This window comes from Danio rerio, chromosome 7, assembly GCF_052040795.2.
Source record: "Danio rerio strain M-AB ecotype USA chromosome 7, GRCz13ab, whole genome shotgun sequence".
Taxonomy (NCBI): domain Eukaryota; kingdom Metazoa; phylum Chordata; class Actinopteri; order Cypriniformes; family Danionidae; genus Danio; species Danio rerio.
Window position 1 is genome coordinate 45,800,549 of NC_141027.1, and position 72,089 is coordinate 45,872,637.

Sequence of the window (72,089 nt, forward strand, 5' to 3'; positions counted from 1 at the left end):
ACCGACAAAGCCCTGGAGGGCAGGCACTTTTTTCCAGGGGTTTCAGTACAGCGTAACCGCTACTACGTCATCGAGTGGGCGTGGCCTATCTGTGAATTTGCATAGGTCACGGATCATGCGCAGATTGTGAAAACAGCCGTTTGATTCAGATACCTGTACGTATTCGCAGGGGTTTCGTGTCCAATGCCTTTTATATGCAGTACAAAATAGCTGTCCTGATCGCAGGTGTTTCATGTGAAGTCAGTGTATGTTATATTAAACAAATTGACTTAAGATACCTCTCAGGTTACACTAATACTGTTATAACTAAAGATACCTGTCCCAATCCCACGGCTTTTGTGTCAAATACTTTATATATCATATACAGTAGCATCAGATACCTGTCCTGATCTCAGGTGTTTCATGTATGATCACTTTTATATTATATACAGTAACATCAGATACCTGTCCTGATCCCAGGGGTTTCATGTATCATCACTTTTATATACAGTAACATCAGATACCTGTCCTGATCCCAGGGGTTTCATGTATGATCACTTTTATATACAGTAACATCAGATACCTGTCCTGATCCCAGGGGTTTCATGTATGATCACTTTTATATTATATACAGTAACATCAGATACCTGTCCTGATCTCAGGTGTTTCATGTTTGATCACTTTTATATACATTAACATCAAATACCTGTCCTGATCCCAGGGGTTTCATGTATGATCACTTTTATATTATATACAGTAACATCAGATACCTGTCCTGATCTCAGGGGTTTCATGTATGATCACTTTTATATACATTAACATCAAATACCTGTCCTGATCTCAGGTGTTTCATGTATGATCACTTTTATATACATTAACATCAAATACCTGTCCTGATCCCAGGGGTTTCATGTATAATCACTTTTATATTATATACAGTAACATCAGATACCTGTCCTGATCTCAGGGGTTTCATGTATGATCACTTTTATATACATTAACATCAAATACCTGTCCTGATCTCAGGTGTTTCATGTATGATCACTTTTATATACATTAACATCAAATACCTGTCCTGATCCCAGGGGTTTCATGTATGATCACTTTTATATTATATACAGTAACATCAGATACCTGTCCTGATCCCAGGGGTTTCATGTATGATCACTTTTATATTATATACAGTAACATCAGATACCTGTCCTGATCCCAGGGGTTTCATGTATAATCACTTTTATATTATATACAGTAACATCAGATACCTGTCCTGATCTCAGGTGTTTCATGTATGATCACTTTTATATACATTAACATCAAATACCTGTCCTGATCCCAGGGGTTTCATGTATAATCACTTTTATATTATATACAGTAACATCAGATACCTGTCCTGATCTCAGGGGTTTCATGTATGATCACTTTTATATACATTAACATCAAATACCTGTCCTGATCTCAGGTGTTTCATGTATGATCACTTTTATATACATTAACATCAAATACCTGTCCTGATCCCAGGGGTTTCATGTATGATCACTTTTATATTATATACAGTAACATCAGATACCTGTCCTGATCCCAGGGGTTTCATGTATGATCACTTTTATATTATATACAGTAACATCAGATACCTGTCCTGATCCCAGGGGTTTCATGTATGATCACTTTTATATTATATACAGTAACATCAGATACCTGTCCTGATCTCAGGTGTTTCATGTATGATCACTTTTATATTAGTTAACATCAGATACCTGTCCTGATCTCAGGTGTTTCATGTATGATCACTTTTATATTATATACAGTAACATCAGATACCTGTCCTGATCTCAGGTGTTTCATGTATGATCACTTTTATATTATATACAGTAACATCAGATACCTGTCCTGATCTCAGGTGTTTCATGTATGATCACTTTTATATTATATAAGGTAACATCAGATACCTGTCCTGATCTCAGGTGTTTCATGTATGATCACTTTTATATTAGTTAACATCAGATACCTGTCCTGATCCCAGGTGTTTCATGTATGATCCCTTTTATATTATATACAGTAACATCAGATACCTGTCCTGATCTCAGGTGTTTCATGTATGATCACTTTTATATTATATACAGTAACATCAGATACCTGTCCTGATCTCAGGTGTTTCATGTATGATCACTTTTATATTATATAAGGTAACATCAGATACCTGTCCTGATCTCAGGTGTTTCATGTATGATCACTTTTATATTAGTTAACATCAGATACCTGTCCTGATCCCAGGTGTTTCATGTATGATCACTTTTATATTATATACAGTAACATCAAATATCTGTCCTGATCCCAGGGGTTTCATGTATAATCACTTTTATATACATTAACATCAGATACCTGTCCTAATCTCAGGGGTTTCATGTATGATCACTTTTATATTATATACAGTAACATCAGATACCTGTCCTGACCCCAGGGGTTTCATGTATAATCACTTTTATATACATTAACATCAGATACCTGTCCTGATCCCAGGGGTTTCATGTATGATCACTTTTATATTATATACAGTAACATCAGATACCTGTCCTGATCTCAGGTGTTTCATGTATGATAACTTTTATATTATATAAGGTAACATCAGATACCTGTCCTGATCTCAGGTGTTTCATGTATGATCACTTTTATATTAGTTAACATCAGATACCTGTCCTGATCCCAGGTGTTTCATGTATGATCACTTTCATATTAGTTAACATCACATACCTGTCCTGATCCCAGGTGTTTCAAGTATGATCACTTTTATATTATATACAGTAACATCAAATACCTGTCCTGATCCCAGGGGTTTCATGTATGATCACTTTTATATACAGTAACATCAGATACCTGTCCTGATCTCAGGTGTTTCATGTATGATCACTTTCATATTAGTTAACATCACATACCTGTCCTGATCCCAGGTGTTTCATGTATGATCACTTTTATATATATTAACATCAAATACCTGTCCTGATCCCAGGGGTTTCATGTATGATCAATTTTATATACAGTAACATCAGATACCTGTCCTAAACCCCAGGGGTTTCATGTATGATCACTTTTATATATATTAACATCAAATACCTGTCCTGATCCCAGGGGTTTCATGTATGATCACTTTTATATTAGTTAACATCAGATACCTGTCCTGATCTCAGTTGTTTTGTGAATGATCACTTTAAATAAAAATAGAAAATAAATATGAGTTATGTAAATTAACTAAGATCGAGAAAGAAAAATTAACCACGATTTATTACAGAAAATGTGGTATTTATTTGTTAAAACATGACTGAATACCATATTTTAAACTACAAAAACACGGTTAATCTTACCAAAACCATTATTATTTCGTTTAAAATGGAAGTACAAAAGCCCAGAGACAGTAAAACGGAGTAAAACGAGGTCAGCTGTTTTTGCTAATGAAATCTTTAAAATATAACATTATAAAAACAAAAAAATAACCTGTATGATTGTTTTTTTCCCTCGTTATCCATCGCGGTAGGTTCTTTATCCATAATCATCCTGTTTGAAATGACCGCGCTAAAAAAGAACCTGTACTGCGCATGATCGGTGACCTCTCAGTATTGTTTTTTTTTTTTTTAAGGGGGCGTTTCCCAAACACCGACCGAGCCACGCCCATTTTACGTCGTGGTAATGAAACCCCTGGAATTTAGTGCATGCCGCCCTGGAGTGGGCTACCGCCATCTGGCAACCAAGCACCCCTACGTTCGCCACTTTTGCAAGCTTTTTGCAAAAATTTCGCACTGTGTTCGAACATCCTGAGGGAGGTCGCAGCGCTGGTGAGGAGTTGTTAACTATTCAACAAGGCAACCAAACTGCCGCCGACTTCGCTCTTCACTTCCGCACACTGGCAGCCCAGACTGGATGGCTGGATGATACATTAAAGACACTATATCGTAAAGGTCTCGACCCAGAGTTGCAAACTGAACTAGCTTGTCGTGATGAGGGAAAAACATTGGACCAATTCATTGAACTTTCTATACGCCTGGACAACCTCATACGAGCTCGTAAACCACTTCACTCTTTGTCACCCCTCAGCCTAAGACCCAGATTACCCTCAAGCAACCCTCCGGAACCCATGCAAATTGGTCACACTCCACTAACCTCCGAAGAACGGGAACGCCGATTCCAGTTCAATCTCTGCATGTACTGTGGCCTGCCAGGACATATTAAGGCCCGGTGTCCAGTGAGACCCTCCTCCAGATCGCTCCCGGTGAGTTCAGCTCTCTGTTCCTCTATAAATAACCAATGCATAGAAGTTCCCATTTCCCTGACTGTCAATGGTTCTGTAATTAATTTGACCGCTATGATCGATTCAGGAGCCGCCGGTAATTTTATGGATAAGACGTTTGCTGATGACCACAACATCCCCTTATTCTCTTGTTCTTCTCCCATTTCAGTCACGGCGGTAGACGGGCGCCCCCTAGGGACAGGAAGAATAATTCACTCTACATCCAATCTCTCACTCAGAACAGGTTCCCTCCACTGTGAATCCATCAAATTACTAATTATTAATTCTCCTCGTTATTCCGTGATCTTGGGTCTGCCATGGTTAAAGAAACATAACCCTCTTATTTCCTGGCGGAAGGGTGAGATCATAAGTTGGGACAAGGAATGCCTACAAGATTGCTTACAAACTGTATCACCCTTACAAGTCAGCTCCATTACAACCACAGAGAAAATTATTCCCCGTTCGGAAATTCCTGAAGAATATCACGACCTGACCGAAGCATTCAACGAGCAAAAGGCCACCGAGTTACCACCGCACCGTGAGTATGACTGTGCAATCGAGCTTTTGCCCGGAACGACCCCCCCACGGGGAAGAATATTCCCTTTATCCCAAACTGAAACCGAAACCATGAACGCATACATTGAGGAGGAACTCAAGAAGGGATTTATTCGTCATTCCACGTCACCTGCATCAGCCGGTTTCTTCTTCGTGGAGAAGAAGGACGGTGGATTACGCCCATGTATCGACTACCGGGGGCTCAATGCAATTACAGTCAAGTACAGGTACCCTCTGCCTCTAGTCCCGGCAGCTCTAGAATTATTACGCACTGCCAAATACTTTACTAAGCTCGATCTCCGTAGTGCTTACAATTTGATTAGAATAAAGAAGAACCATGAGTGGAAAACTGCGTTCTCTACTAGTAGCGGCCATTATGAATACTTGGTCATGCCCTTCGGACTAGCAAACAGTCCCTCTGTGTTCCAAGCATTTATTAATGACGTCTTCCGAGACATGCTTAATCGCTGGGTCATTGTCTATATCGATGACATCCTGATCTATTCTGAATCCCTAGAAGAACACATCAGTCACGTAAGGGCAGTGCTTCAACGACTAATCGAACACCGATTATATGCAAAACTAGAGAAGTGTGAATTCCACCAAACATCCATCTCCTTCCTAGGATACATTATTGGCACTGAGGGTGTGGCCATGGATGAGCAGAAGGTGCAAGCAGTATTAAAATGGCCCAAACCCAGAACCATTAAAGAGCTCCAAAGATTTCTTGGCTTCGCAAATTTCTATAGACGTTTCATTCGAAACTTCAGTTTGGTTGCTTCCCCACTCACCAGTTTGACCAGAGGGAAAGGATCAATTATCAAATGGAACGACACGGCTGAGAGGGCATTTGCCAAATTGAAACACCGCTTCGCCACCGCTCCCATCCTTCACCATCCCAATCCTGAGTTACCCTTCATCGTGGAAATTGACGCATCCAACACGGGCATCGGCGCAATATTATCCCAGAAACAGGGTTCTCCATCCAAATCTCATCCATGTGCATTCTTTTCCCGTAAGCTTAACTCCGCGGAACAGAACTATGATGTGGGCAATCGGGAACTCCTCGCCATGAAAGCCGCTATGGAGGAGTGGAGACACTGGCTGGAGGGCGCTAAACACAAATTCACGGTAATAACGGATCACAAGAATCTTGAATACATACACTCTGCTAAAAGACTCAATCCCAGACAGGCTCGATGGGCACTATTCTTTACCCGATTCGACTTTACGGTAACATATATTCCGGGCTCAAAGAACGTCAAGGCAGACGCATTATCCAGAATATTTGAAGAGGAGGTGGTGGAGCAGAAGGAAGAAACTATCTTAGAGAAATCCTTGGTACTGTCACCTATCTTGTGGGATATCACTACTGAGATCGCTCAGGCTCAAACGCAGGAACCACGCCCACCGAATTGCCCCGCAGAGAAAACTTTCGTTCCTACAACCTTGCGGACACGATTGATCGGTGAAATACACAACAACCCCAGCTCCGGGCATCCAGGTATAAGCGGAACAATGGAACTGGTACAGAATAAATTTTGGTGGCCCAACATGCTGACGGACATCACAAGATTTCTCAACAATTGCCGTCTATGTAATATGCACAAGCACTCCCGAAAGCTACCGGCCGGATTATTACAACCCTTACCCACCCCCCGCAGACCATGGTCCCATATAGCTATCGATTTTATAACGGATCTCCCCACATCTCAAGGCAATACCACTATTCTAACCATAATTGATAGATTTTCCAAGGCGTGCAGACTCATTCCCATTCCCAAACTTCCCACCTCTCTAGAAACGGCTGAACTCCTATGTAATAATGTCTTTCGATTTTATGGATTACCGGAGGATATTGTGTCAGACAGAGGACCCCAGTTCACATCCAGAGTATGGATGGCTTTCTTTAAAAGTCTCAACATCAACATCAGTTTAACTTCAGGATACCACCCACAATCCAACGGACAAACCGAGAGGCTCAATCAGGAAATTACACGCTTTCTACGCACCTACTGCCACCAAAATCAAGCCGACTGGAGCAAGTATTTAATATGGGCTGAGTACGCTCAGAACTCGTTACGTAAGGCTGCTACGGGACTGACTCCTTTCCAGTGTGTACTCGGGTTCCAACCCCCACTATTCCCATGGTCTGGCGAACCCACTGAACTACCCGCTGTCAATGACTGGCTTCAGCGCAGTGAAGATACCTGGAACGCCGCTCACACACACTTATCACGAGCCATAAGGAGATTTAGAGAGCAGGCAGATCGCCGTCGACGCCCAGCACCAACATATACACCAGGACAATGGGTATGGTTATCAACCCGGGACCTCCGCATGAAATTACCATGCAAGAAACTCAGCCCCAGGTACGTGGGTCCTTTCAAAATCAATAAACAGATTACACCAGTATCTTTTCGCCTAGAATTGCCCAATAATTACCGTATTTCTCCCACATTTCATGTATCACTTCTCAAACCGGCTGCTGGTCCTGTGGAGGAGGAGAGGGAGTTGGCAGACGGTGCGCAGGGCTCCCCACCCATTGTCATTGACGGTGAAGAAACTTATCAGGTACACGACATCCTGAACTCCAGACGTCGGGGCGGGACACTACAATATCTGGTAGACTGGGAGGGGTACGGTCCGGAGGAAAGATCCTGGGTCAACAGAGCGGACATTCTGGACCCCAACCTTCTACAGAAATTTCATCAGGATCATCCGGAAATGCCGGCCCCTCGCCCCCGTGGAAGACCCCGACGTCGTTATCATCCTCACGTCAGGAGCCGTTCGCACGAGGGGGGCTCTGTCACCGGCTCGGTCCCAGCTATTCCCTTCACTAACCAGCAGAGGTCATCATCACCGGACTATTGACATTACGTCATCCATCTACACTGATTTCAGACACACCTGACACACATCTTCAATCACATTCCACACACATATAAGCAGCACTCTCACGCTGCTTCAGTGCGAAGTCTTGTTTTGCCCTGCAGACATTTCTGAGCGTTTTCCCTGACTCTGATTACTTCTTGTTGCCAACCCGGACTGTTTATTGACCCTGTATTTATATTGCCGCCTGCCCTGAACTATCGCCTGCCTTTGGACTCTGATTCTCTGCTGCCAGCCCCGATCCCAGCCTGTTAACCGATGCCGATTTCTAGTCACCTGTCTGCGACACCGTACTCTACTGCTATACACTTGAGTATATACTTCTTCTTGTTGTATCTCATTTATACAATAAACGTACTGCACATGGATCCATCTTTGTCTGAGCATTCGTTACAGTAGATGCAATGCAACTTAAATTTAACAAACAGACCATCAAAATAAAGTGTGACCAAAAAGTTGTTTAGATGATAAAGATGAACACCAAGATAAAATATTGGAAAAAAAAGATATATATATATATATATATATATATATATATATATATATATATATATATATATATATATATATATATATATATATATATATATAAATCTGTAAAACAAACCATCAGGCAAGGCACCTAAAGAACTGTGGAAAAAAGTGAATACACTTTTATTAACATGGCTAAGCTTGCAAATGTGTGCCATGTTTTATATATTTTAACTGCTTTTCATTATTCTTTTTGAGTGTCTTGGTGTAATGATTTGTTTGCTGAATTAAAAAAAAAATTACACAGGCAAAGAGTCCTGATACTACGGGGGTATACCACAGCTTCTCCTGAGTGTTTTTTCAAAATTATTTCCTTATTTAGAGCTTTTGTCTTGTTTCTAGCAATATATTCTATAAATAATCATCATATAATAATTACCAATTAAAAAAACTAAGTATCTTGCTAACCTCGCTTGTAGATTAGTTTACTTGTTTTATATCTTAATTTAGATGTGCTTTTATTTCTGAAACAAGATAATAAATTTACTTGTCTAGAAATTGCTTCTTGATTTAAGATTTATTTATTATAATTTTTTTTAGATATTTACACTAGAAACAAGACAAAACCTCAAAGCAAGAAAATATGTTAGGGGGAAATGATGCTTTTATAGGGGCTTTCACAGCAGGTAGTTGCAGGAGATCAGTTTTAGGAGTCACTAACATTAGCTTTTTAAATTGAATGTGTTTAAACATCTTCAACTACTGTGCTTCTGTTTTGTCTTGCATATGCTCAGCATAGCATACACTTATGTCACTGTAGAAGGCCAATATAAAAACAGAAAAAAAAGAGCAATCTCTGGAGTGGTTCAGTCAAGGTAAGAAAGTTATCTGACCCAATGGACCAACAAATCAAATGATGTCCTAAATCAAGATTTGAATGATGTGTTATGCACAAAAAGCAGTAGTTAATGACTGATTCCGTGACTGAACACACAAGGAGCACCTCTTTACCTTAGAATACTGTGTAATTACTTGTCACTATGCATTGCAAAAATGCTGACCGGATGAAGCCTTGATTCTTACTCGGCTAAATAAATAAATATCTCTTAGAAGGAAAAAAAGCACCTTATATTGTGTGTGTCTGTGTGGGTGTGTGTGTGTGGTTTACGAGGACATGCATTTGTTTAAAGATACAATCCTATACCGCATGTCTTTGGATTTGTGGGGGAAACCGTGGAACCCAGAAGAAACCCATGCGAACACAGGGAGAACATGTAAACTCAACACAAAAATGCCAAATAACCCAGCCAAGGCTTGAACCAGGAACCTTCTTGCTGTGAGGCAACAGTGTTACACACTGAGCCATAATGCTGAGAACCTCGTAAATGGAAACATTTATATATTTACATATACATATTTAAAGAAGTCTTTTTGCATTCAAATTTGGCTCAGGTTTTCTGTGAGGGATGAATTCAGGGAGTAGGGTTAGGGTAAGTTGATATTATTATTATTATTTTTTTTCACAGTTTAAAAACCTATTCAGAGTCCTAATAAACCACCAAAACTAGCATACAATACATCTGTGGAGTGAACTGAAATGTAAGTGAACATTACATTGAATGTAATGGAAAACATGACAGGTCTTTAATTCTGGTTTCACCTACAGCATGTTCGTAAGATTCATTTCAAGATCTGTGGGTGTTTTTTCTCTAAGAATATGGATGGAGACAGGGTTCACCTAAAGGTAAAATACTGTAGAGAGAAAGCTCTAGACAAATTGCAAAATTATATTGTAATGTCATAAAATGCAGGCATACCATTAAACTTGTCTGGTCAAACTTTTATTTCCAGACAGCGCAGGCAAATAAATACAAAGGCCTATGTGCAATAACAAAAATAAACCATTTTTCACAGAAAGGTACTAAAAGCTGGAAGAGGGCTTTATTCCCTGTGATCTGGAGGAGAAGTCCTGAGGTAAATACAATAGTTCAGATGTAAAGGTTATTTTCACAGTTGTGTTGCATCTTTTGCAGATCATCCAGTAATAATAATGCTCAGCTTGTATTATTGTAGTCATACATAGCTTGTATTTTTTCAACCGTGTCTAAAAAAATGTTTGCTTTGTTTGTTCACTTTATCTTTCTCTTTTTGATATATCACTTACTGTAGACATTCTCCGTAAGTTGCTTTGCATACTATAACGCATGCTAAATAATGGACTTTAAAATAGATTAAGTAATAGGTTTAGAAAGATATTACTGGACACATTCACTACTGTACATTTCACCATACTAAACAACGTCAGTCAACTAAATATCTTAAATACAATTAAAGGGATAGTTTATGCAAAAATGTAACTTTCCTCAACATTTATAAACTTGTATGAAATTATTTAGGTGAACACTAAACAATACATTCTGAAGCCATTGATATCAATAACAGGAAGAAAAATACCATGAAAAGCAATGAAAAGCTTCTTTCTAACATTCTTATGAATATCCTTTTTTAGTGTTTGAGGATGATTAAATAATGACAGAATTATTGTTAATAGTTATCTTGTTGTATCAATTCTGTTAATTTTCTATAATTAAAATATTATTTTATCCTTTCTTATTGTTTTATTGCATGCCTCACATTTGTGTGTTCATTACTGATACTATTTTGTTCTGAATAAATCAGTCAAATAAGGTGGGCTTAGAATAGTTCATAATTAATTAATATTATTAGAATAGTTAAACTTACTGTAAAGTATTTTTAAACATTATATTTTGTTTACAGTATCTCTCTCTCTCTCTCTCTCTCTCTCTCTCTCTCTCTCTCTCTCTCTCTATATATATATATATATATATATATATATATATATATATATATATATATATATATATATATATATATATATATATATATAAATTTAAATGAAGGCATTGTAAAACTATTCCTGGCAGCTTCAACTTAACATCCATATAAAACAACAAAAGTTAATAATACACTCATATACAATATGTTATCTCTTATAGTTTATTTAGAAAATAATTTCAAGAGGATCACGTTTTGAAGAATCCCCCTCCGCTCCAACCCCTTTCCCTCTTTCTAGATTAATCCAATACTGGATGGCACAGCAGCTTAGTGATTAGCCTCACATCAAGAAGGTTATCTGCTTCGAGACCTGGCTGGGCCAGTTGGTGTCTCTGTGTGTTGTATACATGTTCTCCCAGTGCTTGCCTGAGTTTCCCCCGAGTACTCCAATATAAATTGGTGTGTATCTCCAAAATCAGTCCTGGAGGGCCGGTTTGCATATTTTAGTTTTAACCCAAATTAAACACACCTGAACTAGCTAATCAAGCTCTTTTTATGTGTACTAGAAACTTCCAGGCTGGTGTGTTAACGGTAGTTGGAGCTAAACTCTGAAGGACACTGGCCCGCCAGGACAGAGTTTGGATAACATGTTCTAACATGTCTGACAAGGACAAACTACAGACTGAGGAATATGAAAGGAAGAACTAATACATACCGTACAGTGCACTACACCATCATTTATGAATAAAGGTGCATGCTAATAAAGGGAGTTTTACTTAATCAGGTGCAGAAGCACTTAAGCCAACTACAGTATGTATCATAATTGACAATCAAAATTAGCTCTTTCAGTGTTGATGTGGTATGATTCTGTTCTGGACAAGAAACTCCCCATACATTTATGCAGGAATTAACAAATTGGGAAGAAGAGCAATTAAATTACATCTGTGTAACAGACCACTACTTGCAAAAAAGTACATTGAATTAATTTACACAAGACATCATAACACATGGAATCTCTAGGTGAACATTTTAACAAGACCATTGTTAGCAAGGCTTAGAGGTCAACATCTCATCTAAAAAAGGTAAGGCTTCTTGTTAGATTTCACTCAACAACACTTTAGATCATTACTGACTATCTGAAACACTCTACAGTTATCTTCTAGGCAAAGCACTCATTCGTACTGCATGCAGTAATCAAGGCAGGCTCATTGAAAATACGTGCCTTGGGCTTCGGCATACATTTGCCTGCAGTTTGTAGGTAATAAGAATTCTACAGGGCAGTATACCGAAAATATATTTTGTTCACTTTTTATACTTATATAAATTGGTAAACTTAAATTGGTATACTTTTTTATAATCAAAGGTTACTGAATCTTAAGGAGAACATAATATAGAGTAATAAAATATTATTTTTGTGAATAAAAAAAAAAATTAATTGGTTCTTTGTGGGGTATTGAAAAAATACCACAAACACCTTAAAAGCCTCAATGAGTTGTAATCAAACTCGTTTGCCTCACCCGCTTATGGACAACTTTTCCACTGTGGTCATGTTGCTCGGAGACTCACCTTGTAGGGTGTTGTATGTGAGATAAGGGGCAGCCGGGTTTGAGTTCTGTGAACAGGGTTGGACTGGGGCACCATTTTCATCCAGGAAAAGTTAGTGTAGCTCAGGCCACATAAGGTGCGATCAGTAAGTGAAAAACAGGTGGGTGGGGGATGTGAGCGAATCAGTGAGTGAAGAGATTTTTAGGCGGCCGGCCAGAGTCATAGTGGCAGGACAATTTGACGTCAGGCCACAGGAAAAATGTCCCTGTGCTCACTATGGCCAATCCCCCTTCCCTGCCTGTGAAGGATGTCGGGCTTTATTTTGATGGTCCATGCGCACAGCGCAAAACGCAGGGCGCAAATGCTTTCAGGGCGTGTCAGGATGCGTTTTTGCTAATTTAAGGACAGAAAATCTGCCTTGCGCTTCGGCGCATGGTCTAAAAGGGTTGAGTTTATTTTCTTAATGAGTTATAGATGTGTTTTAAGAATAAACCAATTAGAGTCTCATCTCCCATTCCCTTTAAGAGTCAGCTGTGTCGCGCCAAGAGTGCATTCGCTATTTACAGGACGCAAAGTAAGTCTAAGTGGAAAAAATGAGCATTACACAAGCAAACAGTTAACAGTTAACAGTTTTTAACAGAAAACAGTTAAACAGAGCATCTACTTCGTGAGAATGAGAGATAATGGATCACTTTCACATTTGCTCTTAGATAGGGAAACCTTTACGCACAGGCATCAATTAGCCTATTAATAAATACTTTTGTTTGTTAAGCGCAAATATTCGTTTCAAAACTATTTCTAAATTCGGTTCTAATTTCCAGCAAACAAATAAATGAATAATAAAAGCAAAATGTGCTCAAAAACCTGAGTTATATCCTAAAACACATGCTGTGCCCCATATGGTCTAAAACCTGACAGGTGGGCAAATCTAAGCTTGTTTTTAATAAAACAAATATAAATATGGATATAATAAATAATACTGCTAATAATAATAACATTATACAAAAGCAAATTGTTATGAATGAACTGAAAAAGCCTCCCGAGATGAAGAAGACATAAAAGCAGTGATTTTTCATATTTATGTAAGCTAGAAAATAATATGTTTTGTAATATTTTAATCTTTTATATTTATATTCTATATCTATTCTTATTATATCATATATTTATATATATATATATATATATATATATATATATATATATATATATATATATATATATATATATATATCCTTAATATTTACATTTTTTCATATGTAAAGATATTTGCCTATTGCTCTCTTGTGTGTATTAAGCAGTGTGTAAGCGAGGCGCAACTCTGCACCGGAGTTTAGACCGGGTTAGTTTTGGTCTAATGAAAAATCTATTTTAGTTTCTCAAAATAGCAACGCGCCAGCGGTCCGCCTCAGAACGCCTTCCTTTTTAGACCAGAACGCCTATGGGCGCACAAATGAGCGCTAATGCATTTGCTATTTAAACAGCGTAGCGCAACGCCTCAAAACGACTCTTGCGCCAAGCTTAAACTACCAAAAGACTACTGTGCCACGCCTTGCGCCACACTGCGCCGGGTATATGATAGGGCCCGTCTTCAGTAATTTCCAGCTACCCATACGTTTCAGGACACATAATTCAGGTTAATAAAGACTTTTGTGACACTGTACAAAAATAAATATATATATATATATATATATATATATATATATATATATATATATATATATATATTTTTTTTTTTTTTTTTTTGCTACAGTAAGGGGTAGGTTTATTGTTGGGGTTGTGGTAAGTGGAGATGTTAACAAAATACAACAGGCTACTGTAAAGTATAGGTTTTGGAGTAAGATAGACTTAAATATCCTTTAATAGCCTACAGCCAAACATATTATGGTTCATTATATTGACTAAAATAAATATCAATAAATTACGATAAAATGATTTATTTGTAGTATTTTGTGTATTGTTAATAAATATTTAAAAAATAAATTATTCTTAGCATAGTTACAAAAATTAAACAATAGGTGGTGATAATGCACTTAAGGAGTTAGTGTCGAATAAACAAGAAGAAGAAGAAGAAGAAGAAAGCTTATCCTTCATTAACCATAAATGGTTCCCCTTTGCCTGGACTGAAATGTGTGGTTTCTGCAACTGAATTTCTACTTAACAGGTAAAATTGTGGTAAATCTATGTGGCTGCGATGTACAATGTGACATTTTTATGGTTGAAAAAACAGGAACACGTCTGTCCTGTGTATATTTTGATTATATAAAAGATAATTTATATAACAAATTAATTAACAATGGAAGGGCTTGATGGGGCTATCAGAAAAGGTGATGGGACTCGTGAACTTGTGATAAATATTGTGTGTTAACAGACATGTACACACAAATATGTAAATAAACTGAGAGCATAAAGAGAGATGTGAATACACCATCTGCACTGCTTATTGCATAGGCAGAACTAAATATCTCTGTTGGTGTACTTTTTAACTGCATCTCCGGCAAATCTGTAAAGCATATTTTTCCTGCACAAACTGCATTAAACGTGATTGCTTTACAAATAAGTTGTAAAAGGGTGAGTTAAAAAGAGAATGCAATTGATTGGCCATATCGAAGTTAACAACAGGGTTGTCTTTAAAGCTTGATCAGTTATTGTTAAAACTCAAATGCACCATAGAGAAAATTAATACTTTTTATTTTTTATTTTTTAAACTTGCCTTTTCTGCTGTTTTGGGCTCCAAGTTTCCTGTCTGAGAACACAAAATAAAAAGACTTTTATATAAAACTGTTTTGAACATTGTTGACATAATTCAGCTGATTGCTGACTGCCTCTAACTGGAATTTAAGTTCACAATAATAATGTGTTATTTGAGTAAATATCACTTGCAAATATTGTCAATTTCCTCCAAGCTGAGAGAGAGTAAAAAAACAGAAAAACAAACAACAACCAAAAAACTAATATGATTTTAAACTCTAAGCTCGATATTCATAGCGCTGTTAATTCCACAGGGACTACATCGCCTGTTAGTGACTGTTGTATACAACACACAGATGGAGTAAACACTTAGGCTTAATTAAGAAAATGCAGCAGGCCAGTAGTAGTGGAAATGCATTTAGTGTGAAACATAGACTATGTCGTTATTGGAGAATTGCCACGGTGGCCTATCTTGAAGCCATTTACCAAGAACTGAGTGCTGTGTGGCTGATAATAAAGCCTAAAGAAAATCTTTAGCTTTTGGGAAAGACAGATGTCTCCAACATTTAATTAGTCTTCATTTGATGTGCTCTCTACTTGCACCACCTTATCCTTTGGTCCTCAAATTTTCGCCATTTTGAAATGAGTGTCCAAGTGGTTGATTAGCACAAACAATTAGCCAACATGGCACACTGAAAGCAGGAAGAGGCCTGGGGGAGTCTTTCTAATTAGAATCGTAGCCGCAGCGTAAGACAGTTGGTGTGTATCATGTTAGATAAGATTCAAGCAATGATTTCAGCAGGGGACTCGTCCTGAGCCAGAATTAATCATGTATTGCAAGGCCTCTTTGTGGCTGCTTTGCAAGCCCATAGAGCTAATGTCTGGGTGAACTTCCCTTTTGTCAGATACCAACAATGACTTTGCATCTTCCTTTTTCTCCCTCTCAAGTGTCTCCCTTGTGAACCTCTCCTTGTGGAGTTTACTGTGGAGGGCTGTTCTCATGACACATACCACAGCATCTGGTCAGGGGATTCTGATTACTCTCAAAGACTCATTGGAAAACATGTAAGGGAAAGCAGGTGATTTTTAGGTTTTTTTTTTTTTTTTAGATCACATGCCTTTTTGCCAGTTTCTTATTGCAGGCTGCTCTTTCAGTAAGACAAAGCACTTCTTTCCTCTTCCATTGACATATTTGACATTGATCATCTGTATAGCCAGTTAACAGGACATTTAAGGGGCACTGGAAGGTCTATTGCAGCTAATGAGGTCAGGCAGTAAAGTTAGAGCAGAATTAATTGCTTACATAATTCTGTCTTTTTCTCTCCATCCTCTTTTTCAATAAAACACACTCCATGGGAAGATCAACCAAGAGGTGAGACTTACTATTTGACCAGCAATACATAATCAATAAATATATCAATCAATCAAACAATCAATCATAAATATAAATTAATAATATATCAGACATACTGTATAAGCTGATAAAATGTTTTCCTTTGGCTTTTTGGGGTGAATTATAGTTACATACTGATTGTTACAGAAAAAAAACAAATACTGGGAAATGTATCTAGACTGATGGCATTTCATTCATTCTTAAAATGACAGAAAAATCACCTGTTTTGTTATTAGATATTATGCTGAAAAATAATTTAAATAGTAGCTTAAAAGGAACATTTGTGAAGTAGTAATGGTTTTTGTTGTTCTGACGTCAGCTACAGATGTGACTGTCTTGTGGAAGAAAGTAGGCAAGGCAAGGCAAGGCAAGGCAAGTTTATTTATATAGCACATTTCATACACAGTGGCAATTTAAAGTGCTTTACATAAACAAGAATAAAAGAAACAAGTAAAAAAAATAAATAAAATAAAAACAAATAATAAAACTGATTAAAAAACATAAAAACAGGTCAAATGTGATATAAAAGAATGAAGAAGAAGAGAAAATCATAATAGCGCAATCTGTCAGACAAAGCACAGTGCTCATTCAGTAAAGGCACAGCTAAACAGATGTGTTTTCAGTCTTGATTTGAACATGCCTAATGTTGGTGCACATCTGATCATTTCTGGAAGCTGATTCCAGCAGCGGGGGGCATAGTGGGTGAAAGCTGATTTACCTGCTTTGACTGAACTCCTGGAACTTCTAGTTTATATGATCCTAATGATCTGAGTGATCTGTTGGGTTTGTATTCAGTGACCATATCTATAATGTATTGAGGTCCTAGGCCATTTAGTGGTTTATAGACCAGTAAAAAAACTTTAAAATCTATTCTGAATGTAACTTGGAGCCAGTGTAGAGACCTGAGGACAGGTGTGATGTGCTCTGATTTTCTGGTTCTGGTCAGAATTCTGGCTGCAGCGTTCTGGATGAGCTGCAACTGTCTGACTGTCTTTTTAGGAAGGCCAGTGAGGAGGCCGTTACAGTAATCCACCCTGCTGCTGATAAAAGCATGAACAAGTTTCTCTAAATCTTCACTGGAAACAAAGCATCTGATTCTTGCTATGTTTTTGAGATGATAGTATGCTGATTTACTGACTGCTTTGAGATGACTATTGAAAAAAGAAAAAAAAGAAAGTAGTTCCTCATACAAAATTATTTTTAGACTCTGATTTTCTTTTATTTATGCATGATTATACCATCAAACTGTTGTATAAACGCAATCTCATACTTGTGGCAGTGCAATATGGCTATATATCGTCACTGCTGGGAAGATATTGTGGTACGCATTCCACCAGTGCCAATATACAGCCATATCACACTGCTACAAGCATGATATATGCCCTGCAACTTTTCTACTATGATACACCTAAAAGGCTTTATTAGAAATTATTCAGAGAGAGGTGATGGTACTATTATTATTATTATTATTAGGGGCCAAGCACCGTAGGTGCGTAGGCACCTATTGCTTTCGTTAGTGTTCTTATTAGGGGCCAAGCACCGTAGGTGCGTAGGCACCTATTGCTTTCGTTAGTGTTCTTATTAGGGGCCAAGCACCGTAGGTGCGTAGGCACCTATTGCTTTCGTTAGTGTTCTTATTATTATTATTATTATTATTATTATTATTCTTCTTCTTCTTCCGTTTCTTCCGCCGGATTTGAATGGCAGCCCATATAGGCGTATGAGGGAAAGTTGTATAATTTGGCACAATGATAGAGGCCAGTATTAACATTAATCAGACCAAACATGAAGTCTCAAAATCAAACTCTCTAGCGCCACCACTTGTCCAAACTTTCACGTATGTTTATCATCATAACTTTTGAACCGAATGGGCTACAATCAAAATTCTTTTTTCCTCTGATTCCTTGGCTCAGTCCGATTCAAACCCACCCTATGACGTCATTTTCCGTCATGAATTTTTTCGCGCTATTTTAAATTTTTCGAAAAACCTATTTGATCGAACTCGTCCTAGGCCGTGTGTCCGATTTTCACCAAAATTGAATCACATGATCTACAGACCATGCCAACCAAAAGTTATGGAATTCAAGTTGATTAGACCAACCGTTTTTGTTTAACTTGCGAACTAATTTAACGAAGAACTTGCGAAAATGGACTTGAGGCGATATCTCTGTAATGCATTCACCGATTCACACCAAACTTGGTGTGTGTTATGACAACTAGGGTCTAAGGTTAATTGCGGAGTTTCGGCACACTGCCCCCTAGTGGTCCGGAGATACAAAAAACTTGCTTTTTGGCTTATAACATCTCAACCTTTCGTCCGAAACTCATAAAACTGGTCTCATTACATCCGGCAGAGCATGTCAAGTCGAATGATGTCTGATTTTCACAGGTCAGCCATTTTGGGCGTCGCCCATTTCGATTTTTGGCCAAAAATGCTATATTTTACCAACATATTCACATATCATTACAAAACATGGTAAGCATCTGGCACAATGATAGAGGACAGTATTAACAATAATCAAACCAAATATGAAGTCTCAAAATCAAACTCTCTAGCGCCACCACTTGTCCAAATGTTCATGTATGTTTATCATGATAACTTTTGAACCAAATGGGCTACAATCAAAATTCTTTTTCCCACTGATTCCTTGGATCAGTCCGATTCAAACGCACCCTATGACGTCATTTTCCGTCATGAATTTTTTCGCGTTATTTTAAATTATTCGAAAAACCTATTTGATCGAACTCGTCCTAGGCCGTTTCTCCGATTATCACCCAAATTGAATCACATGATCTACAGACCATGCCAACCAAAAGTTAGATTTTCACCAAAATTGAATCACATGATCTACAGACCATGCCAACCAAAAGTTATGGAATTCAAGTTGATTAGACCAACCGTTTTCGTTTAACTTACGAACTAATTTAATGTAGAACTTGCGAAAATGGACTTGAGGCGATATCTCTGTAATGCATTCATCGATTCACACCAAACTTGGTGTGTGTTATGACAACTAGGGTCTGAGGTTAATTGCGGAGTTTCGGCGCACTGCCCCCTAGTGGTCCGGAGATGCTAAAAACTTGTTTTTTGGCTTACAACGTCTCAACCTTTCGTCTGAAACTCATGAAACTGGTCTCATTACATCCGGCAGAGCATGCCGAGTCGAATGATGTCTGATTTTCACAGGTCAGCCATTTTGGGCGTCACCCATTTCGATTTTTGGCCAAAAATGCTATATCTTACCAACACATTCACATATCATTACAAAACATGGTATGCATCTTCAACCCCATGCCCTGAAAGTACTCAAAAACGTCTGGAGCAGCGCCACCTTATGGCCAATAGTGCTTGGCCCCTTAATTGCTGCTTGCAGCTATATTTATTAGGGGCCAAGCACCGTAGGTGCGTAGGCACCTATTGCTTTCGTTAGTGTTCTTATTATTATTATTATTATTATTATTATTATTCTTCTTCTTCTTCCGTTTCTTCCGCCGGATTTGAATGGCAGCCCATATAGGCGTATGCGGGAAAGTTGTATAATTTGGCACAATGATAGAGGCCAGTATTAACATTAATCAGACCAAACATGAAGTCTCAAAATCAAACTCTCTAGCGCCACCACTTGTCCAAACTTTCACATACGTTTATCATCATAACTTTTGAACCGAATGGGCTACAATCAAAATTCTTTTTTCCTCTGATTCCTTGGCTCAGTCCGATTCAAATGCAACCTATGACGTCATTTTCCGTCATGAATTTTTTCGCGCTATTTTAAATTCTTCGAAAAACCTATTTGATCGAACTCGTCCTAGGCCGTTTCTCCGATTTTCACCAAAATTGAATCACATGATCTACAGACCATGCCAACCAAAAGTTATGGAATTCAAGTTGATTTGACCAACCGTTTTCGTTCAACTTGTGTTCAAATTTAACGAAGGACTTGCGAAAATGGACTTGAGGCGATATCTCCGTAACGCATTCACCGATTCACACCAAACTTGGTGTGTGTTATGACAACTAGGGTCTGAGGTTACAGGCAGAGTTTCGGCGCACTGCCCCCTAGTGGTCCGGAGATATAAAAAACTTGCTTTTTGGCTTATAACATCTCAACCTTTCGTCCGTAACTCATAAAACTGGTCTCATTACATCCGGCAGAGCATGTCGAGTCGAATGATGTCTGATTTTCACAGGTCAGCCATTTTGGGCGTCGCCCATTTTGATTTTTGGCCAAAAATGCTATATTTTACCAACATATTCACATATTATTACAAAACATGGTATGCATGTGGCAGATTAATAGAGGACAGTATTAACAATAATCATACCAAATATGAAGTCTACAAATCAAACTCTCTAGCGCCACCACTTGTCCAAACTTTCACGTATGTTTATCATGATAACTTTTGAACCAAATGGGCTACAATCAAAATTCTTTTTTCCCCTGATTCCTTGGCTCAGTCCGATTCAAACGCACCATATGACGTCATTTTCCGTCATGAATTTTGTCACGCTATTTAAAATTATTCGAAAAACCTAGTTGATCGAACTCGTCCTAGGCCGTTTCTCCGATTTTCACCAAAATTGAATCACATGATCTACAGACCATGCCAACCAAAAGTTATGGAATTCAAGTTGATTAGACCAACCGTTTTCGTTTAACTTGTGAACTAATTTAACAAAGAACTTGCGAAAATGGACTTGAGGCGATATCTCCGTAACGCATTCACCGATTCACACCAAACTTAGTGTGTGTTATGACAACTAGGGTCTAAGGTTAATTGCGGAGTTTCGGCGCACTGCCCCCTAGTGGTCCGGAGATACTAAAAACTTGCTTTTTGGCTTATAACGTCTCAACCTTTCGTCCGAAACTCATGAAACTGGTCTCATTACATCCGGCAGAGCATGCCGAGTCGAATGATGTCTGATTTTCACAGGTCAGCCATTTTGGGCGTCGCCCATTTCGATTTTTGGCCAAAAATGCTATATTTTACCAACACATTCACATATCATTACAAAACATGGTATGCATCTTCAACCCCATGCCCTGAAATTACTCCAAAACGCCTGGAGCAGCGCCACCTTATGGCCAATAGTGCTTGGCCCCTTAATTGCTGCTTGCAGCTATATTTATTATTATTCTTCTTCTTCCGTTTCTTCCGCCGGATTTGAATGGCAGCCCATATAGGCGTATGCGGGAAAGTTGTATAATTTGGCACAATGATAGAGGCCAGTATTAACATTAATCAGGCCAATTATGAAGTCTCAAAATCAAACTCTCTAGCGCCACCACTTGTCCAAACTTTCACGTATGTTTATCATGATAACTTTTGAACCGAATGGGCTACAATCAAAATTCTTTTTTCCTCTGATTCCTTGGCTCAGTCCGATTCAAACCCACCATATGACGTCATTTTCCGTCATGACTTTTTTCGCGCTATTTTTAATTTTTCGAAAAACCTATTTGATCGAACTCGTCCTAGGCCGTGTCTCAGATTTTCACCAAAATTGAATCAAATGATCTACAGACCACGCCAACCAAAAGTTATGGAATTCAAGTTGATTTGACCAACCGTTTTCGTTTAACTCACGAACTAATTTAACGTAGAACTTGCGATAATGGACTTGAGGCGATATCTCTGTAATGCATTCACCGATTCACACCAAACTTGGTGTGTGTTATGACAACTAGGGTCTAAGGTGAATTGCGGAGTTTCGGCGCACTGCCCCCTAGTGGTCCGGAGATACTAAAAACTTGCTTTTTGGCGTATAACGTCTTAACCTTTCGTCCGAAACTCATGAAACTGGTCTCATTACATCCGGCAGAGCATGCCGAGTCGAATGATGTCTGATTTTCACAGGTCAGCCATTTTGGGCGTCGCCCATTTAGATTTTTGGCCAAAAATGCTATATTTTACCAACACATTCACATATCATTACAAAACATGGTATGCATCTTCAACCCCATGCCCTGAAAGTACTCAAAAACGTCTGGAGCAGCGCCACCTTATGGCCAATAGTGCTTGGCCCCTTAATTGCTGCTTGCAGCTATATTTATTATTATTAGGGGCCAAGCACCGTAGGTGCGTAGGCACCTATTGCTTTCGTTAGTGTTCTTATTATTTATTATTAGGGGCCAAGCACCGTAGGTGCGTAGGCACCTATTGCTTTCGTTAGTGTTCTTATTATTATTATTATTATTATTATTATTCTTCTTCTTCTTCTTCTTCTTCCGTTTCTTCCGCCGGATTTGAATGGCAGCCCATATAGGCGTATGCGGGAAAGTTGTATAATTTGGCACAATGATAGAGGCCAGTATTAACATTAATCAGGCCAAATATGAAGTCTCAAAATCAAACTCTCTAGCGCCACCACTTGTCCAAACTTTCACGTATGTTTATCATGATAACTTTTGAACCGAATGGGATACAATCAAAATTCTTTTTTCCTCTGATTCCTTGGCTCAGTCCGATTCAAACCCACCCTATGACGTCATTTTCCGTCATGAATTTTTTTGCGCTATTTTAAATTTTTCGAAAAACCTATTTGATCGAACTCGTCCTAGGCCGTGTCTCCGATTTTCACCAAAATTGAATCACATGATCTACAGACCATGCCAACCAAAAGTTATGGAATTCAAGTTGATTAGACCAACTGTTTTCATTTAACTTGCGAACTAATTTAACGTAGAACTTGCGAAAATGGACTTGAGGAGATATCTCTGTAACGCATTCACCGATTCACACCAAACTTGGTGTGTGTTATGACAACTAGGCTCTGAGGTTAATTGCGGAGTTTCGGCGCACTGCCCCCTAGTGGTCCGGAGATACAAAAAACTTGCTTTTTGGCTTATAACGTCTCAACCTTTCGTCCGAAACTCATGAAACTGGTCTCATTACATCCGGCAGAGCATGCCGAGTCGAATGATGTCTGATTTTCACAGGTCAGCCATTTTGGGCGTCGCCCATTTCGATTTTTGGCCAAAAATGCTATATTTTACCAACACATTCACATATCATTACAAAACATGGTATGCATCTTCAACCCCATGCCCTGAAAGTACTCAAAAACGTCTGGAGCAGCGCCACCTTATGGCCAATAGTGCTTGGCCCCTTAATTGCTGCTTGCAGCTATATTTATTATTAGGGGCCAAGCACCGTAGGTGCGTAGGCACCTATTGCTTTCGTTAGTGTTCTTATTATTATTATTATTATTATTATTCTTCTTCTTCTTCTTCTTCTTCTTCCGTTTCTTCCGCCGGATTTGAATGGCAGCCCATATAGGCGTATGCGGGAAAGTTGTATAATTTGGCACAATGATAGAGGCCAGTATTAACATTAATCAGGCCAAATATGAAGTCTCAAAATCAAACTCTCTAGCGCCACCACTTGTCCAAACTTTCACGTATGTTTATCATCATAACTTTTGAACGGAATGGGCTACAATCAAAATTCTTTTTTCCTCTGATTCCTTGGCTCAGTCCGATTCAAACCCACCCTATGACGTCATTTTCCGTCATGACTTTTTTCGCGCTATTTTAAATTTTTCGAAAAACCTATTTGATCGAACTCGTCCTAGGCCGTGTCTCCGATTTTCACCAAAATTGAATCACATGATCTACAGACCATGCCAACCAAAAGTTATGGAATTCAAGTTGATTTGACCAACCGTTTTTGTTTAACTTGCGATCAAATTTAACGTAGAACTTGCGAAAGTGGACTTGAGACGATATCTCCGTAACGCATTCACCGATTCACACAAAACTTGGTGTGTGTTATGACAACTAGGGTCTGAGGTTATATGCGGAGTTTCGGCGCACTGCCCCCTAGTGGTCCGGAGATACATAAAACTTGCTTTTTGGCTTATAACGTCTCAACCTTTCGTCCGAAACTCATAAAACTGGTCTCATTACATCCGGCAGAGCATGCCGAGTCGAAAGATGTCTGATTTTCACAGGTCAGCCATTTTGGGCGTCACCCATTTCGATTTTTGGCCAAAAATGCTATATTTTACCAACACATTCACATATCATTACAAAACATGGTATGCATCTTCAAACCCATGCCCTGAAAGTACTCAAAAACGTCTGGAGCAGCGCCACCTTATGGCCAATAGTGCTTGGCCCCTTAATTGCTGCTTGCAGCTATATTTATTATTATTATTATTCTTCTTCTTCTTCCGTTTCTTCCGCCGGATTTGAATGGCAGCCCATATAGGCGTATGCGGGAAAGTTGTATAATTTGGCACAATGATAGAGGCCAGTATTAACATTAATCAGGCCAATTATGAAGTCTCAAAATCAAACTCTCTAGCGCCACCACTTGTCCAAACTTTCACGTATGTTTATCATCATAACTTTTGAACCGAATGGGCTACAATCAAAATTCTTTTTTCCTCTGATTCCTTGGGTCAGTCCGATTCAAACCCACCCTATGACGTCATTTTCCGTCATGAATTTTTTCGCGCTATTTTACATTTTTCGAAAAACCAATTTGATCGACCTCGTCCTAGGCCGTGTCTCCGATTTTCACCAAAATTGAATCACATGATCTACAGACCATGCCAACCAAAAGTTATGGAATTCAAGTTGATTAGACCAACCGTTTTTGTTTAACTTGCGAACTAATTTAACGAAGAACTTGCGAAAATGGACTTGAGGCGATATCTCTGTAATGCATTCACCGATTCACACCAAACTTGGTGTGTGTTATGACAACTAGGGTCTAAGGTTAATTGCGGAGTTTCGGCACACTGCCCCCTAGTGGTCCGGAGATACAAAAAACTTGCTTTTTGGCTTATAACATCTCAACCTTTCGTCCGAAACTCATAAAACTGGTCTCATTACATCCGGCAGAGCATGTCAAGTCGAATGATGTCTGATTTTCACAGGTCAGCCATTTTGGGCGTCGCCCATTTCGATTTTTGGCCAAAAATGCTATATTTTACCAACATATTCACATATCATTACAAAACATGGTAAGCATCTGGCACAATGATAGAGGACAGTATTAACATTAATCATACCAAATATGAAGTCTCAAAATCAAACTCTCTAGCGCCACCACTTGTCCAAATGTTCATGTATGTTTATCATGATAACTTTTGAACCAAATGGGCTACAATCAAAATTCTTTTTCCCACTGATTCCTTGGATCAGTCTGATTCAAACGCACCCTATGACGTCATTTTCCGTCATGAATTTTTTCGCGTTATTTTAAATTATTCGAAAAACCTATTTGATCGAACTCGTCCTAGGCCGTTTCTCCGATTATCACCCAAATTGAATCACATGATCTACAGACCATGCCAACCAAAAGTTATGGAATTCAAGTTGATTTGACCAACCGTTTTCGTTTAACTTGCAATCAAATTTAACGTAGAACTTGCAAAAATGGACTTGAGACGATATCTCCGTAACGCATTCACCAATTCACACCAAACTTGGTGTGTGTTATGACAACTAGGGTCTAAGGTTAATTGCGGAGTTTCGGCGCACTGCCCTCTAGTGGTCCGGAGATACAAAAAACTTGCTTTTTGGCTTATAACGTCCCAACCTTTCGTCCGAAACTCATGAAACTGGTCTCATTACATCCGGCAGAGCATGCCGAGTCGAATGATGTCTGATTTTCACAGGTCAGCCATTTTGGGCGTCGCCCATTTCGATTTTTGGCCAAAAATGCTATATTTTACCAACACATTCACATATCATTACAAAACATGGTATGCATCTTCAACCCCATGCCCTGAAAGTACTCAAAAACGTCTGGAGCAGCGCCACCTTATGGCCAATAGTGCTTGGCCCCTTAATTGCTGCTTGCAGCTATATTTAGGGGCCAAGCACCGTAGGTGCGTAGGCACCTATTGCTTTCGTTAGTGTTCTTATTATTATTATTATTATTATTATTATTATTATTCTTCTTCTTCTTCTTCCGTTTCTTCCGCCGGATTTGAATGGCAGCCCATATAGGCGTATGCGGGAAAGTTGTATAATTTGGCACAATGATAGAGGCCAGTATTAACATTAATCAGGCCAATTATGAAGTCTCAAAATTAAACTCTCTAGCGCCACCACTTGTCCAAACTTTCACGTATGTTTATCATCATAACTTTTGAACCGAATGGGCTACAATCAAAATTCTTTTTTCCTCTGATTCCTTGGCTCAGTCCAATTCAAACGCACCCTATGACGTCATTTTCCGTCATGACTTTTTTCGCGCTATTTTAAATTTTTCAAAAAACCTATTTGATCGAACTCGTCCTAGGCCGTGTCTCCGATTTTCACCAAAATTTAATCACATGATCTACAGACCATGCCAACCAAAAGTTATGGAATTCAAGTTGATTAGACCAACCGTTTTCGTTTAACTTGCGAACTAATTTAACGTAGAACTTGCGAAAATGGACTTGAGGCGATATCTCTGTAACGCATTCACCGATTCACACCAAACTTGGTGTGTGTTATGACAACTAGGGTCTAAGGTTAATTGCGGAGTTTCGGCGCACTGCCCCCTAGTGGTCCGGAGATACTAAAAACTTGCTTTTTGGCTTATAACGTCTCAACCTTTCGTCCGAAACTCATGAAACTGGTCTCATTACATCCGGCAGAGCATGCCAAGTCGAATGATGTCTGATTTTCACAGGTCAGCCATTTTGGGCGTCGCCCATTTCGATTTTTGGCCAAAAATGCTATATTTTACCAACACATTCACATATCATTACAAAACATGGTATGCATCTTCAACCCCATGCCCTGAAAGTACTCAAAAACGTCTGGAGCAGCGCCACCTTATGGCCAAAAGTGCTTGGCCCCTTAATTGCTGCTTGCAGCTATATTTAGGGGCCAAGCACCGTAGGTGCGTAGGCACCTATTGCTTTCGTTAGTGTTCTTATTATTATTATTATTATTATTATTATTATTCTTCTTCTTCTTCTTCTTCCGTTTCTTCCGCCGGATTTGAATGGCAGCCCATATAGGCGTATGCGGGAAAGTTGTATAATTTGGCACAATGATAGAGGCCAGTATTAACATTAATCAGACCAAACATGAAGTCTCAAAATCAAACTCTCTAGCGCCACCACTTGTCCAAATTTTCACGTATGTTTATCATGATAACTTTTGAACCAAATGGGCTACAATCAAAATTCTTTTTTCCTCTGATTCCTTGGCTCAGTCCGATTCAAACCCACCCTATGACGTCATTTTCCGTCATGAATTTTTTCGCGCTATTTTACATTTTTCGAAAAACCTATTTGATCGAACTCGTCCTAGGCCGTGTCTCCGATTTTCACCAAAATTGAATCACATGATCTACAGACCATGCCAACCAAAAGTTATGGAATTCAAGTTGATTAGACCAACCGTTTTTGTTTAACTTACGAACTAATTTAATGAAGAACTTGCGAAAATGGACTTGAGGCGATATCTCTGTAATGCATTCACCGATTCACACCAAACTTGGTGTGTGTTATGACAACTAGGGTCTAAGGTTAATTGCGGAGTTTCGGCACACTGCCCCCTAGTGGTCCGGAGATACAAAAAACTTGCTTTTTGGCTTATAACATCTCAACCTTTCGTCCGAAACTCATAAAACTGGTCTCATTACATCCGGCAGAGCATGCCGAGTCGAATGATGTCTGATTTTCACAGGTCAGCCATTTTGGGCGTCGCCCATTTCGATTTTTGGCCAAAAATTCTATATTTTACCAACATATTCACATATCATTACAAAACATGGTAAGCATCTGGCACAATGATAGAGGACAGTATTAACATTAATCATACCAAATATGAAGTCTCAAAATCAAACTCTCTAGCGCCACCACTTGTCCAAATGTTCATGTATGTTTATCATGATAACTTTTGAACCAAATGGGCTACAATCAAAATTCTTTTTCCCACTGATTCCTTGGATCAGTCCGATTCAAACCCACCCTATGACGTCATTTTCCGTCATGAATTTTTTCGCGTTATTTTAAATTATTCGAAAAACCTATTTGATCGAACTCGTCCTAGGCCGTTTCTCCGATTATCACCCAAATTGAATCACATGATCTACAGACCATGCCAACCAAAAGTTATGGAATTCAAGTTGATTTGACCAACCGTTTTTGTTTAACTTGCAATCAAATTTAACGTAGAACTTGCAAAAATGGACTTGAGACGATATCTCCGTAACGCATTCACCAATTCACACCAAACTTGGTGTGTGTTATGACAACTAGGGCCTAAGGTTAATTGCGGAGTTTCGGTGCACTGCCCTCTAGTGGTCCAGAGATACAAAAAACTTGCTTTTTGGCTTATAACGTCTCAACCTTTCGTCCGAAACTCATGAAACTGGTCTCATTACATCCGGCAGAGCATGCCGAGTCGAATGATGTCTGATTTTCACAGGTCAGCCATTTTGGGCGTCGCCCATTTCGATTTTTGGCCAAAAATGCAATATTTTACCAACACATTCACATATCATTACAAAACATGGTATGCATCTTCAACCCCATGCCCTGAAAGTACTCAAAAACGTCTGGAGCAGCGCCACCTTATGGCCAATAGTGCTTGGCCCCTTAATTGCTGCTTGCAGCTATATTTATTATTATTATTATTCTTCTTCTTCTTCTTCCGTTTCTTCCGCCGGATTTGAATGGCAGCCCATATAGGCGTATGCGGGAAAGTTGTATAATTTAGCACAATGATAGAGGACAGTATTAACATTAATCAGACCAAACATGAAGTCTCAAAATCAAACTCTCTAGCGCCACCACTTGTCCAAACTTTCACATACGTTTATCATCATAACTTTTGAACCGAATGGGCTACAATCAAATTTCTTTTTTTCTCTGATTCCTTGGCTCAGTCCGATTCAAATGCACCCTATGACGTCATTTTCCGTCATGAATTTTTTCGCGCTATTTTAAATTTTTCGAAAAACCTATTTGATCGAACTCGTCCTAGGCCGTTTCTCCGATTTTCACCAAAATTGAATCACATGATCTACAGACCATGCCAACCAAAAGTTATGGAATTCAAGTTGATTTGACCAACCGTTTTCGTTTAACTTGCGATCAAATTTAACGAAGGACTTGCGAAAATGGACTTGAGATGATATCTCCGTAACGCATTCACCGATTCACACCAAACTTGGTGTGTGTTATGACAACTAGGGTCTGAGGTTACAGGCAGAGTTTCGGCGCACTGCCCCCTAGTGGTCCGGAGATACTAAAAAACTTGCTTTTTGGCTTATAACATCTCAACCTTTCGTCCGAAACTCATAAAACTGATCTCATTACATCCGGCAGAGCATGTCGAGTCGAATGATGTCTGATTTTCACAGGTCAGCCATTTTGGGCGTCGCCCATTTTGATTTTTGGCCAAAAATGCTATATTTTACCAACATATTCACATATTATTACAAAACATGGTATGCATCTGGCACATTAATAGAGGACAGTATTAACAATAATCATACCAAATATGAAGTCTAAAAATCAAACTCTCTAGCGCCACCACTTGTCCAAACTTTCACGTATGTTTATCATGATAACTTTTGAACCAAATGGGCTACAATCAAAATTCTTTTTCCCCTGATTCCTTGGCTCAGTCCAATTCAAACGCACCCTATGACGTCATTTTCCGTCATGAATTTTGTTACGCTATTTAAAATTATTCGAAAAACCTAGTTGATCGAACTCGTCCTAGGCCGTTTCTCCGATTTTCACCAAAATTGAATCACATGATCTACAGACCATGCCAACCAAAAGTTATGGAATTCAAGTTGATTAGACCAACCGTTTTCGTTTAACTTGCGAACTAATTTAACAAAGAACTTGCGAAAATGGACTTGAGGCGATATCTCTGTAACGCATTCACCGATTCACACCAAACTTGGTGTGTGTTATGACAACTAGGGTCTAAGGTTAATTGCGGAGTTTCGGCACACTGCCCCCTAGTGGTCCGGAGATACTAAAAACTTGCTTTTTGGCTTATAACGTCTCAACCTTTCGTCCGAAACTCATAAAACTGGTCTCATTACATCCGGCAGAGCATGCCGAGTCGAATGATGTCTGATTTTCACAGGTCAGCCATTTTGGGTGTCGCCCATTACGATTTTTGGCCAAAAATGCTATATTTTACCAACACATTCACATATCATTACAAAACATGGTATGCATCTTCAACCCCATGCCCTGAAAGTACTCAAAAAAGTCTGGAGCAGCGCCACCTTATGGCCAATAGTGCTTGGCCCCTTAATTGCTGCTTGCAGCTATATTTATTAGGGGCCAAGCACCGTAGGTGCGTAGGCACCTATTGCTTTCGTTAGTGTTCTTATTATTATTATTATTATTATTATTAGGGGCCAAGCACCGTAGGTGCGTAGGCACCTATTGCTTTCGTTAGTGTTCTTATTATTATTATTATTATTATTATTATTATTCTTCTTCTTCCGTTTCTTCCGCCGGATTTGAATGGCAGCCCATATAGGCGTATGCGGGAAAGTTGTATAATTTGGCACAATGATAGAGGCCAGTATTAACATTAATCAGGCCAATTATGAAGTCTCAAAATCAAACTCTCTAGCGCCACCACTTGTCCAAACTTTCACGTATGTTTATCATCATAACTTTTGAACCGAATGGGCTACAATCAAAATTCTTTTTTCCCCTGATTCCTTGGCTCAGTCCGATTTAAACCCACCCTATGACGTCATTTTCCGTCATGACTTTTTTCGCGCTATTTTAAATTTTTCGAAAAACCAATTTGATCGAACTCGTCCTAGGCCGTGTCTCCGATTTTCACCAAAATTGAATCACATGATCTACAGACCATGCCAACCAAAAGTTATGGAATTCAAGTTGATTAGACCAACCGTTTTTGTTTAACTTACGAACTAATTTAACGTAGAACTTGCGAAAATGGACTTGAGGCGATATCTCTGTAATGCATTCACCGATTCACACCAAACTTGGTGTGTGTTATGACAACTAGGGTCTAAGGTTAATTGCGGAGTTTCGGCGCACTGCCCTCTAGTGGTCCGGAGATACAAAAAACTTGCTTTTTGGCTTATAACGTCTCAACCTTTCGTCCGAAACTCATAAAACTGGTCTCATTACATCCGGCAGAGCATGCCGAGTCGAATGATGTCTGATTTTCACAGGTCAGCCATTTTGGGCGTCGCCCATTTCGATTTTTGGCCAAAAATGCTATATTTTACCAACACATTCACATATCATTACAAAACATGGTATGCATCTTCAACCCCATGCCCTGAAAGTACTCAAAAACGTCTGGAGCAGCGCCACCTTATGGCCAATAGTGCTTGGCCCCTTAATTGCTGCTTGCAGCTATATTTATTATTATTATTCTTCTTCTTCCGTTTCTTCCGCCGGATTTGAATGGCAGCCCATATAGGCGTATGCGGGAAAGTTGTATAAATTGGCACAATGATAGAGGCCAGTATTAACATTAATCAGGCCAATTATGAAGTCTCAAAATCAAACTCTCTAGCGCCACCACTTGTCCAAACTTTCACGTATGTTTATCATCATAACTTTTGAACCGAATGGGCTACAATCAAAATTCTTTTTTCCTCTGATTCCTTGGCTCAGTCCGATTCAAACCCACCCTATGACGTCATTTTCCGTCATGAATTTTTTCGCGCTATTTTAAATTTTTCGAAAAACCTATTTGATCGAACTTGTCCTAGGCCGTGTTTCCGATTTTTACCAAAATTGAATCACATGATCTACAGACCATGCCAACCAAAAGTTATGGAATTCAAGTTGATTAGACCAACCATTTTCGTTTAACTTGCGAACTAATTTAACATAGAACTTGCGAAAATGGACTTGAGGCGATATCTCCCTAACGCATTCACCGATTCACACCAAACTTGGTGTGTGTTATGACAACTAGGGTCTAAGGTTAATTGCGGAGTTTCGGCGCACTGCCCCCTAGTGGTCTGGAGATACTAAAAACTTGCTTTTTGGCTTATAACGTCTCAACCTTTCGTCCGAAACTCATGAAACTGGTCTCATTACATCCGGCAGAGCATGCCGAGTCGAATGATGTCTGATTTTCACAGGTCAGCCATTTTGGGCGTCGCCCATTTCGATTTTTGGCCAAAAATGCTATATTTTACCAACACATTCACATATCATTACAAAACATGGTATGCATCTTCAACCCCATGCCCTGAAAGTACTCAAAAACGTCTGGAGCAGCGCCACCTTATGGCCAATAGTGCTTGGCCCCTTAATTGCTGCTTGCAGCTATATTTAGGGGCCAAGCACCGTAGGTGCGTAGGCACCTATTGCTTTCGTTAGTGTTCTTATTATTATTATTATTATTATTATTATTATTATTCTTCTTCTTCTTCTTCCGTTTCTTCCGCCGGATTTGAATGGCAGCCCATATAGGCGTATGCGGGAAAGTTGTATAATTTGGCACAATGATAGAGGCCAGTATTAACATTAATCAGGCCAATTATGAAGTCTCAAAATTAAACTCTCTAGCGCCACCACTTGTCCAAACTTTCACGTATGTTTATCATCATAACTTTTGAACCGAATGGGCTACAATCAAAATTCTTTTTTCCTCTGATTCCTTGGCTCAGTCCAATTCAAACGCACCCTATGACGTCATTTTCCGTCATGACTTTTTTCGCGCTATTTTAAATTTTTCAAAAAACCTATTTGATCGAACTCGTCCTAGGCCGTGTCTCCGATTTTCACCAAAATTTAATCACATGATCTACAGACCATGCCAACCAAAAGTTATGGAATTCAAGTTGATTAGACCAACCGTTTTCGTTTAACTTGCGAACTAATTTAACGTAGAACTTGCGAAAATGGACTTGAGGCGATATCTCTGTAACGCATTCACCGATTCACACCAAACTTGGTGTGTGTTATGACAACTAGGGTCTAAGGTTAATTGCGGAGTTTCGGCGCACTGCCCCCTAGTGGTCCGGAGATACTAAAAACTTGCTTTTTGGCTTATAACGTCTCAACCTTTCGTCCGAAACTCATGAAACTGGTCTCATTACATCCGGCAGAGCATGCCAAGTCGAATGATGTCTGATTTTCACAGGTCAGCCATTTTGGGCGTCGCCCATTTCGATTTTTGGCCAAAAATGCTATATTTTACCAACACATTCACATATCATTACAAAACATGGTATGCATCTTCAACCCCATGCCCTGAAAGTACTCAAAAACGTCTGGAGCAGCGCCACCTTATGGCCAAAAGTGCTTGGCCCCTTAATTGCTGCTTGCAGCTATATTTAGGGGCCAAGCACCGTAGGTGCGTAGGCACCTATTGCTTTCGTTAGTGTTCTTCTTATTATTATTATTATTATTATTATTATTCTTCTTCTTCTTCTTCTTCTTCCGTTTCTTCCGCCGGATTTGAATGGCAGCCCATATAGGCGTATGCGGGAAAGTTGTATAATTTGGCACAATGATAGAGGCCAGTATTAACATTAATCAGACCAAACATGAAGTCTCAAAATCAAACTCTCTAGCGCCACCACTTGTCCAAATTTTCACGTATGTTTATCATGATAACTTTTGAACCAAATGGGCTACAATCAAAATTCTTTTTTCCTCTGATTCCTTGGCTCAGTCCGATTCAAACCCACCCTATGACGTCATTTTCCGTCATGAATTTTTTCGCGCTATTTTACATTTTTCGAAAAACCTATTTGATCGAACTCGTCCTAGGCCGTGTCTCCGATTTTCACCAAAATTGAATCACATGATCTACAGACCATGCCAACCAAAAGTTATGGAATTCAAGTTGATTAGACCAACCGTTTTTGTTTAACTTACGAACTAATTTAATGAAGAACTTGCGAAAATGGACTTGAGGCGATATCTCTGTAATGCATTCACCGATTCACACCAAACTTGGTGTGTGTTATGACAACTAGGGTCTAAGGTTAATTGCGGAGTTTCGGCACACTGCCCCCTAGTGGTCCGGAGATACAAAAAACTTGCTTTTTGGCTTATAACATCTCAACCTTTCGTCCGAAACTCATAAAACTGGTCTCATTACATCCGGCAGAGCATGCCGAGTCGAATGATGTCTGATTTTCACAGGTCAGCCATTTTGGGCGTCGCCCATTTCGATTTTTGGCCAAAAATTCTATATTTTACCAACATATTCACATATCATTACAAAACATGGTAAGCATCTGGCACAATGATAGAGGACAGTATTAACATTAATCATACCAAATATGAAGTCTCAAAATCAAACTCTCTAGCGCCACCACTTGTCCAAATGTTCATGTATGTTTATCATGATAACTTTTGAACCAAATGGGCTACAATCAAAATTCTTTTTCCCACTGATTCCTTGGATCAGTCCGATTCAAACCCACCCTATGACGTCATTTTCCGTCATGAATTTTTTCGCGTTATTTTAAATTATTCGAAAAACCTATTTGATCGAACTCGTCCTAGGCCGTTTCTCCGATTATCACCCAAATTGAATCACATGATCTACAGACCATGCCAACCAAAAGTTATGGAATTCAAGTTGATTTGACCAACCGTTTTTGTTTAACTTGCAATCAAATTTAACGTAGAACTTGCAAAAATGGACTTGAGACGATATCTCCGTAACGCATTCACCAATTCACACCAAACTTGGTGTGTGTTATGACAACTAGGGCCTAAGGTTAATTGCGGAGTTTCGGTGCACTGCCCTCTAGTGGTCCAGAGATACAAAAAACTTGCTTTTTGGCTTATAACGTCTCAACCTTTCGTCCGAAACTCATGAAACTGGTCTCATTACATCCGGCAGAGCATGCCGAGTCGAATGATGTCTGATTTTCACAGGTCAGCCATTTTGGGCGTCGCCCATTTCGATTTTTGGCCAAAAATGCAATATTTTACCAACACATTCACATATCATTACAAAACATGGTATGCATCTTCAACCCCATGCCCTGAAAGTACTCAAAAACGTCTGGAGCAGCGCCACCTTATGGCCAATAGTGCTTGGCCCCTTAATTGCTGCTTGCAGCTATATTTATTATTATTATTATTCTTCTTCTTCTTCTTCCGTTTCTTCCGCCGGATTTGAATGGCAGCCCATATAGGCGTATGCGGGAAAGTTGTATAATTTAGCACAATGATAGAGGACAGTATTAACATTAATCAGACCAAACATGAAGTCTCAAAATCAAACTCTCTAGCGCCACCACTTGTCCAAACTTTCACATACGTTTATCATCATAACTTTTGAACCGAATGGGCTACAATCAAATTTCTTTTTTTCTCTGATTCCTTGGCTCAGTCCGATTCAAATGCACCCTATGACGTCATTTTCCGTCATGAATTTTTTCGCGCTATTTTAAATTTTTCGAAAAACCTATTTGATCGAACTCGTCCTAGGCCGTTTCTCCGATTTTCACCAAAATTGAATCACATGATCTACAGACCATGCCAACCAAAAGTTATGGAATTCAAGTTGATTTGACCAACCGTTTTCGTTTAACTTGCGATCAAATTTAACGAAGGACTTGCGAAAATGGACTTGAGATGATATCTCCGTAACGCATTCACCGATTCACACCAAACTTGGTGTGTGTTATGACAACTAGGGTCTGAGGTTACAGGCAGAGTTTCGGCGCACTGCCCCCTAGTGGTCCGGAGATACTAAAAAACTTGCTTTTTGGCTTATAACATCTCAACCTTTCGTCCGAAACTCATAAAACTGATCTCATTACATCCGGCAGAGCATGTCGAGTCGAATGATGTCTGATTTTCACAGGTCAGCCATTTTGGGCGTCGCCCATTTTGATTTTTGGCCAAAAATGCTATATTTTACCAACATATTCACATATTATTACAAAACATGGTATGCATCTGGCACATTAATAGAGGACAGTATTAACAATAATCATACCAAATATGAAGTCTAAAAATCAAACTCTCTAGCGCCACCACTTGTCCAAACTTTCACGTATGTTTATCATGATAACTTTTGAACCAAATGGGCTACAATCAAAATTCTTTTTCCCCTGATTCCTTGGCTCAGTCCAATTCAAACGCACCCTATGACGTCATTTTCCGTCATGAATTTTGTTACGCTATTTAAAATTATTCGAAAAACCTAGTTGATCGAACTCGTCCTAGGCCGTTTCTCCGATTTTCACCAAAATTGAATCACATGATCTACAGACCATGCCAACCAAAAGTTATGGAATTCAAGTTGATTAGACCAACCGTTTTCGTTTAACTTGCGAACTAATTTAACAAAGAACTTGCGAAAATGGACTTGAGGCGATATCTCTGTAACGCATTCACCGATTCACACCAAACTTGGTGTGTGTTATGACAACTAGGGTCTAAGGTTAATTGCGGAGTTTCGGCACACTGCCCCCTAGTGGTCCGGAGATACTAAAAACTTGCTTTTTGGCTTATAACGTCTCAACCTTTCGTCCGAAACTCATAAAACTGGTCTCATTACATCCGGCAGAGCATGCCGAGTCGAATGATGTCTGATTTTCACAGGTCAGCCATTTTGGGTGTCGCCCATTACGATTTTTGGCCAAAAATGCTATATTTTACCAACACATTCACATATCATTACAAAACATGGTATGCATCTTCAACCCCATGCCCTGAAAGTACTCAAAAAAGTCTGGAGCAGCGCCACCTTATGGCCAATAGTGCTTGGCCCCTTAATTGCTGCTTGCAGCTATATTTATTAGGGGCCAAGCACCGTAGGTGCGTAGGCACCTATTGCTTTCGTTAGTGTTCTTATTATTATTATTATTATTATTATTAGGGGCCAAGCACCGTAGGTGCGTAGGCACCTATTGCTTTCGTTAGTGTTCTTATTATTAGGGGCCAAGCACCGTAGGTGCGTAGGCACCTATTGCTTTCGTTAGTGTTCTTATTATTATTATTATTATTATTATTATTCTTCTTCTTCTTCTTCTTCTTCCGTTTCTTCCGCCGGATTTGAATGGCAGCCCATATAGGCGTATGCGGGAAAGTTGTATAATTTGGCACAATGATAGAGGCCAGTATTAACATTAATCAGGCCAATTATGAAGTCTCAAAATCAAACTCTCTAGCGCCACCACTTGTCCAAACTTTCACGTATGTTTATCATCATAACTTTTGAACCGAATGGGCTACAATCAAAATTCTTTTTTCCTCTGATTCCTTGGCTTAGTCCGATTCAAACGCACCCTATGACGTCATTTTCCGTCATGACTTTTTTCGCGCTATTTTAAATTTTTCGAAAAACCTATTTGATCGAACTCGTCCTAGGCCGTGTCTCCGATTTTCACCAAAATTGAATCACATGATCTACAGACCATGCCAACCAAAAGTTATGGAATTCAAGTTGATTAGACCAACCGTTTTTGTTTAACTTACGAACTAATTTAACGTTGAACTTGCGAAAATGGACTTGAGGCGATATCTCTGTAATGCATTTACCGATTCACACCAAACTTGGTGTGTGTTATGACAACTAGGGTCTAAGGTTAATTGCAAAGTTTCGGCGCACTGCCCCCTAGTGGTCCGGAGATACTTAAAACTTGCTTTTTGGCTTATAACGTCTCAACCTTTCGTCCGAAACTCATGAAACTGGTCTCATTACATCCGGCAGAGCATGCCGAGTCGAATGATGTCTGATTTTCACAGGTCAGCCATTTTGGGCGTCGCCCATTTCGATTTTTGGCCAAAAATGCTATATTTTACCAACACATTCACATATCATTACAAAACATGGTATACATCTTCAACCCCATGCCCTGAAAGTACTCAAAAACGTCTGGAGCAGCGCCACCTTATGGCCAATAGTGCTTGGCCCCTTAATTGCTGCTTGCAGCTATATTTATTATTATTATTATTATTATTCTTCTTCTTCTTCCGTTTCTTCCGCCGGATTTGAATGGCAGCCCATATAGGCGTATGCGGGAAAGTTGTATAATTTGGCACAATGATAGAGGCCAGTATTAACATTAATCAGGCCAATTATGAAGTCTCAAAATCAAACTCTCTAGCGCCACCACTTGTCCAAACTTTCACGTATGTTTATCATCATAACTTTTGAACCGAATGGGCTACAATCAAAATTCTTTTTTCCCCTGATTCCTTGGCTCAGTCCGATTTAAACCCACCCTATGACGTCATTTTCCGTCATGACTTTTTTCGCGCTATTTTAAATTTTTCGAAAAACCAATTTGATCGAACTCGTCCTAGGCCGTGTCTCCGATTTTCACCAAAATTGAATCACATGATCTACAGACCATGCCAACCAAAAGTTATGGAATTCAAGTTGATTAGACCAACCGTTTTTGTTTAACTTACGAACTAATTTAACGTAGAACTTGCGAAAATGGACTTGAGGCGATATCTCTGTAATGCATTCACCGATTCACACCAAACTTGGTGTGTGTTATGACAACTAGGGTCTAAGGTTAATTGCGGAGTTTCGGCGCACTGCCCTCTAGTGGTCCGGAGATACAAAAAACTTGCTTTTTGGCTTATAACGTCTCAACCTTTCGTCCGAAACTCATAAAACTGGTCTCATTACATCCGGCAGAGCATGCCGAGTCGAATGATGTCTGATTTTCACAGGTCAGCCATTTTGGGCGTCGCCCATTTCGATTTTTGGCCAAAAATGCTATATTTTACCAACACATTCACATATCATTACAAAACATGGTATGCATCTTCAACCCCATGCCCTGAAAGTACTCAAAAACGTCTGGAGCAGCGCCACCTTATGGCCAATAGTGCTTGGCCCCTTAATTGCTGCTTGCAGCTATATTTATTATTATTATTCTTCTTCTTCCGTTTCTTCCGCCGGATTTGAATGGCAGCCCATATAGGCGTATGCGGGAAAGTTGTATAAATTGGCACAATGATAGAGGCCAGTATTAACATTAATCAGGCCAATTATGAAGTCTCAAAATCAAACTCTCTAGCGCCACCACTTGTCCAAACTTTCACGTATGTTTATCATCATAACTTTTGAACCGAATGGGCTACAATCAAAATTCTTTTTTCCTCTGATTCCTTGGCTCAGTCCGATTCAAACCCACCCTATGACGTCATTTTCCGTCATGAATTTTTTCGCGCTATTTTAAATTTTTCGAAAAACCTATTTGATCGAACTTGTCCTAGGCCGTGTTTCCGATTTTTACCAAAATTGAATCACATGATCTACAGACCATGCCAACCAAAAGTTATGGAATTCAAGTTGATTAGACCAACCATTTTCGTTTAACTTGCGAACTAATTTAACATAGAACTTGCGAAAATGGACTTGAGGCGATATCTCCCTAACGCATTCACCGATTCACACCAAACTTGGTGTGTGTTATGACAACTAGGGTCTAAGGTTAATTGCGGAGTTTCGGCGCACTGCCCCCTAGTGGTCTGGAGATACTAAAAACTTGCTTTTTGGCTTATAACGTCTCAACCTTTCGTCCGAAACTCATGAAACTGGTCTCATTACATCCGGCAGAGCATGCCGAGTCGAATGATGTCTGATTTTCACAGGTCAGCCATTTTGGGCGTCGCCCATTTCGATTTTTGGCCAAAAATGCTATATTTTACCAACACATTCACATATCATTACAAAACATGGTATGCATCTTCAACCCCATGCCCTGAAAGTACTCAAAAACGTCTGGAGCAGCGCCACCTTATGGCCAATAGTGCTTGGCCCCTTAATTGCTGCTTGCAGCTATATTTAGGGGCCAAGCACCGTAGGTGCGTAGGCACCTATTGCTTTCGTTAGTGTTCTTATTATTATTATTATTATTATTATTATTCTTCTTCTTCCGTTTCTTCCGCCGGATTTGAATGGCAGCCCATATAGGCGTATGCGGGAAAGTTGTATAATTTGGCACAATGATAGAGGCCAGTATTAACATTAATCAGGCCAATTATGAAGTCTCAAAATCAAACTCTCTAGCGCCACCACTTGTCCAAACTTTCACGTATGTTTATCATCATAACTTTTGAACCGAATGGGCTACAATCAAAATTCTTTTTTCCTCTGATTCCTTGGCTCTGTCCGATTCAAACGCACCCTATGACGTCATTTTCCGTCATGACTTTTTTCGCGCTATTTTACATTTTTCGAAAAACCTATTTGATCGAACTCGTCCTAGGCCGTGTCTCCGATTTTCACCAAAATTGAATCACATGATCTACAGACCATGCCAACCAAAAGTTATGGAATTCAAGTTGATTAGACCAACCGTTTTCGTTTAACTTACGAACTAATTTAACGTAGAACTTGCAAAAATGGACTTGAGGCGATATCTCTGTAATGCATTCACCGATTCACACCAAACTTGGTGTGTGTTATGACAACTAGGGTCTAAGGTTAATTGCGGAGTTTCGGCGCACTGCCCCCTAGTGGTCCGGAGATACTAAAAACTTGCTTTTTGGCTTATAACGTCTCAACCTTTGGTCCGAAACTCATGAAACTGGTCTCATTACATCCGGCAGAGCATGCCGAGTCGAATGATGTCTGATTTTCACAGGTCAGACATTTTGGGCGTCGCCCATTTCGATTTTTGGCCAAAAATGCTATATTTTACCAACACATTCACATATCATTACAAAACATGGTATGCATCTTCAACCCCATGCCCTGAAAGTACTCAAAAACGTCTGGAGCAGCGCCACCTTATGGCCAATAGTGCTTGGCCCCTTAATTGCTGCTTGCAGCTATATTTATTATTATTATTATTATTCTTCTTCTTCTTCTTCCGTTTCTTCCGCCGGATTTGAATGGCAGCCCATATAGGCGTATGCGGGAAAGTTGTATAATTTGGCACAATGATAGAGGCCAGTATTAACATTAATCAGGCCAAATATGAAGTCTCAAAGTCAAACTCTCTAGCGCCACCACTTGTCCAAACTTTCACGTATGTTTATCATGATAACTTTTGAACCAAATGGGCTACAATCAAAATTCTTTTTTCCTCTGATTCCTTGGCTCAGTCCGATTCAAACCCACCCTATGACGTCATTTTCCGTTATGAATTTTTTCGCGCTATTTTAAATTTTTCGAAAAACCTATTTGATCGAACTCGTCCTAGGCCGTGTCTCCGATTTTCACCAAAATTGAATCACATGATCTACAGACCATGCCAACCAAAAGTTATGGAATCCAAGTTGTTTAGACCAACCGTTTTCGTTTAACTTACGAACTAATTTAACGTAGAACTTGCAAAAATGGACTTGAGGCGATATCTCCGTAACGCATTCACCGATTCACACCAAACTTGGTGTGTGTTATGACAACTAGGGTCTAAGAATAATTGCGCAGTTTCGGCGCACTGCCCCCTACTGGTCCGGAGGTACTAAAAACTTGCTTTTTGGCTTATAACGTCTCAACCTTTCGTCCGAAACTCATGAAACTGGTCTCATTATATCCGGCAGAGCATGCCGAGTCGAATGATGTCTGATTTTCACAGGTCAGCCATTTTGGGCGTCGCCCATTTCGATTTTTGGCCAAAAATGCTATATTTTACCAACACATTCACATATCATTACAAAACATGGTATGCATCTTCAACCCCATGCCCTGAAAGTACTCAAAAATGTCTGGAGCAGCGCCACCTTATGGCCAATAGTGCTTGGCCCCTTAATTGCTGCTTGCAGCTATATTTATTATTATTATTATTATTCTTCTTCTTCTTCTTCTTCTTCTTCTTCCGTTTCTTCCGCCGGATTTGAATGGCAGCCCATATAGGCGTATGCGGGAAAGTTGTATAATTTGGCACAATGATAGAGGCCAGTATTAACATTAATCAGGCCAAATATGAAGTCTCAAAATCAAACTCTCTAGCGCCACCACTTGTCCAAACTTTCACGTATGTTTATCATGATAACTTTTGAACCGAATGGGCTACAATCAAAATTCTTTTTTCCTCTGATTCCTTGGCTCAGTCCGATTCAAACCCACCCTATGACGTCATTTTCCGTCATGAATTTTTTTGCCCTATTGTAAATTTTTCGAAAAACCTATTTGATCGAACTCGTCCTAGGCCGTGTCTCCGATTTTCACCAAAATTGAATCACATGATCTACAGACCATGCCAACCAAAAGTTATGGAATCCAAGTTGTTTAGACCAACCGTTTTCGTTTAACTTACGAATTAATTTAACATAGAACTTGCAAAAATGGACTTGAGGCAATATCTCCGTAACGCATTCACCGATTCACACCAAACTTGGTGTGTGTTATGACAACTAGGGTCTAAGAATAATTGCGGAGTTTCGGCGCACTGCTCCCTACTGGTCCGGAGATACTAAAAACTTGCTTTTTGGCTTATAACGTCTCAACCTTTCGTCCGAAACTCATGAAACTGGTCTCATTATATCCGGCAGAGCATGCCGAGTTGAATGATGTCTGATTTTCACAGGTCAGCCATTTTGGGCGTCGTCCATTTCGATTTTTGGCCAAAAATGCTATATTTACCAACACATTCACATATCATTACAAAACATGGTATGCATCTTCAACCCCATGCCCTGAAAGTACTCAAAAACGTCTGGAGCAGCGCCACCTTATGGCCAATAGTGCTTGGCCCCTTAATTGCTGCTTGCAGCTATATTTAGGGGCCAAGCACCGTAGGTGCGTAGGCACCTATTGCTTTCGTTAGTGTTCTTCTTATTATTATTATTATTATTCTTCTTCTTCTTCTTCTTCTTCCGTTTCTTCCGCCGGATTTGAATGGCAGCCCATATAGGCGTATGCGGGAAAGTTGTATAATTTGGCACAATGATAGAGGCCAGTATTAACATTAATCACACCAAACATGAAGTCTCAAAATCAAACTCTCTAGCGCCACCACTTGTCCAAACTTTCACGTATGTTTATCATTATAACTTTTGAACCGAATGGGCTACAATCAAAATTCTTTTTTCCTCTGATTCCTTGGCTCAGTCCGATTCAAACGCACCCTATGACGTCATTTTCCGTCATGAATTTTTTCGCGCTATTTTAAATTTTTCGAAAAACCTATTTGATCGAACTCGTCCTAGGCGGTGTCTCCGATTTTCACCAAAATTGAATCACATGATCTACAGACCATGCCAACCAAAAGTTATGGAATTCAAGTTGATTTGACCAACCGTTTTTGTTTAAGTTGCGAACTAATTTAACGTTGAACTTGCAAAAATGGACTTGAGGCGATATCTCTGTAACGCATTTACCGATTCACACCAAACTTGGTGAGTGTTATGACAACTAGGGTCTAAGGTTAATTGCGAAGTTTCGGCGCACTGCCCCCTAGTGGTCCGGAGATACAAAAAACTTGCTTTTTGGCATATAACGTCTCAACCTTTCGTCCGAAACTCATGAAACTGGTCTCATTACATCCGGCAGAGCATGCCGAGTCGAATGATGTCTGATTTTCACAGGTCAGCCATTTTGGGCGTCGCCCATTTCGATTTTTGGCCAAAAATGCTATATTTTACCAACACATTCACATATCATTACAAAACATGGTATGCATCTTCAACCCCATGCCCTGAAAGTACTCAAAAACGTCTGGAGCAGCGCCACCTTATGGCCAATAGTGCTTGGCCCCTTAATTGCTGCTTGCAGCTATATTTAGGGGTTCGAGCGCGAAGCGCTGAAACCCTATTGTTTTTGTAAGAATTTTTATTATTATTATTATTATTATTATTATTTTACTTCTGCCATAATCACTATTGCCCAGGCCAAACCGTAAGGCCTATTGGCTTCAAACTTGGTCAGATGGTAGTACTCCTCACCGCTACTCAGATCCAAAGGCTCGTCAAAATCGGGCCATAGGTGGCGCTACAGCGCTAAAAACAAAAAAAAATTAGTAATTTGGCCGCCATTTCTAAACCGTTTGTCGTAGGCTCAAAAACTTTACATATTTGGAATCCTTGCGTCAGCACGAACAAAAGTGGAGTCACCCAGATTTTCTCTACGACGCACCGTTTTTCCGCTACATGGCGATTTGTCCGAAACCTACTTTTGCGAACTCGTCCTAGGGTTTTCGCCCAATCTGAACCAAACCAGTGTAGAAATGTTCTCTGGACACTGAATAGCAAAAGTTATTGAAAAAAAGTTGAAATGTTGATTTCACGCGAAACCGTACGCAAAAATGTAACATGCTAATGTAAGCTAAAAGCTAATTGTAGCTGTAACTTTTGAACGAATTGAGATATCTTCATCAAACTTGGTACACACATGTATAAGCTCAATGTGAGGTCACAGTGCAAAACCCACAGACTTTGGCCTCATGGTGGCGCTATAGAGCTTAAAAAACATAAAAATTACTCTAACCTCACAACCATTAGTCCAATCAGCTTGAAATTTGGCATGCAGTGTCTTTGTCTAACGTGTTAAGACATACTATAAGGACATTGGCATATCTCAAAAAACATGGCCGCCATTAGCCAATTAAGATTAAACAGCCATTAAACTAGGTTAATGATGAGTGATCGGAACCAAACTCGGTGGGCATGTTCGACTCATGGTCCTAGAGGTCTGTAAGAATTTTGAAAGAAATCCGCCACTAGGGGGCGATTTTGTGTTTTTTGAGGGTGTAATTGATTGGTTATTACACAAAGTTTTGCACAGCCACACAAAATACATATCATATGATAGGCCTGCTTATACAGAACAGTCCGACACTAAAACCACTGATGTCAACTCATCTGTTCATTAAATATTAATTAATATATGAAAAACCTACTTTTGCGAACTAGTCCCTGGTTTTTGGCTCAATCGCCACGAAACCAGTGTTGTATGAATCTCTGAACTGAGCAGATCAATAGTTATTGAAATGAGTTGAACTTTCATCTTTTGGTAGCTATAAATGGCTCATTTACAAAAGGGGTGTGTCTTATATTGACCTAAATGCATGTAAATGCATAGGGAAAACTCAAAACTTCGTTAAATTAGGTATGCACATCTGAGATGTGATTCTTAACAAGCATGCAAAATTTTGTGAAGATAGGTCAATAGGTGGCGCTATAACAGTAGAAAAGGTCACAAAAACACTGATTTTCATTGCTATTTGACCATAATTTGTATAATATGTGTTTATTGTAGACAGCTTTTCACAAATATACTTGATATGACATATTATATGATAGGCCTGCACATTCTAATCACTTTGGCATGAAATCCACTGCTGTAACTCAGACCATCCATTTATTATTCACCATTATTTCAAACAATACTTTTAGGAACTCGTCCCTGCTTTTTTGCTCAAATTGAACAAAATCAGTGTTGTCAAAAAGTCTGTACTGTCAAAATCAGTGATTATGAAAAACAATTAAACTTTTGTGCATAAATGAGCTTGATATATTTATCTAAAGAGCAGAGTGTGTTCATATGCTTCCACAAAGGATCTAAACATGCATTACTAATATAAACCACTAGATGGCAGCACAAGACCTCATAATGTTGGTTTAAAGTCACTATCTTTCCATTAAAGATAATTTTGAATCACATCTTGACATGGTATAATCTCTGTTATTGCATTTATAAGCTGATTTAGTCCCAGGTTACCACTTCATTCATGTAGGCTTTATATTTTTTCAATTTATTACATTACATCATGGATTTCTTTAGGGTCAGCCTTAAATGTTGGGTTGTCCTACATCTAAATTGCCTAAATGGCAGTTAGGTTGCCAAATGCTCGAACCCCGTTAATCGCCGCTTGCGGCTATATTTAGGGGCCAAGCACCGTAGGTGCGTAGGCACCTATTGCTTTCGTTAGTGTTCTTCTTATTATTATTATTATTATTATTATTATTCTTCTTCTTCTTCCGTTTCTTCCGCCAGATTTGAATGGCAGCCCATATAGGCGTATGCGGGAAAGTTGTATAATTTGGCACAATTATAGAGGCCAGCATTAACATTAATCAGGCCAATTATGAAGTCTCAAAACCAAACTCTCTAGCGCCACCACTTGTCCAAACTTTCACATACATTTATCATCATAACTTTTGAACCGAATGGGCTACAATCAAAATTCTTTTTTCCTCTGATTCCTTGGCTCAGTCCGATTCAAACGCACCCTATGACGTCATTTTCCGTCATGACTTTTTTCGCGCTATTTTAAATTTTTCGAAAAACCTATTTGATCGAACTCGTCCTAGGCCGTGTCTCCGATTTTCACCAAAATTGAATCACATGATCTACAGACCATGCCAACCAAAAGTTATGGAATTCAAGTTGATTAGACCAACCGTTTTTGTTTAACTTGCGAACTAATTTAACGTAGAACTTGCGAAAATGGACTTGAGGCGATATCTCTGTAACGCATTCACTGATTCACACCAAACTTGGTGTGTGTTATGACAACTAGGGTCTAAGGTTAATTGCGGAGTTTCGGCGCACTGCCCCCTAGTGGTCCGGAGATACTAAAAACATGCTTTTTGGCTTATAACGTCTCAACCTTTCGTCCGAAACTCATGAAACTGGTCTCATTACATCCGGCAGAGCATGCCGAGTCGAATGATGTCTGATTTTCACAGGTCAGCCATTTTGGGCGTCGCCCATTTCGTTTTTTGGCCAAAAATGCTATATTTTACCAACACATTCACATATCATTACAAAACATGGTATGCATCTTCAACCCCATGCCCTGAAAGTACTCAAAAACGTCTGGAGCAGCGCCACCTTATGGCCAATAGTGCTTGGCCCCTTAATTGCTGCTTGCAGCTATATTTATTATTAGGGGCCAAGCACCGTAGGTGCGTAGGCACCTATTGCTTTCGTTAGTGTTCTTATTATTCTTCTTCTTCTTCTTCTTCCGTTTCTTCCGCCGGATTTGAATGGCAGCCCATATAGGCGTATGCGGGAAAGTTGTATAATTTGGCACAATGATAGAGGACAGTATTAACATTAATCAGACCAAACATGAAGTCTCAAAATCAAACTCTCTAGCGCCACCACTTGTCCAAACTTTCACGTATGTTTATCATCATAACTTTTGAACCGAATGGGCTACAATCAAAATTCTTTTTTCCTCTGATTCCTTGGCTCAGTCCGATTCAAACCCACCCTATGACGTCATTTTCCGTCATGACTTTTTTTGCGCTATTTTAAATTTTTCGAAAAACCTATTTGATCGAACTCGTCCTAGGCCGTGTCTCCGATTTTCACCAAAATTGAATCACATGATCTACAGACCATGCCAACCAAAAGTTATGGAATTCAAGTTGATTAGACCAACCGTTTTCGTTAAATTTACGAACTAATTTAACGTAGAACTTGTGAAAATGGACTCGAGGCGATATCTCTGTAACGCATTCACCGATTCACACCAAACTTGGTGTGTGTTATGACAACTAGGGTCTAAGGTTAAATGCAGAGTTTCGGCGCACTGCCCCCTAGTGGTCCGGAGATACTTAAAACTTGCTTTTTGGCTTATAACGTCTCAACCTTTCGTCCGAATCTCATGAAACTGGTCTCATTACATCCGGCAGAGCATGCCGAGTCGAATGATGTCTGATTTTCACAGGTCAGCCATTTTGGGCGTCGCCCATTTCGATTTTTGCCCAAAAATGCTATATTTTACCAACATATTCACATATCATTACAAAACATGGTAAGCATCTGGCACAATGATAGAGGACAGTATTAACAATAATCAAACCAAATATGAAGTCTCAAAATCAAACTCTCTAGCGCCACCACTTGTACAAACGTTCATGTATGTTTATCATGATAACTTTTGAACCAAATGGGCTACAATCAAAATTCTTTTTTCCTCTTATTCCTTGTCTCAGTCCGATTCAAACGCACCCTATGACGTCATTTTCCGTCATGAATTTTTTTGCGCTATTTAAAATTTTTCGAAAAACCTATTTGATCGAACTTGTCCTAGGCCGTGTCTCCGATTTTCACCAAAATTGAATCACATGATCTACAGACCATGCCAACCAAAAGTTATGGAATTCAAGTTGATTTGACCAACCGTTTTCGTTAAACTTGCGATCAAATTTAACGTAGAACTTGCAAAGCTGGACTTGAGACGATATCTCCGTAACGCATTCACCGATTCACACCAAACTTGGTGTGTGTTATGACAACTAGGGTTTGAGGCTATTTGCGGAGTTTCGGCACACTGCCCCCTAGTGGTCCGGAGATACAAAAAACTTGCTTTTTTGGTTTATAACGCCTCAACCTTTCGTCTGAAACTCATAAAACTGCTCTCATTACATCCGGCAGAGCATGTCGAGCCGAGTGATGTCTGATTTTTACAGGTCAGCCATTTTGGGCATCGACCATTTCGATTTTTGGCCAAAAATGCTATATTTTACCAACACATTCACATATCATTACAAAACATGGTATGCATCTTCAACCCCATGCCCTGAAAGTACTCAAAAACGTCTGGAGCAGCGCCACCTTTTGGTCAAAAGTGCTTGGCCCCTTAATTGCTGCTTGCAGCTATATTTATTAGGGGCCAAGCACCGTAGGTGCGTAGGCACCTATTGCTTTCGTTAGTGTTCTTATTATTATTATTATTATTATTATTATTCTTCTTCTTCTTCTTCCGTTTCTTCCGCCGGATTTGAATGGCAGCCCATATAGGCGTATGCGGGAAAGTTGTATAATTTGGCACAATGATAGAGGCCAGTATTAACATTAATCAGGCCAATTATGAAGTCTCAAAATCAAACTCTCTAGCGCCACCACTTGTCCAAACTTTCACGTATGTTTATCATCATAACTTTTGAACCGAAAGGGCTACAATCAAAATTCTTTTTTCCTCTGATTCCTTGGCTCAGTCCGATTCAAACCCACCCTATGACGTCATTTTCCGTCATGAATTTTTTCGCGCTATTTTAAATTTTTCAAAAAACCTATTTGATCGAACTCGTCCTAGGCCGTGTCTCCGATTTTCACCAAAATTGAATCACATGATCTACAGACCATGCCAACCAAAAGTTATGGAATTCAAGTTGATTAGACCAACCGTTTTCGTTTAACTTGCGAACTAATTTAACGTAGAACTTGCGAAAATGGACTTGAGGCGATATCTCCGTAACGCATTCACCGATTCACACCAAACTTGGTGGGTGTTATGACAACTAGGGTCTGAGGTTATATGCAGAGTTTCGGCGCACTGCCCCCTAGTGTTCCGGAGATACTAAAAACTTGCTTTTTGGCTTATAACGTCTCAACCTTTCGTCCGAAACTCATGAAACTGGTCTCATTACATCCGGCAGAGCATGCCGAGTCGAATGATGTGTGATTTTTACAGGTCAGCCATTTTGGCCGTCGCCCATTTCGATTTTTGCCCAAAAATGCTATATTTTACCAACACATTCACATATCATTACAAAACATGGTATGCATCTTTAACCCCATGCCCTGAAAGTACTCAAAAACGTCTGGAGCAGCGCCACCTTATGGCCAATAGTGCTTGGCCCCTTAATTGCTGCTTGCAGCTATATTTATTCTTCTTCTTCTTCCGTTTCTTCCGCCGGATTTGAATGGCAGCCCATATAGGCGTATGCGGGAAAGTTGTATAATTTGGCACAATGATAGAGGCCAGTATTAACATTAATCAGGCCAATTATGAAGTCTCAAAATCAAACTCTCTAGCGCCACCACTTGTCCAAACTTTCACGTATGTTTATCATCATAACTTTTGAACCGAATGGGCTACAATCAAAATTCTTTTTTCCTCTGATTCCTTGGCTCAGTCCAATTCAAACGCACCCTATGACGTCATTTTCCGTCATGACTTTTTTCGCGCTATTTTAAATTTTTCGAAAAACCTATTTGATCGAACTCGTCCTAGGCCGTGTCTCTGATTTTCACCAAAATTAAATCACATGATCTACAGACCATGCCAACCAAAAGTTATGGAATTCAAGTTGATTAGACCAACCGTTTTTGTTTAACTTACGAACTAATTTAACGTAGAACTTGCGAAAATGGACTTGAGGCGATATCTCTGTAATGCATTCACCGATTCACACCAAACTTGGTGTGTGTTATGACATCTAGGGTCTAAGGTTAATTACGGAGTTTCGGCGCACTGCCCCCTAGTGGTCTGGAGATACTAAAAGCTTGCTTTTTGGCTTATAACGTCTCAACCTTTCGTCCGAAACTCATGAAACTGGTCTCATTACATCCGGCAGAGCATGCCGAGTCGAATGATGTCTGATTTTCAAAGGTCAGCCATTTTGGGCGTCGCACATTTCGATTTTTGGCCAAAAATGCTATATTTTACCAACACATTCACATATCATTACAAAACATGGTATGCATCTTCAACCCCATGCCCTGAAAGTACTCAAAAACGTCTGAAGCAGCGCCACCTTATGGCCAAAAGTGCTTGGCCCCTTAATTGCTGCTTGCAGCTATATTTATTATTATTCTTCTTCTTCTTCTTCTTCTTCTTCCGTTTCTTCCGCCGGATTTGAATGGCAGCCCATATAGGCGTATGCGGGAAAGTTGTATAATTTGGCACAATGATAGAGGCCAGTATTAACATTAATCAGGCCAAATATGAAGTCTCAAAATCAAACTCTCTAGCGCCACCACTTGTCCAAACTTTCACGTATGTTTATCATCATAACTTTTGAACGGAATGGGCTACAATCAAAATTCTTTTTTCCTCTGATTCCTTGGCTCAGTCCGATTCAAACCCACCCTATGACGTCATTTTCAGTCATGACTTTTTCGCGCTATTTTAAATTTTTCGAAAAACCTATTTGATCGAACTCGTCCTAGGCCGTGTCTCCGATTTTCACCAAAATTGAATCACATGATCTACAGACCATGACAACCAAAAGTTATGGAATTCAAGTTGATTAGACCAACCGTTTTCGTTTAACTTACAAACGAATTTAACGTAGAACTTGCGAAAATGGACTTGAGGCGATATCTCTGTAACGCATTCACCGATTCACACCAAACTTGGTGTGTGTTATGACAACTAGGGTCTAAGGTTAATTGCGGAGTTTCGGCGCACTGCCCCCTAGTGGTCTGGAGATACTAAAAACTTGCTTTTTGGCTTATAACGTCTCAACCTTTCGTCCGAAACTCATGAAACTGGTCTCATTACATCCGGCAGAGCATGCCGAGTCGAATGATGTCTGATTTTCACAGGTCAGCCATTTTGGGCGTCGCCCATTTCGATTTTTGGCAAAAAATGTTATATTTTACCAACACATTCACATATCATTACAAAACATGGTATGCATCTTCAACCCCATGCCCTGGAAGTACTCAAAAACGTCTGGAGCAGCGCCACCTTACGGCCAATAGTGCTTGGCCCCTTAATTGCTGCTTGCAGCTATATTTATTATTATTATTATTATTAGGGGCCAAGCACCGTAGGTGCGTAGGCACCTATTGCTTTCGTTAGTGTTCTTATTATTATTATTAGGGGCCAAGCACCGTAGGTGCGTAGGCACCTATTGCTTTCGTTAGTGTTCTTATTATTATTATTATTATTATTATTATTCTTCTTCTTCTTCTTCCGTTTCTTCCGCCAGATTTGAATGGCAGCCCATATAGGCGTATGCGGGAAAGTTGTATAATTTGGCACAATGATAGAGGCCAGTATTAACATTAATCAGGCCAATTATGAAGTCTCAAAATCAAACTCTCTAGCGCCACCACTTGTCCAAACTTTCACGTATGTTTATCATCATAACTTTTGAACCGAATGGGCTACAATCAAAATTCTTTTTTCCTCTGATTCCTTGGCTCAGTCCGATTCAAACCCAACCTATGACGTCATTTTCCGTCATGAATTTTTTCGCGCTATTTTAAATTTTTCGAAAAACCTATTTGATCGAACTCGTCCTAGGCCGTTTCTCTGATTTTCACCAAAATTGAATCACATGATCTACAGACCATGCCAACCAAAAGTTATGGAATTCAAGTTGATTTGACCAACCGTTTTTGTTTAACTTGCGATTAAATTTAACAAAGAACTTGCGAAAATGGACTTAAGGCAATATCTCCGTAACGCTTTCACCGATTCACACCAAACTTGGTGTGTGTTATGACAACTAGGGTCTGAGGTTATATGCGGAGTTTCAGCGCACTGCCCCCTAGTGGTCCGGATATACAAAAAACTTGATTTTTTGGCTTATAACGTCTCAACCTTTCGTCCGAGACTCATAAATCTGGTCTCATTACATCCTGCAGAGCATGCCGAGTCGAATGATGTCTAATTTTCACAGGTCAGCCATTTTGGGCGTCGCCCATTTCGATTTTAGGCCAAAAATGCTATATTTTACCAACATATTCACATATTATTACAAAACATGGTATGCATCTGGCACAATGATAGAGGCCAGTATTAACATTAATCAGGCCAAATATGAAGTCTCAAAATCAAACTCTCTAGCGCCACCACTTGTCCAAACTTTCACATACATTTATCATCATAACTTTTAAACCGAATGGGCTACAATCAAAATTCTTTTTTCCTCTGATTCCTTGGCTCAGTCCGATTCAAACCCACCCTATGACGTCATTTTCCGTCATGACTTTTTTCGCGTTATTTTAAATTTTTCGAAAAACCTGTTTGATCGAACTCGTCCTAGGCCGTGTCTCCGATTTTTACCAAAATTGAGTCACATGATCTACAGACCATGCCAACCAAAAGTTATGGAATTCAAGTTGATTAGACCAACCGTTTTCGTTTAACTTACGAACTAATTTAATGTAGAACTTGCGAAAATGGACTTGAGGCGATATCTCTGTAACGCATTCACCGATTCACACCAAACTTGGTGTGTGTTATGACAACTAGGGTCTAAGGTTAATTGCGGAGATTCGGCGCACTGCCCCCTAGTGGTCCGGAGATACTAAAAACTTGCTTTTTGGCTTATAACGTCTCAACCTTTCGTCCGAAACTCATGAAACTGGTCTCTTTACATCCGGCAGAGCATGCCGAGTCGAATGATGTCTGATTTTCACAGGTCAGCCATTTTGGGCATCGCCCATTTCGATTTTTGGCCAAAAATGCTATATCTTACCAACACATTCACATATCATTACAAAACATGGTATGCATCTTCAACCCCATGCCCTGAAAGTACTCAAAAACGTCTGGAGCAGCGCCACCTTATGGCCAATAGTGCTTGGCCCCTTAATTGCTGCTTGCAGCTATATTTATTATTATTATTATTATTCTTCTTCTTCTTCCGTTTCTTCCGCCGGATTTGAATGGCAGCCCATATAGGCGTATGCGGGAAAGTTGTATAATTTGGCACAATGATAGAGGCCAGTATTAACATTAATCAGGCCAATTATGAAGCCTCAAAATCAAACTCTCTAGCGCCACCACTTGTCCAAACTTTCACATACGTTTATCATCATAACTTTTGAACCGAATGGGCTACAATCAAATTTCTTTTTTTCTCTGATTCCTTGGCTCAGTCCGATTCAAACCCACCCTATGACGTCATTTTCCGTCATGACTTTTTTCGCGCTATTTTAAATTTTTTGAAAAACATATTTGATCGAACTCGTCCTAGGCCATTTCTCCGATTTTCACCAAAATTGAATCACATGATCTACAGACTATGCCAACCAAAAGTTATGGAATTCAAGTTGATTTGACCAACCGTTTTCGTTTAACTTGCGATCAAATTTAACGAAGGATTTGCGAAAATGGACTTGAGACGATATCTCCGTAACGCATTCACCGATTCACACCAAACTTGGTGTGTGTTATGACAACTAGGGTCTGAGGTTACAGGCAGAGTTTCGGCGCACTGCCCCCTAGTGGTCCGGAGATACAAAAAACTTGCTTTTTGGCTTATAACGTCTCAACCTTTCGTCCGAAACTCATAAAACTGGTCTCATTACATCCGGCAGTGCATGCCGAGTCGAATGATGTCTGATTTTCACAGGTCAGCCATTTTGGGCGTCGCCCATTTTGATTTTAGGCCAAAAATGCTATATTTTACCAATATATTCACATATTATTACAAAACATGGTATGCATCTGGCACAATGATAGAGGCCAGTATTATCATTAATCAGGCCAAATATGAAGTCTCAAAATCAAACTCTCTAGCGCCACCACTTGTCCAAACTTTCACATACATTTATCATCATAACTTTTGAACCGAATGGGCTACAATCAAAATTCTTTTTTCCTCTGATTCCTTGGCTCAGTCCGATTCAAACCCACTATATGACGTCATTTTCCGTCATGAATTTTTTCGCGCTATTTTAAATTTTTCGAAAAACCTATTTGATCGAACTCGTCCTAGGCCGTGTCTCCGATTTTTACCAAAATTGAATCACATGATCTACAGACCATGCCAACCAAAAGTTATGGAATTCAAGTTGATTAGACCAACCGTTTTCGTTTAACTTGCGAACTAATTTAACGTAGAACTTGCGAAAATGGACTTGAGGCGATATCTCTGTAACGCATTCACCGATTCACACCAAACTTGGTGTGTGTTATGACAACTAGGGTCTAAGGTTAATTGCGGAGTTTCGGCGCACTGCCCTCTAGTGGTCCGGAGATATTAAAAACTTGCTTTTTGGCTTATAACGTCTCAACCTTTCGTCCGAAACTCATGAAACTGGTCTCATTACATCCGGCAGAGCATGCCGAGTCGAATGATGTCTGATTTTCACAGGTCAGCCATTTTGGGTGTCGCCCATTTCGATTTTTGGCCAAAAATGCTATATTTTACCAACACATTCACATATCATTACAAAACATGGTATGCATCTTCAAACCCATGCCCTGAAAGTACTCAAAAACGTCTGGAGCAGCGCCACCTTATGGCCAATAGTGCTTGGCCCCTTAATTGCTGCTTGCAGCTATATTTATTATTATTATTATTCTTCTTCTTCTTCTTCTTCCGTTTCTTCCGCCGGATTTGAATGGCAGCCCATATAGGCGTATGCGGGAAAGTTGTATAATTTGGCACAATGATAGAGGCCAGTATTAACATTAATTAGGCCAATTATGAAGTCTCAAAATCAAACTCTCTAGCGCCACCACTTGTCCAAACTTTCACATATGTTTATCATCATAACTTTTGAACCGAATGGGCTACAGTCAAAATTCTTTTTACCTCTGATTCCTTGGCTCAGTCCGATTCAAACCCACCCTATGACGTCATTTTCCGTCATGAATTTTTTCGCGCTATTTTAAATTTTTCGAAAAACCTATTTGATCGAACTCGTCCTAGGCCGTGTCTCCGATTTTCACCAAAATTGAATCACATGATCTACAGACCATGCCAACCAAAAGTTATGGAATTCAAGTTGATTTGACCAACCGTTTTTGTTTAACTTGCGAACTAAATTAACGAAGAACTTGCGAAAATGGACTTGAGGCGATATCTCTGTAACGCATTCACCAATTCACACCAAACTTGGTGAGTGTTATGACAACTAGGGTCTAAGGTTAATTGCGGAGTTTCGGCGCACTGCCCCCTAGTGGTCCGGAGATACTAAAAACTTGCTTTTTGGCTTATAACGTCTCAACCTTTCGTCCGAAACTCATGAAACTGGTCTCATTACATCCGGCAGAGCATGCCGAGTCGAATGATGTCTGATTTTCACAGGTCAGGCATTTTGGGCGTCGCCCATTTCGATTTTTGGCCAAAAATGCTATATTTTACCAACACATTCACATATCATTAAAAAACATGGTATGCATCTTCAACCCCATGCCCTGAAAGTACTCAAAAACGTCTGGAGCAGCGCCACCTTATGGCCAATAGTGCTTGGCCCCTTAATTGCTGCTTGCAGCTATATTTATTATTATTATTATTATTATTATTATTATTATTATTAATTATTTAAAGTAAATCCTACACAAAATAGCTACCTTGTATACTTATATTCAGTCTAATGTCTATTGAATAAAATTATTAAACATAAATGTATTCTAAAATAAAGCATACAGCATTTTATTTTTATGCAGATAAGGTTTATCTAAATTTAATCCATTTTCTTTAAAAATTCAAATACGTAATAAGCCACACAGCCATTTATGCATTTAGGCACATTGATGAGGAGAAGACAATGTATTGGAATTCATACCTGGATAGTCTAAGAAAATATCCAGCTTTGTGCTTGAATGCCTTGTTGATGCCTGAAATCAGAGGGAAATAACCAGACTGGTTTAAGCTGATATGAAGACAACATTAACACCCCATTCACACGGGGCGTCAGCGTCAATGCTTCACATTCACTTTGAATGGGTGATGTCAGGTATTGCCGAACTGAATTGTGGATCCGTAGGCGCCACTTCAGAGGCGTTGCTCGCTGCAGAAGTTTGAACTAGCTCATCTTTTCAATCGCTGACGGAAGTGTCAGCCAATCAGATCGCTGTATGCAAATACACCTGCTAGACAGTGGCCTATTGGTGGCTGAATTACTTTGGCTGACGCTGCTATGACGATCGCTTTAGCCCCAACTTCAGACACGCCTTCAGTCAAGCGTTGACGCTGAAGCCCCATGTGAATGGCGCATAAGTAATCTGTAACTACAGTCATAGTCTATAAACATAGAACATATCAAACCTTGAAGCAGATGTGCTACAGCATCAGAAGAGCACATAAGTGACCTATTTGTCTGGTAATAACAGCAAACTCACCAAGGCTAAAAAAATTGAGAAAATTGGAAAACAAACAAACAAAAACAAGTCTTACGAGATTTCTAAAAACTTTGAACGACAAAGTCAGAATTCAGGAAAAAAAAAGAAAAAAAAAAGAAAGCAATTTGGATCAATTCTGTCTTGAGACAATGGTTCAGACAGCTGCTAGTGGTGTAATGGTGTGGGGGAAATTTTCTTGTCACACTTTGGGCCCCTTAGTATGAATTGAGCACTGTTAAATGTCCCTGTCTACCTGTAAAGTTTGATGGTAAGATAGCAGGATAATATGCCATGTCACAAAGTTCAAATCATCTCAAAGTGTATATTGAACACGACTGTGAGTTCAGTACACTCAAATAGTCAGATCTCAATCCAGTCTTACAGATTTGAGATGTGCTGGAACAGGATATTACATCGCGGAGGAGCTGCCAACAAATTTAAATCAGCTGTGTGATGCTGTCATGTCATTTTCAACTCTAAAGAATGTTTTTAGCATTTTGATGAATTTATGATATGAAGAAGACAGTTTTGAAAACATAACACATTTCAGCCTGATAATAGGAAGGTAAAGCTAAAAAAAGATGCCAGTGAATGTTCAATTTAGTTTCACAAAACAGGAACATTCTGAAAATCATGTGGTAGAGGTGTTTCAGTAGAGGTGTTGTTGCACCAGTTTTCCCAGTGCACAAGTGGTGAGTTGCTATCTACAAGCAGCTCAGCTTCTAGTGTAAGCTGCATAGCTTGACAGTCGCTCAGCTACTTATGATTTAGTATAGCTTGAAAGTAGCTAGCTATGTTTCCCAGCAAGTGGTGGAGTAGCTTGAAAGCAGCTATACTTTTAGCCAAACTGCAATGATCCGAAGCAGCAAAGCATCATCTTTCAACATTTCATCAAGTAGGACATGTTCCTGAATTAACATCTATGTTGATCCTGCAACAACATTCCAATCATTCATTCATTCATTCGTTTTCTTTTCGGCTTAGTCCCTTTATTAATCTGGGGTCGCCACAGTGGAATGAACCCCCAACTTATCCAGCATAGGTTTTATGCAGCGGATGCCCTTCCAACTGCAACCCAACGCAGGGAAACACCCATACACACTAACTCGCACACATACACTACGTCCAATGTAGCTTATTCAATTCACCTATAGCGCATGTCTTTGGGCTGTGGGGGAAACCGGAGCACCCTAACCCATGTGAAAACTGGGAGAACATGCAAAATTCCACACAACTGACCCAGTCAGGGCTTGAACCAGTGACTTTCTGATCTTGCTACCCACTGCACCACCATGACACCCAGTATGGATTTCGTTTTCAAACCAAAATGATGTTCCAGGATCAACATAATTCAGGATTGAATTACACTTGCAAATATAATGTGCTTGGTAAATCACAGATAATTTATTTATTAACTTATTACTGCCATTTGTAAATAATATTTTTATTACCCCAGCATCCTGGGCAAATTTGCCCACTGGCCTCTGTTCATCATAGCCTCCTAACCATCCCCATTTCATAATTGTCTTCATCACTCTGTCTACTCTCCACCAATCAGCTGATGTGTGGTGAGGCGCAATATGGCTGCCATCGCATCATCCAGATGCTGCACACTGGTGGTAGATGAGAAGATTCCCCCAAAAATGTGTAAATCGCTTTGAGTGACCAGAAAAGTGCTATATAAATGTAAGAAATTATTATTATTAATTGACAGTCTAACTGAGGAATTTTAAACCTTTGCATAAAAAAATTTGGGTTTGACATCCTAGCTGTATTGTAATGTTTAAAAACCAAATAATTTGCTCAATTCCTCAAAGTTTATTTACATTTTTGCAATATAAGTAGGTGATCTGCCTAAATGCTAACCAGTTCCTCCCCTGCCATCCAAAGCCATGCCTCCTGAAATCATGAACATGCACATTAAAGATGAACCCACTAGATTATGTCATAGAAAACTTTAAAGTACTTTATAATACTACAATTCTGTACAAAAAAACAGTATTATATCTAGCACATTTTTAGTTGTGTAGCAAGCAAAACTTGTCATAATGTGCAATATTTAATGCATGCAAGGATCGCTGGTCTCACACTCTCATGTGCTTTGTCCTAAAGCGACTACTTTGTGCTTAGTGGTTGGTTGGCGTGTTGAAGGAACAACACTTATTACTAAGCCATACTTACATGCTATTTCAGATCGAATATTCAAAGTAGCATGGTAAACAATATAGGAAGCGTGTCTCAGGCTGTCATCGTTTAAAAATCAACCAATTTAAAACCTCAGTAAACTTCACCTCAGTAAAGCAGGCTAGGCAGAAAAGCACTATTTACTTAAGGTTTGTTGTTTACCTAAATAAAAATAATGTATGAAATTAAAAATAGTCACATCAATCTTCCACTGGAAGATTTCAGTGGCTGAAAAACACTTCCGTGCAAATAACCCATTTATAAAAACACAATCTGTGTCAGCTTTGCAGGGCTAAAACAGTTTTAAACACAACATTACCTGTCTAAAAGAAATCTTTCCTCCAGCGTGCAAAACTAACTCCAATATTAATTCAAGATTTTAAAGTTTTGATTTAGCATTTCTGTTGCTTTTTCTCTCTTTCGTGTGCAGGTGAATGCGAGTGCACATGGGTGCATGTGTAAATGGAAGATCTGAGTGAATGGCTGTACAGTTGTTCAAATCTACATTTGTTGACAGACAGTTTGGGCTACTTATCAGAATTATAGAAAATATCAGCCCGACAACTTTTAATTAGATGGACATTTTTTTTAGTTTTATGCCTTACCCGGAATATAAATACAAATAAATACATTTAGATCATCTACTTTAATTATTACTATTGGAATGTGAGGAGACTTTCAACCAGCACAACAAAAATGTTTCGAAACACAATCACCTACTGCACCTTTAATGTAACTAGCTTCTTTTAGGAATAACTTGTAGTGTAGCTAGCTACTTTTCTAGAATGGTATAATTTCACAGTAGCTTAGCAACGTTTCCTATGAAGCTACAACACTGTGGGCCATCATTGAATAATTTAGCAAATCTGTATTTTAATACAGCTTTCTGTCCAGCATGGGAATACACACATGAAAGAGATATAAGGCTAGAGAAAAAAAAAAAAGGTTAAGGACCTGTTTTCAACTCTATTCCTGTGCTGCTTCCCTAAACAGTTATTTCATTTTAATAGACTGAAATTATGAATTATAAAAGCCATTGTGCGATTAAATTCTTTTGCTCTTTCTAAAAATCCTGGAGTTAAATACATCATGAAAGTCTTTCTATTGAAGTGACCTTGACTAGATTGCTCTCGTATTAATTGAAAATGTCTGTATTACATCCCATTAGTTATGCTGTAAAACAGACGGACCTGTACACAGAGCAAATGTGATTGCTTAATTTCTCTTGTACGCTTAATTAAAAATGGCATACACCTTATCTTCCACTCTGTGGGCCAGTGGCCAAATAGGTTTGTCTTTTTTTTTTTTTTTTTAACTGCTATAGGCACTCAGTGAGTTGTCTTGTTAATATAAATGAGAGTGGCAGCTAGCAGTGTTAATGACTTCAGTCTACAGGTTACATGTTTGTTATTGCCGATGGCTTGAGTGCCATATGGAACATGGCTTGTGCTTCTGGTGCAGTCAAGCAGGAAGTAGATGTTCCTGTTACAGGCATTTTTGACAGCAGGGTTATGACGTGTATTGGTATGCATGAGTTCGGGGCAGGTGAGTGTGGCCACAATGCTGGTGTAATCAATGTAAGGATGAGGGTGACAGCCCACAGGTCAACCTCCATTATTTTAGGTTATTGCTGTGTAAGTTTTGGCCGAGTGGCTCATTTGTCAGTACGTCTGGCTCATGCTTAGCCCTCCCAGGCATGCTTTCACACTTCGTACGGGATGCAATTGGGCTTGTTTTCACTCTTCTAGTAAGTCTGGTTCATATTCCTCCTTCATTTGTTATTTATACATTTAAGATTTGTGTGCAGTTTAATAAACATGTCAAACTGCTTGGGAGCTGCTTTGTTATTGTATTAAATTTACAAATGGAATGTGTTATTCCGTACGGATTATTTCTAAAACTGATTTGTAACTGCATATTTTTTTATTGAAAATAATAAACACTGCAATGAATCATGAAGAATTTGCTTCAGTCTCAGAAAACCACAAACCAGGCTCGTTGAAAATGTATTATGTATCAGCCAGCATTATTGCTGAATGTAAAATATATTTTGTTGCACATTTCAGTTGTCAAATCCACTAGAGGGCGCTGTCTATGTTTTTGCAAATCAAAAATACATTACTTAGGGCAGGGGTCTCCGAACTCAATCCTGGTGGGCCGGTGTCCTGCAGATTTGATCTCCAACTTGCCTCAAAACAACTCCAAGGTTGTTTCTTGAAAGCCTAGTAAGAGCTTGATTAGCTAGCCCAGGTGTGTCTGATTAGGGTTGGAACTAAACTTTGCAGGACAAAGGCCCTCCAGGACCGAGTTTAAACACTTGTGTCTTGGGAATTTTTTACATTGAGAAGTAAGGGTTTGTCAAACAGATCCCCTGACCAGTTACCGACTGACCAAAACCCGACCAAAAGTGTTTAGAGGCAAATGTAAGAGAACTTAGGCTGTGGCCTAATCAGTTACTTTGATATGGTATTGTTTTTTATCTATTTTGTGCTTCATTGGATTCAAACCTGAGCACTTTGCTTCACACGTACAACACTGTACAGTGTGAGCTACCAAGCACACTGACCACACCCAAAAACTTGCCTATGTGGAGATAGACAGGTGAGTTATATGCCTACCATTACAAATAACATACACTGTTGTTGTTTTGTGGCATTTATTTGGTGTTTGTAAAGAACTGCACAACAATAATCCTTTATTTTTCAATAATATAGCATCATGGTGGCACAGTGGGTAGCACGGTTGGCTCACAGCAAGAAGGTCACTGGTTCGAGCCTCGACTGGATCAGTTGGCATTTCTGTATGGAGTTTGCATGTCCCCCCTATGTTAGTGTGGGTTTCCATCAGGTGCTCCAGTTTACCACACAGTCCAAAGACATGCCGTATAAGTGAATTGGGTAAGCTAAACTGTCCATGGGGTATGTGTGTGAATGAGTGTGTATGCATGTTTCCCAGTGATGGGTTGCAACTCAAAGGACATCCGCTGCATAAAACATATGCTGGATAAGTTGTCTGTTCATTCCTCTGTATATATCAGGGTAAATATCATTTGTGTGAAAAGAAAAAGAAGCTGTTAGCATCACACTGCCTTGTAGCATTCATTTTACCTACAAACTGCAGACAAATGAATGTCAAACCTGCCAACACTCTTTTTTTTCAGGACTTTCCCGGATTTGACATCTCCTGCCACCTTCCCATTTTGTTATTTCGTTTGTTATCACTTTTTGTTCATGTTTGTCAAGTTGGCAGATCTTGTCAGATTGGCAGAAGCTCATCACCTCACACAATTGACAAAATATTCACATCTTAAAGCATTTTTACCTCATTCGGGCAACACACATTACAAGTGAGCTTTTGCTCTGTTGATTTCCATGCAGGTGGTAGATGCGGGATTTGAACAATGACAGTAGCAACCTCAGTAGTAATAGACACCCATCCCCCGTCCCCAATAGTAATTGAATGCAGCCTTGATGATGCAAGCTGAGATTGCATATTTCAGAGATGCAATAGGCAAGGCATTTATATAGCATATTTTATACACAATGGTAATTCAAAGTGCTTTACATAAACAAGAATAAAAGAGACAAGAAAATAAAATCTAAAAATAATTAAAAATGATTAAAACAGATAACAACAATGCAATGTGTTTAAAAATGTTATAAAAGAATGAAAAAGAAAAGAAAGACATAATATTTGTTGGACGTAGCACAGTGCTCATTCAGTAAAGGCACAGCCAAACAGATGTGTTTCAAGTCTTCGTTTAAATGTGCCTAATGTTGGAGCATGTCTGTAATGTATTGAGGTCGTTGGTCATTCAATGATTTATAGACAAGTAATAATACTTTAAAATCTATTCTAAATGTAACTGGGAGCCAACTGTTTGTCTGACTTTTTGGGAAGGACAGTGAGGAGTCCATTACAGTAATCCACCCTGTAGCTGAAAAAAGCATGAACAAGTTTCTCTACGTCTTCACTGGAAACAAAGCATCTAATTTTTACAAAGTTTTTGAAATGATAGTTTGCTGATTTAATTACTCATATTTATGATAGTATGCTGATTTATTTACTGCAATATTAGACACAAATCACTAAGTAGTGCTAGTGACATCACTGTGAGGGTTAGGGGTGGTGTTATGAGTGCATTAAAAAGCATTGCATGCAGCAATTAGGACTGGCTGATATGGAAAAAAATGCAATCTCAATAATTATTTCCCATATTGAACGATAACGATATATGTTTCGATGTAAGTTGTTAACGCTTCCAGATTTTATAGAGTACCCTAACAATGGCTGAAGCCACAAAAATCAGAGGGTCCATAAAATGGCATAACATTTTTGGCAGATACACTTTCAGTGGCCAAAAATTTGGTGCATCTCTAACATCAACACACTTTTAGATTCCCTGTGTTGCATATTTTTTTGCTGTGTGATGGGCCCTTACATCAATATAGTGTAAAAAAGTCCAGAGCTTATTATTGTTATTGAAATAAATTTTATTGTGATTCGATATAATAACGTTTATTGGCCCTGCCCTAGCAGCAATCAGATTGCAACTGCACCAGGTCTACATGCAGACCTCTCTCCCACCCCCACTCCCAGGATTTAAAAAAAAAATGTTGGTAAATAGGTTTCAAGCAGTTTTAAAAATATACAAAATAGACTGAAGGATGTGTTTCCAATGAGTCTGTGTTGGAAAAACAAGTTGTTTATTAATATTTCTATTTTGTATGTCTGTGACGGCATGCTCTCTTGCATATGTCATAACAATCATCAAAGGGAATTACAAACCATGCCCTCTACAGTATATTTTTAAACAGTCTTTCCATTTGGATGTCTAACAGCTGCTCATCCTAATTGTCTGAGGCATATTTCTCCATAGCACAACAATAAAACTGCTAAAAAAAAGAAAACAGGCTTGTCAGGAGCAGATGAGAGAGGGTAGCGATGACGCCTCTGCCACAGTCACTATTCTGCTGGAGTCATAGTCACTTCAGTCTAGACTTGATTGCCAAAGTGGATAATTCTGAGCTCTCCAACAGACATTCAGGCGCAGAACAGTGAGGCCACGGGTCATTCTCTGGCTTTATGAAGAGTGCCTCATAGTGTTTTATACTGTTATAACCCACTTCTGAAAGCATAAATCAAACTGAGAAGAAAGAGAGAGAGAGAGAGAGAGAGAGAGAGAGAGAGAGAGAGAGAGAGAGAGAGAGGTAAAACGGATGCTTTTAAAGGCATACAAGCGCAGTTTAAAATTTTTATCATTTATATGGCTGCGCTGGATTATTTTAGGAAGCCTATGAGTCAGCTCTGTCAAAAGCCTGAAATAATGCAAAGTTAAAGGGATAGTTCAACCAGAAATGAAAATGTGCTCATCTTCAAACCTGCATGGCTTTGTTTCCACTGTAGGATACAAAAAAAGAGAACATTTTTCAGAATCCTGCACAGAAACAGTTTTCCGTATGACAAGTGCTGTCTTCCAAATGTTCTCAATCTTTTTACTGTTTTGTGTGTGAAAGAGACAGACATTCAGAGTAAATGCATCAGTGTTGTAGAAGGCCTGCAAACCAGCAATCTATGCTACTCTCTGCCTTTCTTATCAATATTTCCCATTCGGTTTGTGCAAGTCTTCATAGATGAGAGCTACTGATTGTTTGTGAAAGCTGATGCAGGTAAGTTTTTCCAAACTAAACTCCAACACATTGTCATCTGTCGGATTTTCTATTCATAATAGGTTTTTATCTCCTGTCATCTAAATGAAATGAGGAATTCCTGTGAGTCCGAATGCCATTTTACGTTGCCACTAACATCCTGACTGAAGAAAAAAATGAAGATGATTTGTTAAATAATAACGTTCGAGGTTACTAAAGTAACCCTTCGTTCCCCGAGGAGGGGAACGGAAGCACTATAAGTGGATTTGATTTGTAAAATCCACGCATTGGGAGGTTCGGTTCAGAAGCTACTCGTCTGAAAGAGTATTGAACGGGCCAATTAAGAATGAATTGGCAGCGCAAGCCTGCGCAGGTGAGCGGCATAAGCAATCAACTGAGTATATAAGCTCACCTGGCGCCAGCAGACGCTATCCTTTTTAAGCTGAAGAGACTTTCAACAGCTAAGGGACAGTCATTATGGCGACGGAGTATAGTGCTTCCGTTCCCCTCCTCGGGGAACGAAGGGTTACTTTAGTAACCTCGAACGTTCCCCTTCGGGGGGAACTTCAGCACTATAAGTGGATTTGATTTGTAAAATCCACGCATTGGGAGCCCATTGAAAGCGCCATAATGACTGCACCTTACCAACACCCCCGATGAGGAGATAGTCAAGCAAGCGTGACGCACCCGCATCATGGGGGGCGCGGTCCTCCAACGTGTCCCTGGCCCTAATTTATCCTACTTCAACAGAAGTTTTACGGATTTAGATATATTTTTTGGGAAGTCGTGAGCATCTAGATAATTCTAGGAAAATACGACAGTACGTTGGGAAGCGTGCAATCCCGATAGGGAGGACGCTGCGGAGGCCATCCGTTACCCAAGGGGGGATAGATGGCAGAATTTACATATGGACTAGCCCTAAAAAGGGGGAGTACGCATAGCAAAAGAGTGGTTAGCGGGGAGGGAAGACACGGGTCCGCCCAGGGGGGGGACTTAACCGTGGCGGAATAAGCATATGGGATCGCCTAGTGGGGATCACGCATAGCAGGCACCTTTACCCAAAACGCGGGCTGACCAGCGGGCAGACCTACAACGTAGTGGGCCAGCAAGTGACTCCTCCGCTGAGTCAGTGCTGGGGGCCACGGAGGAATCTGCAGGGCTCACCTGACGGGGAACTTTACTGACAGATAAAAAGGCGCACGTATCTCCGTGTTAGGGAAAATGGCGCAGCAAGCGTGTTTCAACACCCTACCGAATTGTTTCCTCAATCACCAAGGGTTACCTAATACCCTTGAGGAAACCGGCTCCACTCGCAGATTGTAAAACCTTGCAAATGTGTTGGGTGTCACCCAGCCCGCAGCTCTACAGAAGTCTGTTAGAGGGGCGCCGCGTGCGCGCGCTCGAGAGGATGCGAAACTCCGAGTGGAGTGCGCACGCGCTCTCGGGGGACGCGGCTTATCTCGGCTCTGATAGTGAAAGAAAGGCATCCACAATCTAGTGGGAACTTATTTCGGTACGGCACTTCCCTGCTGCCGACCGTTATAACAGACGAAGAGCTGCTCAGATGATCTAAACTCTGAGTGCGGTCCGGATAATACGCAAAACGCGAACTGGACAATAAAGAAGGGCTGGGTCTGCCTCCTCCGAGGGCAGCGCTTGCAGGCTCACTACCTCGTATTAAAACGGAGTGGTAGGAACCTTGGGCACATATCGCGGGCGGGGTCTCAGGACGTGAGAGAAGCCAGCTCAATTACAGGCACGAGTCACTGACCGAAAAATGCCTCCGGGTCCCCGACCCTCTAATCGATATCAACGCGACCAGCAGAGCTGTCTTCAGGGACAGAAAGATACTGAGTCGAGGATCGAAGGGATCTGACGCGGCGAGGGCGAGATCCTAAGAGGGCATGAGAGGGGGCGGGATGGATTAATTCGCTTAACGCCCCTGAGGAACCGGATGATGAGGTTATGCGTTCCCACGGTGCTGCCAGCCACCGCGTTATGAGAGCGGAGATGGCAGCCACGTAACCTTGAGTGTGGAGGGCGACAGCCTGCTCTCCAGCTTCTCTCGGCGTAAAGAAAGCACAACGCTGATCTGGCAAATTACGGGGGTCTTCTCAGCGAGAGACACACCATTCAGTGAATAGACTCCACGTCAGGGCATAGGCGCGCTCGGGGAGGGGGCTCTAGCCCGAGTGACGGTATTAGCCACCGCAATCGGAGGTTACCTAAGTCTTCCTCGCGTCTAAAATCTCTTCAAAGATCGGCGAGGGTACCAGGTGGTGCCCTGTCCCTGAGAGAGTAGGTGCTCTCTCGAAGGGACTGCCAGGGGAGGGCTATCGCGAGGGAGAGCTCTGACATCCAGGTCCGGTTGAGCCAGAGGGGCGCAACCAGCAACCTGTTCCTCGTCCTCTTCCTGACCTTGCACAGTAACTGCGCGAGCAGGCTCACTGGGGGAAACGCGTATTTGCGCGTGCCCCGAGGCCAGCTGTAAGCCAGTGCATCCGTGCCGAGAGCACTCGGTCAGGGAAAGAACAACTAGCAATGAGCGATCTCGGGGGAAGCAACAGATCGATCTGGGCTTCCCCGAATCGCGCCCATATCAGCTGAACAGACTCGGGGTGGAGTCTCCATTCTCCAGGACGCAAGGCTGCCGTGAGAGCGCATCGGCTGCACGGTTGAGCTTGCCTTAATATGAATGGTGTGCAGCGATTTCAGCCGCGGATGACTCCAGAGGAGCAGACGGCGGGCGAGCTGAGACATGCGGCGAGAGCGCATACCCCCTATACGGCTGATATACGCCACCGCCGCCGTACTGTCCGTCCTGACCAGCACGTGTTGCCGCTCCAGCACCGGAAAAAAACGGTGGAGAGCGAGGAACACTGCCAACAGCTCCAGGCGATATGCCAATGCAACTGGGTACCTTTCCACAGGTCCGCAGCCGCATGCCCGCAACGCACAGCCCCCCAGCCCGTGTTGGAAGTGTCTGCTGAAACGACAACAAGACTGGACGCCTGTTCTAGAGACACCCAGGCCTGTAGGAACGAGGGGTCGCTCCAAGGGCTGAGGGCGCGGCGACACAGCGCAGTAACAGAGACTCGGTGTGCGCGCGCGTGCCATGCGCGTCTGGGGACTCGATCGTGAAGCCAGTGCTGAAGTGGTCTCATATAGAATAATCCGAGCGGCATGAAGCGGCTGCGGATGCCATATGCCCCAGGAGCCTCTGAAATAGTTTCAGTGGGACCACTATTTTACTGTCGAGCTCTCTCAGACAGTACAGCATCAGCTGAGCGTGCTCTCCGGAGAGGCGCGCTGCCATGGTGACCGAGTCCAGCTCCAGCCCGAGAGAAGAGATCCTCTGCACAGGGGCGAGTTTGCTCTTTTCTCGGTTGACCTGAAACCCCCACAGGTGGAAGTGCCAGAGCACTTTGTCTCTGTGCATAATCAACTGCTCCGAGAGAGGGCAAAAATCAGCCAGTCGTAAAGAAATTGAGTATGCAGATGCCCGCGAGCCGAAGGGGCGCTGAGGCACCCTCCGCGGGCTTGGTGAGGACCCGCGGAGACAGAGAGAGCCCGAAGGGGAGGGCTTTGTATTGCCAAGCTCGACCTTCAAACGCAAACCGCAGAAACTGTCGGTGGCGAGGAAGAGTGGAGACATGGAAATACGCGTCCATCAGGTCTAATGCTGCAGACCAACCCAGAGGACGAACGCACCGGAGGATGCGCTTCTGCGTGAGCATTCTGAACGGCAGCTTGTGCAGGCAGCGGTTCAAAACGCGCAGATCTAGGATTGGCCGTGACCCACCGCTCTTTTTGGGCACGATGAAGCGTGGGCTGTAAAACCCACTCTCCATCTCGGCTGGAGGGAGCGGCTCGATTGCATCCTTCGCCAGGAGGACAGCAATCTCCTCTCGCAAGACAGGGGCGGACAGGGGGCTGACCCTGGTGAATACACACCCGTGACTTGGGGGGCCGTTTCGCGAACTGAATCGCATAGCCGAGTCTGATTGTGCGTATGAGCCACCGCGAAGAGCTGGCCCGCGCTAACCAGGCAGGCAGAGCTCTCGCTAATGGACTCATTGCTACAATCGCTGACGTACCAGCAGTGGGGCAGCGCGGAGTGGGTGTGCTGATCCGGGAAGCTCGCGGGTCCCACGGAAAAGCTGGAGGTGAGATATTTGCTCTCACTCCAAACCCGAGCTCCGGAGGGGAGGCTCGAGGGGTGGGAGAAAGGAGACCGTCCTCCCAGCGCTCGTGAGCCACTGGCGAAACGCACCGAATCTGCAAGCTAGAAAGCATAGCGTCCCAGACTGGCAGATTTCGGGCTGTCACATCTGGGGAAGTGAAAAGTGCCCTTTCATAATGTTTTCATGGCAGTAAAAAGTGCCGTTGGAAATGGGGCCCCGCCCTCCAGCGGGGAAAGAGCAAGTTCCCTCTTCTCCAGATGGCCTGTCCCAGGGGCGCTTCGCGGTCCGTTGCCGGACTTAGCGGCGTTCTGGGCAGGGGGGCTGCCTGCTTCCGAGGTGCCCGACGCGCTCGCTTCGCCTGAGGCGTGTGCGGGGGCGGAGCAGCTCTCGTAGGCGGGCGCCTTCGGCGAGGAGCAGGTATGAATGGCACGGCGGGCGGAGCGGGCTACGGACCGCCGATAAGACATCACCCACCAACTGCTCTCTCACCGCCTTGAATTCCTGGGTGAATTCACAGACAGTGTCGCCGAACCTGGCTGGGGATATGGGGAAGTCAAGAAAGCGGACTTTGTCGACTTTGCGCATATCAGCCAGGGGTGGCGCTCCTGGACCACTAATGTGGACATCGTCCTCCCCAACGCACACGCAGCGGACTCAGTAGTCCGAAGAGCTAAGTCGGCGGCGGTGCGAAGCTCGTAAGCCTGGGTTGGACCCACCCTCGTGCAGCTCGGCCAGCGCCTGCGCTTGGTAGCGCTGGTAGGTGGCTATCGCATGCAAGGCGGAAGCAGCCTGGCCCGCAGCTATGTAAGCTCTAGCTCCGAGGGAGGTAGATAACTTACAGGCTTTGGATTGGAGACGAGGCGGACCCCGCCAAGAAGAGGCGCCGCGCGGATTTACCGCCATCGCGCACTCAACCTGAGGAATCGCCACATACCCCCTGGCTGTTTCACCGTCAAGAGTGGTTAGGGTGGAGGAACACGCAGCACGAGCAGAAAAAAGTGCTTTACAAGACCGCGTGAGCCTACTGTGCACCTCCGGGAAGAAGGGAACGCCCCTCTAGTCGGTCCGGCCGCGGAGCTGGGGGATAAACCATCTCCAACCCACGGCCGAAGCAGCCCGGGAAAGCACGGCTAACATGTCCGTTTCAGGATCCGTAGTGACAGCGCTCACCAGCCCGAAGGGGGCGAGCGGGTCTGGATCATCATCGGACAATGAAAGCCCACCCTCCGATGCCGCGGTGGACATCTGGTCTCCGGTGTCATCGGGCGTAAGGGCTACCATCTGTTAGACGGATCGCTTCCCCCGCCCGAAGCTTGGATGGAGCGCTTAGAGGAGCGGGAGGTCCGCGGGCCCGTGGGCGACGGATTATCTCTCGCTGAAACCCTCAGATCTGCCCGAGTGCCCGCTGCAGAGCAGGGGACAACTGGGGTGGTTCACCCTTTGCAAAGGCTAACCGCGATCTTGCGCAACAGTTATGGCATCGCAATGACGACATGAACTGCCCGCGAGCAGCGCATTAACATGCTGGACCCCCAGACATGTAACGCAGTGCCCGCGCCCATCATCCGAGGACAGGAAACCACCGCATCCAGAAACGCACAGTCGGAGCGCCATCCTGATAAGGACGTGCTGCACGACTGTGTTGCTCTTTCTGTGAAGTTTGCAACTTTATACGCACCGCTCTGGAGGACCGGACCCAAAGAACGCCAGGCAAGGGAGAAACCCAGCTCGACCGTCTGCCACTGCGTGTACACACTCTGGACCGGGAGAATGCTCTCGTTCGCTCAGAATCGCTGTCACAGCAGGAGGAACCCTCATCGACTCGATCAGAAAGTCTCTGAAGCGAAAAGGGATAGCGTCTGCTGGCGCCAGGTGAGCTTATATACTCAGTTGATTGCTTATGCCGCTCACCTGCGCAGGCTTGCGCTGCCAATTCATTCTTAATTGGCCCGTTCAATACTCTTTCAGACGAGTAGCTTCTGAACCGAACCTCCCAATGCGTGGATTTTACAAATCAAATCCACTTATAGTGCTGAAGTTCCCCCCGAAGGGGAACTGTATACTGTGTAGATATTAGTGCTGCTAGTGTTGAGCATCTTTATTGATTGGATTTTAAGTTTAGGATTGAAGATTTTATTCAGGAACCCCTTGCTTTGGTTGTTCTGGTTGGAACTATCCTGTATTAAAATGGTGAATATAATAACAATAATAACAACAACAACAACAATAATAATATATAATAATAATAATAATAATAATAATAATTATTATTATTATTATTATTATTATTATTATAGTTTTAATTTTCTTTTTTTTTTTTTTGGTCTGTGTGGCACTGATTTTTCTGACCACTTTTATCAAGAAATCCTTGTAAATGATGTTTAAAAACTTACAAAATTCATTTAACCAACCTTCTGCCTCGCTACAATCCAACCCGCTCTTTAAGATCTAAAAACTCAGGGCTTCTGGTGGTACCTAGAATAGCAAAGTCGAGTAAAAGAGGTCGAGCCTTCTCATTTATGGCTCCTAAACTCTGGAATAACCTTTCTGATAATATCCGAGGCTCGGAGACCTATCTGTTTAGTAAATCATACCTTCAATGCATCCTGTAGATTTATGATCCATGAATGTGCTCTATGCAGGATTTTGAATCTTGTTTATACACTATGAACAACAACTACAGTAATTATTCTCTTTATTCTCTATTTCCACGTGGAGATACTCATCCCGAGACTCCCAGAGATTATGCAGCGCCACTGATGCAATCCAAGAAGTGTGAAAAATTATGCCAAGGTTTCCATAATCTCGGACCAGTCCGAATCCTAAGCTGATGCTGTGGTGATCATGGAGGAGTAGAGAGTATGCGTATGATTCCTGTGAGA

The 72,089-nt window shown here is 40.7% G+C and overlaps 1 long non-coding RNA gene across 1 annotated transcript; it reads left to right on the top strand.

The window, feature by feature from the left end:
• The first annotated feature begins 24,052 nt into the window (after positions 1-24,052).
• On the top strand, positions 24,053-44,420 carry LOC147843155 (uncharacterized). The gene is made up of 4 exons (XR_015495027.1): positions 24,053-24,174; positions 25,105-26,439; positions 37,327-37,491; positions 44,195-44,420. It is a non-coding gene; the product is annotated as an uncharacterized LOC147843155 (long non-coding RNA).
• Positions 44,421-72,089: the final 27,669 nt, after the last annotated feature.